The sequence below is a fragment of the Salvia miltiorrhiza genome, chromosome 2 (assembly GCF_028751815.1).
Source record: "Salvia miltiorrhiza cultivar Shanhuang (shh) chromosome 2, IMPLAD_Smil_shh, whole genome shotgun sequence".
NCBI classification, from domain to species: Eukaryota; Viridiplantae; Streptophyta; class Magnoliopsida; order Lamiales; family Lamiaceae; genus Salvia; species Salvia miltiorrhiza.
Window position 1 is genome coordinate 2084027 of NC_080388.1, and position 72089 is coordinate 2156115.

General features: G+C 36.8%; 5 protein-coding genes and 1 non-coding gene across 7 annotated transcripts; 3 read left to right on the forward strand and 3 right to left on the reverse strand.

Moving 5' to 3' along the window:
• Positions 1–23140: 23140 nt before the first annotated feature.
• On the reverse strand, positions 23141–26317 carry LOC131012575 (tetraspanin-19-like). Of its 2 annotated transcripts, XM_057940558.1 has the most exons (6): positions 25930–26317; positions 25667–25766; positions 24767–24847; positions 24573–24677; positions 24106–24297; positions 23141–23538 (listed from the first exon to the last, which is right to left on the reverse strand). In XM_057940558.1, the coding sequence occupies exons 1-6, from the start codon at positions 26079–26081 to the stop codon at positions 23527–23529; spliced, it is 642 nt and encodes a 213-aa protein (XP_057796541.1). In that variant the 5' UTR covers positions 26082–26317; the 3' UTR covers positions 23141–23526. The 2 variants fall into 2 exon arrangements, with proteins under 2 accessions (XP_057796541.1, XP_057796540.1); XM_057940557.1 differs by having other exon boundaries at positions 23141–24297; positions 25930–26306.
• A 96-nt stretch (positions 26318–26413) lies between these two features.
• TRNAV-UAC (transfer RNA valine (anticodon UAC)) lies at positions 26414–26486 on the forward strand. The gene has a single exon. It is a non-coding gene; the product is annotated as a tRNA-Val (tRNA).
• Positions 26487–40134: 13648 nt separating this feature from the next.
• Positions 40135–40651, forward strand: LOC131012577 (60S ribosomal protein L14-2-like). Its single transcript, XM_057940559.1, has one exon. The coding sequence runs from the start codon at positions 40172–40174 to the stop codon at positions 40574–40576; it is 405 nt and encodes a 134-aa protein (XP_057796542.1). The 5' UTR covers positions 40135–40171; the 3' UTR covers positions 40577–40651.
• Positions 40652–46745: 6094 nt separating this feature from the next.
• On the reverse strand, positions 46746–48800 carry LOC131012578 (uncharacterized). Its single transcript, XM_057940560.1, has 2 exons — positions 48511–48800; positions 46746–47339 (listed from the first exon to the last, which is right to left on the reverse strand). The coding sequence occupies exons 1-2, from the start codon at positions 48752–48754 to the stop codon at positions 47110–47112; spliced, it is 474 nt and encodes a 157-aa protein (XP_057796543.1). The 5' UTR covers positions 48755–48800; the 3' UTR covers positions 46746–47109.
• A 3921-nt stretch (positions 48801–52721) lies between these two features.
• Positions 52722–57514, reverse strand: LOC131012579 (protein ACCELERATED CELL DEATH 6-like). The gene is made up of 3 exons (XM_057940561.1): positions 55734–57514; positions 54952–55487; positions 52722–54831 (listed from the first exon to the last, which is right to left on the reverse strand). The coding sequence occupies exons 1-3, from the start codon at positions 56371–56373 to the stop codon at positions 54223–54225; spliced, it is 1785 nt and encodes a 594-aa protein (XP_057796544.1). The 5' UTR covers positions 56374–57514; the 3' UTR covers positions 52722–54222.
• On the forward strand, positions 52765–53190 carry LOC131012580 (histone H4). Its single transcript, XM_057940563.1, has one exon. The coding sequence runs from the start codon at positions 52765–52767 to the stop codon at positions 53074–53076; it is 312 nt and encodes a 103-aa protein (XP_057796546.1). The 3' UTR covers positions 53077–53190.
• Positions 57515–72089: the final 14575 nt, after the last annotated feature.

Here is a 72089-nt window from a genome sequence, read left to right on the forward strand (position 1 = left end):
TGACGATATGGCCCATGGGGTTTATTTTAATCACGGTGGTGCCATGGGCTTTTGGGGTGGGACCCGGCGACAGTTAAGGCGTTAAATCCGCAGGGCAGCATCCACGTGTAGGGAGGGTAGTTTGGTCATTGAGGAGAGATGATCTATCAACATTCTACCGTTACGTTTTTTCTTTTTTCGTTTTATTTTTATTTAATTTGTTCAATGTTTGGAGGCATGTGGGGAAAGGTTTTTGTTTTTGAGGGGACCGAAAAAACCGTGCAGGGTAAAATCTCATTTTGTTTTTATTTATTACTCTCCCCGTCCCAAACGAAATGTCCTATTTCTTTTCGGCACGGAGATTAAGAAATGTGTATAAAGTAGATAAAGTGGATTGGTGGAAATTATTTAAATATTAAGTATAGAGAGAGAGAGTGTATTGCCAAAAAAGGAAATAAGACATTTCGTTTAGGACAGTCCAAAAAGAAAAACAGGACATTTCGTTTGGGACGGAGTGAGTATATGATTTCGTAATTAATTAACTTTGTTAATTAGATAGTTATTAAGGAAATATGAATTTAAGATATTAATTAAGTTAACACAAAAATTTTATGTAATATCGTGGCACTATAGTATGTGTCAAGAAAACTCATGGTTCAATAGTATATTTGTAAATTTAATGGTATTTTGTATTATAAATATATTAATTTTTATATCTATAATATTTGTGATAAAATCCCATAGTCAAGAAGTAAAGGCTATTTGATTTGCCAGTCCACTACAAACATGGCAAATAGTTAGTGTTAGAGTATCGTCAATTTTCATGTAAATTTTATCAAATTCAAGAATTTTTTTTGTCCCTTCATTTAAAATTGGACAGTTTTAACATATTTTTATAAAAGTTGATATTTTTACATATGCATTATCAAATGTAGATAGTTTTACATGTTAAAAAATAGTTCAAAATTTTGATGATTTTTCAGCCCAAATTTATAAATATTATAAATATTACATGTACTTATTTTTGTTGTTCAACATATAATCTGAGTCAATATTCCCAATCGAGGCTGATGAATCTTATCAAAAGTCATTACATTTAATGATGTGGGGGTGAATTTCCTATGTAATTTATTTTTATTAATAAATCATCTTCCAGCAAAATACGTCAACCTTAATTAGCCAGAATATATTTTGGCTCAAACTATAAATTGAACAACGGATAAATTTAGACTTGAAATACAAACTGAACAACAAATTTAAGTATGAACTATATTTATAATCTGTATAATTCGGACATAAAAAATCAAGAAACAATAGGGCCGGATGGCCCTATTGGTGATTGAAACTTAAATTTTCTCCACAAAATTTAAAATATCAATATTTGACCATCTTTTATGTGCTCTACCTAATCTACCCTTTAAACCCAATAGATCCAACAACTTCCTTTGACCCGGATCCAGATGTAGGGATTAACCCATGCCTTGTCTACCCCCAGACCCCCGACCCCCCACCCACCCACCCCCCCACCCACCACCCACCCCAAGCCAAAAAAAAAAAATTTTTTTTACTTCCCCTGCTTGTCTACCCCCCCCAGACCCCCGACCCCACCCACCCCCCCACCACCCACCCCCAAGCCAATTTTTTTTTTTTTTACTTCCCCTGCCTTGTCTACCCCCCCAGACCCCAGACCCCCGACCCCCGACCCCACCCACCCCCCACCCCCAAGCCAAAAAAAAAAAAAAAATTTTACTTCCCCTGCCTTGTCTACACCCCCTGACCCCCGACCCCACCCACCCACCCACCCCCCACCACCCACCCCCAAGCCAAATTTTTTTTTTACTTCCCCTGCCTTGTCTACCCCCCATACCCCCGACCCCACCCACCCCCAAGCCAAAAAAAAAATTTTTTTTTTACTTCTCCTGCCTTGTCTACCCCCCAGACCCCCGACCCCACCCACCCACCCCAAGGCAATAAATTTTTTTTTTTTACTCCCACTGCCCTGTCTACCCCCTGACCCCCGACCCTACCCCCCCCACCCACCCGCAAGCCAAAAGGAACTTTTTAAACACTTCCCCTAGGGTTTAGATATTCCATTTAGGGTTTAGATTATCCATTTAGGGTTTAGATGTTCCATTTAGGGTTTAGATTATCCATTTAGGGTTTAAATGTTCCATTTAGGGTTTAGATGATGCTGTTGTTTCTATATTTGTTCTGCATGTTTGGCACTTATGGCACTAATAGTGCCATAAGTGCTAAAAAGACCATTTTACTTTATTTTATTTTGAATTTTCGTTGGCACTTATGGCACTATTAGTGCCATAAAATAAAATAATAAAGTAAAATTTTTTGGCTTGGGGGTGGGTGGGGTCGGGGGTCTGGGAGGTAGACAGGGCATGGGGAGTAAAAAAAAAATTCGTTGGCACTTATGGCACTTATAGTGCCATAAGTGCCAAGCTTGGCACTTATGGCACTAATAGTGCCATAAGTGCCTAACCCGACCCGCGTGCCTGATCCTACCCGGCACGCGACCCGCGCTCCTGACCCTACCCAGTCCGCCCAATTAAGGGCAAAAACGTCCCAAAGCTATAAAAATGGCCAAAATTTATGTTTTTTCAATGAGTGGCCATAATTTGTGTTTTATGATTCATTTTGGCTATTCCAAAATTTTACTCAAAAATCAATATGGGATGAAAAGTTTAACTATTTTTTAATAATATTTCCAATTTTATCTATTAACACTATAATTAAAGCATATTGGAAATACTTGGAAATTGTTTTGGGTTGTGATGTAGGCTCCTTACCTTTCAATTACCTCGGTATTAAAGTGGGTAGCAAGGGCAAAAAGGTTGCTGATTGGAAATACTTGGTTGAAAAGGTGAGAAAGAAAATCGATTCGTGGAAAAATGGGAAGTTCTCTCTCGCGGGCCGAGTGACCTTGGTGAAGGCTGTGCTTCAATCTATACCGATTTACCAGCTCTCTTTTACCTGTTTACCAAAATCAATTGTGAGTTCTCTAAATGCTTTACTTGGTAATTTTCTGTGGGGAGGGGGTTCTAGTAAAAGTGCGATTGCTTGGGTGAAATGGAAGGTGCTTTGTGCTTCAAAAGATGAAGGAGGCTTGGGGCTTAAAAATATTGAGTGGTTTAATCAGGCACTTGTCGTTAAATGGTTGTGGCGGTACCTTACTGGAAGGGACATGCTTTGGGCTAAAATTGTTAGGTCCATTTATGGTGAGGTTGAGTGGGGAGAGACAGGTCTGGAAAACGCGGGGAAAGGTAGATTTAGAGATGGGTGGTGGCCGAAGATCGTTTCGGCGGCGGGTGGGGCGAGCAATTTTTGGTTTGTTCAAAATTTGAAGCCAAAGGTGGGGGATGGGAAGACCTTTAAATTCTGGAGTCAGTGGTGGGTTGGACAAAAGCCGTTGAAGTTTACTTTTCCTAGACTTTTTCAGTTGAGTGCTAATAAAGAAGCTGCAATCTGTGAAGTTGGGGAATGGACTGATAATGGATGGTGTTGGGATTTAAGGTGGAGAAGAGAGCTATTTGACAGAGAGAGGGAAGGAGTTTCGGAGTTGCTTAGCCTTGTTTCTGGTACTAATCTGTGTGCAGGTAACAAGGACGGATGGACATGGAGTGGCGACATTGAGAGAGGCTTTACAACCAAGTCCGCTTATGAAGCTATTAAAGATCAAGCAAACGAGACTACGGAGACGGTGGAGGAAACTGATATGAGTACGAAGGTGTGGAAGATCCCTATTCCAAACAAAGTCAAGCTTACCGCATGGAGAATTTTGAAGAACAGAATTCCGACGTGTGACAATCTCTCGAGAAGAAATGTGATGTTGTGTGAAGTTGAGGTGGGATGTAACGCCTGTTTTCATCGGCAGGAATCCACGAACCACTTGTTGATCCACTGTCCAAAGACCTCAAAGGTATGGGAAGCAATCTTTCAATGGCTCGGAGTTAGCATGGCGCAGCCATATGACGTGTCCTCGCACTTTCAGTTCTTTACTAGTTTGAGTGGCCGGAAAAGAAATAAGAAGCTCTTGATGGCTCTTTGGTGTTGTACTACTTGGCTTATTTGGAAAATGCGTAATGAGAGTAGATTTGAGAACAAAAGATGGGAGAGTGCAAACTTGTTTGGAGAAATCAAAGCTAGAGTGTGGAGTTGGGGTAGAATTTTTGGATTTGTTAACGATGGAGTTGGGATTCATAGGTGGATGTCGAATGATGAACCACCGATGATTTTGTAATCTTCTTGGTACTACTGGTGCCTTTTCGTTCTATAATATTTACTTTCCTTATCAAAAAAAAACTATAATTAAAGCATATAATAAGCGAATTGTACTAGACAATTTTGGATAGGCTGGACCCAAAAACCGTTGCAAAAATTGTGTTCATGACTGCAATCACAAGCTCACCCCATACTTGTAAAATTGTTATCAACTCAACATGAATTTGTTGGTGTATTGGACCCATATCCAACTAAATTTATTTTTAAAATTAACAAAACGTCAACTTCAAATTAAAAACAAAAAAATTCAGTAGGGTAGCAATGTTGTTGAAGAAATCCGCATTTGAAGCATGAATAATTTCGTCTCATGCAAGAGTGTGGTGATTAGTATTAATTTGCGGTCGTGGATGATTAATTGATTATAATTATGTGGCTTAATAATACGAAATATTTTTATAATAAGATTTGGTGCAGATAAAAAGAATCAGTTTGTCGGTATGATTTCCTTTGCTTAATAATTCAAAAATCTGCTTCGACTTTTACATTAAATTATTTTTAGCCTCGTGCACTTCTCATGATTAATGCTATCGTATGTAAATATGAACATAATTTTCATGCACGATGAATTTGTGCCTTCAAATGGGAATTTAAGATCTACGATGCATGAATTCAACACCTGCATTCGAATATTGAAGGGAGCGATTTTTTTTAGTGCAATAAATTTAACAACAAATGAATTAATTTTTACAAATAAATACATTAATTTTAATGGTTCTCATGTATATAGGGTTAGGTTATAACGAAAATGACTATTTTCTTTTTTTGAAACGAAAATGACTATTTTCTTGAGGAATGAAAATAGCAAATAATTAGTATAAATCTACAAATAAGCTATTTGTAATGCATGGATAATGTATTCAGTTAATATGGTGAAATTTTTGCTCCCTCCAGGATTCGAATCCAAATTTGAACGACTATTCATATCTTTTTTTTTTATCAGTAAAATTAAATTTTTATTGAGATGAAAAGCAAGGCACAAGAGATGCCAATCAAAACAAGAATGAAAGATTGAAACCCTTTGAGCACCACATGGTGAAAGGGATTCTCAACTCCAAAACTTTATAAACCTCATTCCAACTCCAAAGTCTACCCTTGATCTGTAAAACAAGTCTCTCAATATCCCAAATCTTTCCTTGAAAACGACTCTCGTTTCTTTTTTCCCAAAGCGTCCAAACCGTTCCCACCCATAACGCATTTAGCAATCTTCTTCCTTTCTTCTTTTTGGCAGCAGAGATGAAGGAAGTGTAGTGATGAAGAGTACCTCTAGGATTTGCCGTTTTGATGTGTAACCATTGGAAGATTTGGTCCCACACCGCCGCAGTTTTCGGGCAATGAAGAAACAGATGTTCCGTCGACTCCTCTCCAGCGACGCAGGCGTTGCATCCTCTCTCTTCCCAGCTAATTTGAATTTGTCGTCTTCTCAAGTTGTCACAGGTAGCCAAACGATTTCTAAGACATCTCCACGCCGTCACCTTGGCTTTGTGTGATGTTGGAGCCTCCCAAACCATAGCCATCTCAGCCGGTTGAGTTTGTTGCGCCTCTCTGGAAGCCGCCACCAAATCATAAGCCGACTTTGTTGAGAATTTACCGTCCGTAGTTGCCCTCCAAATCCATCCATCAGTTAAACCTGTAGAAGGGACAAAAGCAGCAACAAGTCTCAAAAGTTCCTCCACCTGTCCAGTCTCCCTTTCCCTCAAATCCCTCCTCCAATTCACCGACCACACCCACTCTTCTCCTTTCCAAAACCCACTCTCTCCGACGAGGCCTTTCTTATTCGAACACAAGTTATACAATCTCGGGAAAGAGAACTTAAGAGGTTTGTTAATAGCCCACACGTCCTCCCAGAACATTGTATTCATCCCATCCCCGAGACGGTGTTGAAGGTGATCAATGAACCATCTATCATCTCTTCCTCCCCCTTTCTCCACAATTTTCGCCCACCACCCCAACTGCCCACTTCTTCCCACCACCGAGCAATCCCCCTCTTCGCCCCAGACAAGTTCCCCATAAATAGATTTGATCACTCTCGCCCACAAAGCTCCCCCATCCACCAAAAATCTCCAAAGCCATTTAATTAACAGAACATGATTAAACCATTCCACATCCCGAAATCCAAGACCTCCTGTTTTCTTATTGGAACACAAGGAGCTCCATTTAAACCAGGTGATTCTTCCCGACTGAGAGCCTCCACCCCACAGAAATCTGGAGAACAAGGAATTGAGATTCTTGAGCACAGTCTTGGGAATGAAAGCGTAGGCCAGTTGATATACCGGAATCGATTGAAGCACCGCTTTAACAAGAGTGATCCTCCCCGCCAAAGAGAGAGGTCTTTTTCTCCAGCTTGCAATTTTGTTTGAGACTTTATCCACCAAGAACTTCCACTCGCTAACACCATTGCTTCGGCCTCCAATTTTGGTTCCCAAGTAAAGACACGGGAAGGAACCAATCTTGCAATGGAGAAACGAAGCCCATGTCCTCTCGACTGACACATTCACTCCCACCGTCATCAGGCTGCTCTTGGCGAAGTTGACAGCAAGATCAGAGATAAAATGAAAGAGAAGCAACAGACTTTTCAGTGATTCCACATTTCGGTCATCAGCCTCTAAAATAAAGATGGTGTCATCCGCGTACTGGAGGTGTGTAATCGGCACTTCATCCTTACCAATCTTAACAGGAAACAATAACTGTCGTTCCACTGCCCTCTCAACGAGCGCATTCAACCCTTCCGCGACAATGAGGAACAAGAAGGGAGACATCGGGTCGCCCTGTCTCAAGCCTCTCTCCATTTTGAAATCTCCCGTTGATGACCCGTTAACTAGGACACTTGCTGTGGCTGACTGTAGACACCCTTGAATCCATTTCCTCCAAATCCCATCGAAGTTCATTCTGTCAAGCAAAGTATCCAAAAAGTCCCATTGAACTGAATCGAAAGCTTTGGCAAAGTCAATCTTAAAGAAGATCCGGCTTCGTCGCTTCTTTTTTGACTCAACAACAGCTTCATTCAAAATGACCGCCCCATCGAGAATGAACCGCCCTTTAATGAAAGCACTTTGATTATCAGAGATGATCGACCCCATCACCTTCTTCAGTCTCCCCGCCAAGATCTTGGCAATGATTTTATACAAGCTGGTAATGAGCGAGATTGGGCGAAATTCATTCAACGAATCAGCCCCTTCTTTCTTCGGTATTAAAACGATAAAAGAAGCATTACCTCCTTTAGGAATTTTACCGTTCGCGTGGAAGTCCTTCAAGACCTGGAGGATATCCTCCTTAACTACATGCCAAGCCGATCTCCAGAATGAAAAGTTAAAGCCATCAGGTCCTGGACTCTTATCGCCAGAGCAGCTCCAGACCGCTTCTTTAACTTCTTCAGGTTCAAAACCTCTAATCAGCCAATTTCTCTCCTCATCAGAGATTTTCCTTCTCACAAAGTCAATGGGAATAACAGGCATCTGTCTATCTTTCCGCTTGAAAAAGGTTTCAAAATGATTTCTCACCCTAGCTTTTACCTCTTCCGGTTTGGAAATCCATGAGTTATCAAAGATCAGTCCGCCTATGTCATTCTTCAACCGCCTCCCTTTAATCGCTTTATGGAAGAAGCCAGAGTTCACATCTCCCTCCTTAAGCCATTTCAGTTTAGCCTTCTGTTGTAAAGTCTTCTGCTTATGCTTCAGCTGAAGGGAAAGGAGAGCTTGGAGCTCATTTCTTCTGATAACATCCACTTCGCCTAAACAACTCTGCTCGTCAAGCTCATCTTTCTGTTGTAACTCCTTCTTTAATTCGTGAATTTTAGAATCAATTTCACCAAAGGATGTGCGATTCCAAACTTTTAAAGCCTCGCGAAGTTTCTTCAATTTCTCCTTAACCACGAAAAAGCTCCATCCCTGACAGTCAGTCCCCGTCCACACTTTCTTTACAACATCTTCAAACTCCGGGTGATTTGTCCAAGCATTTAGGAACCTAAAAGGTTTTGGTCCCCAATCCTCCGTTCTAGTAGTGAGAACAATCGAACAGTGATCCGAGATCGAACGCTTAAGACCGCGTGCAGAACTTCCTTCCCAAGTAAGGATCCAAGTTTCGTTAACAAGGAAACGATCGATCTTGCTCTTGCATTTGCCATTGGGCTTGTACCAAGTGTACTTTCGACCTTGTGTATGAATTTCCTTCAGATCGTTCCCCCCAATAAATTCCTCGAAAAACCTCGCCTCCGACGCTCGAAACGTCTCCCCGCTACCCACCCTCTCTTCTCTTCTCCTGACTGCGTTAAAATCTCCCAAAATACACACACTTCGATCCACATTCTGTTCAACAATAGAACCAATTGCATCCCAGAGAATCCTCTTATCCTTTGATTCAGTTGGCGCATAAACATTGATAATGCAACACAAGAGACCGCCCTTCTTGTACCTACCGTTAACAACCACGGCCCCCGGTAAATCCCAAGAACTAGATGCTTCGAATACCTCCCTATTCCATAAACACGCAATTCCCCCAGCTCTCCCCTCAGAGTTCCTGATTGCCTTATCTGTGTTATTAAACCCCCACCAAGAATTACAAAAGACATCACTAAAAGTCTCCATTTTTGTCTCTTGTAAACAACAAATGTCAATCTTATGCCCTCTTACAAGTTCAAAAACATCTCGCTGTTTCGCAATGCTCCCCAAGCCCCTAATGTTGTATGACAGTAAATTCATGGACAATTCATCTGACACCCAGCATTATCGAAGGAAAGGAAGTTACCTTGCATCTCGATTTGGCGGACAATGACCTCTTCTTCAGTCTGACTTGAAAGCCCTAACTTCTTCCCAAAGTCCCAGATTTTCTGACCTGAAATTCCCCCCTCCTCTGTCAAAAGTAACCCTTTTTGAATCTCCCCAGCGTCTTCCTCCCCTACGGCCTCCTCCCCTCTCCCATTTAGTGGTTCTATTTCAGAGATGAAACGCCCCCAATTCTCCTTCTCCCTCGCTCTATTCTTCTTTTTCCCTTTACCTTTTTTTCCATTTATGCATCGGGGATCAACTCTTTTGTTGTTGGAAGGCAACCTCGCTTCCCCTGCTTGGTAGCCCAAAGAATCATCGTTTTCGGTCCTAGCCACTTCCTCAGCATGGTTGTTTTCTTCTACAATAACATTCACGTCGAGACTCTCACTGTTATCTTCCAGATCGTCAATTCCCCCTTGTACAAGAATGGGTTCCTTTTCTCTCACAGCAGGAACCGTGAGCAAGGAAAGAGGTACCTCACAAAAGTTTTCGACAGGACGACAAGGGAACTCCAATAAGTTTCCACTTGGGCTTTTGTCTTGGTCCTTTGAGTTTTCGGCCCAAAGGAGGCAATCCTCCTGCTCGGCCCTGCAAGAAGACTGGCTTAAACCTTCGGCAACAACCACATTCAAAAGCATTTTCGAGCCTCCCAACGTTGTATCCTCATGATTGGTAACCTCGACTGAGGTGTCTGCAACGATTTGTTGCGAAAGAATCGAAGAGTTCATTTCTTGGAAAACCGAAACGTCTTGCGAAGGAATCGAAGAGTTCAATTCTTGGAGAACCGAAACGTCTCCATTTCCCACACCGATGTCGTCCATCATTCCGATTGTAGCAATAGCCGGATCCATGGACTCCGCTCCGTCCGACCATCCTGAATCCGATTTCGTTTCAGATTCCGACTCATCTAAATCCGGTTCTCCGATCAAGGACGAGAGTGGGTTATCCTGAATTTCTTCAATGCGAAGTGTGAAACTAGCTCCATCAATGTAGCACTCAAATACTTGCTCAATGGATTTGAGACCTGTAGAGATTTGGATCAAAGCTTCGTCCAATTTCTCTCTTTCCTTCGTTAGTTCGTGAATTTTCAATACCCGGCCAAAGTTTGCCGTCACCGAATCAAAGAAACGAGAGTTCCATGCATGAAGCGGGATTCCAATCCATCTCGTCCAAATAGCTCGCTGCTGGTGCACATCAACGAAGTTCCATTTCCTCTTCCAAAGAAACCAGAAGTCACTCCATTCATCCAACTCCTTGAGAACTTCTTGTGTTGACAGTTCGCAAATACTTCTGATGAGCACCAAACTTCCCCCCATCGTCGAAACTTTCAATTTCCCGGCACATTCGCTGTTGATTTCTTCTTTTATTTCATCCCAGGAGAAATCATCTTTTATGAAACCTGTGAATGTTCCTTCAAGCCACTTTGAATCCTCCTCCGAAGTTTTGAATTGTAGCTTTTCTCTTGTGCAGGGTTCTCCTTCAGAGACTCCAGTGAGAACTTCTTTAAAAGAAACTCCCGGCTTCTTCTTTGCAGAATCCAAAAAATGGAAGCAATCTGGTTTCTTTCCAATATCTCTTTTGGTGTCGAACCTCTTTTTTTCTTCATCCTTCACCACCCTCTCAAACCTTGGTTTAAAAACCCTAATTTTGTAGCTTCCAATCCAAAGTTGATTCAATTGTTCAAGCAGACCTTCCGTGTCCTCGACACCTTCGAATCGAACAAAGCCGAAAGGCTTCCCTTTTTTATCTCTCTTATTGGGACAGAAAATGTCAGTCGGGACGCGAATGGCACCAAACTTCCTTCTCAAGAAATCAAAGCTGCAATCTTCTGGGATGTTGTTAAAGAAGAAGGTGACTATCTGGGATCTCGAAAGAGGTTTAACCCCAGTTCCACTCCTCCAAGTGTTCCGCTGCCTATGAAAATTATTGCTCTGTTGATACACCACATTGACTTCTGCTCCGGTCCTCTCGTGCCCCCTTCTCCTCACCACCCTCCAAACCTCCTCACGACACATGCTCTCCGGTCAATGAACAAGGAAAAATCAAGGTATTCAACAATCTCAAATATCCATTCCAGTAAGCATTCATATCCAATCAAGATCAGTTTCATAACAGAAAACCATTGCAACCACCAATTACAGTATGTATGAGAACTCTATTCTTTTTTTGCTAAGACAAATCAGTGCAAACCCAAACTCCAAACTCCAAACCATACGCCATTTTCATAGTAGAGAAGAGACTACAACTTAGCTTAAAGAGAAGTGATGGCTGCCCTGCTCTGAATCGGACCTGCTCTGAATCTGAATACGGTACGGCGAGAAACCGGGAGGATTTGACCGAGGGATATTTGGGAAGAAGACAATCAGATCTTGGCCGAGAGAGACTACCGGCGTTGAGATCGGTTGCTAGCTGGGAGGCGTTGAGCGACAGGCTCAGAGCTGGGTCTCGCTTGAACGGTCTGCTGGGTCTCACTCGAACGGTCTGCTGGGGTCTCAGGCCCTCTGCTCTCGCCAAGTCGCCTCACTCGAACTGTCTTCCGGGAGGTTGGGTCGCTGCGTCGGCTGGACTACTGGCAACGGCTGGATCTGGTGGCAGTGGTTGCGACGGGGCGGCGGGTTTGAGTGAGACTGAGGCGTCAGTCAGATCTGGGCGTGGGTGCTGGCTGCTTGCTGCTGGCGCTGAAGCGGTGCTGGCCTGCTGGCTGCTGCCTGCTGGTGCTGGGCGTTGCTTCTTCAGGCCGCCGGAGACACGCCGTCGCCGTGCTGGTGTGGCCGGCGTGCGGGAGGTGCTGGTGTGGCCGGCGGCTGGGACTGGGAGGCAGCTGCCAGGCTGAACGCAGAAGCAGAAGCCACAGAAGAAGGCTGAGCACAGGAGCGCCGGTGGCCGGTGGGATGTCGGCTTCCCTACTGCGCTTAAAGGTCGGCTACGACTATTCATATCTTACAAGCGGCTTATTCGTTGATTTGTATTAGTTTATTCATTATTTTTATTTTACACGATAAATTTGAATATCTGACATTCCAGATTCATTCTGGTTGCTCATTACATTTGATCTCTCTCCATCCATTAATCAAAAATATATAACTGCACATGCGCAGTGCGCGCACACGTATATATGAATTATAAAAAAACATGATTATATATATAATAGTGCATTGTTGTATACACAAAAAATGTACTCCCTCCGTCCCAAACGAAATGTCCTTTTGGGCTGTCCCAAACGAAATGTCATGTTTCCTTTTTTTGGCAATACACACACTCTCTATACTTAATAATTAAATAATTTCCACCAACTGACTTTATCTACTTTATACACATTTCTTAATCTCCGTGTCGAAAATAAATAGGACATTTCGTTTGGGACGGAGGGAGTATGAGATCTACGGTATTACAATAAGATTGAGATTTACTTGATCCTAAGCATATATCTATATAATGAGTGGTTTAAATGTATCCAGATGTTTTTGTACATAAAATATTAAACGAATTTCAGTTTTTAGATCATAAATATCTATAATGAGTTCATCATTTATATAAATTTGTGGTGCAGCGTTCGACAATTGTAACTAGTGATTTTTTTTTTTTTTTAATTTATAATCTTTTATGACGAATTCATAATATTTTATAGAATTTATTATAGTATATTGAAAATAATCGTTACAAAGAGTATCGGCACATGACAATTCCATCTCAAGAAGAAAGATTGTAAAATGTTGTCAAGGTTTCAATTCTGTCTCATTTAATACTCATTCATTTATTTAGGACACCACCACCCCTTCTAGTTCTGCCATTTATTTACATCAGTAAAAGTACATGATCCACGTGCTAAACCACAATATAAAAACAGTAAATTTATACATTCACATCATATTATGGCCCATTATAAAATAGGTTAACCAGAAGAAAGAAAAAATTAATTTATTAAAAATAATTTAAAATAAATAGAATTAAATTAGTTCAACATTGCAGTTATTTTTTTTCTTTTTAATAATTTTTTTAAATAAAATAAAAAATCCAAAAGCTACAATATAGATAAAACAGTAAAATTAGCTAAAAGTTCTTTGTTTCTAAAAACCAAAAATGTTAAATATTTTTTTATTTAATTAACTAATTTATGATATGATTATCATGTGACCAAATAGCACCCGTTGTACAAAAATTAATATTAGAAAATAGAGAAGGCCGTAAAACCCTTTTTTGACTATTTGATCCACATTTTCCCTAATAGTCAATTTATCGATTTTGGTGAATGAAATATCTTAAATACTAGCTAGTTATAATATAGTATATAGTGTGAAGGATGCCACAAACGTTGAAAATGACACTACATAGAGCAGCCCTCTGCCTAAGTCGTGTTCACCCCTCATTTTGTTCATACCATATCATGTCATTGCATGTTTCAATTATTTTTCTAATGATAAAAATAATAGTAGTATATAATTACTATATGATCGCGTCACCTTACATTCATAAAATGGTCCAATTGTTGTATGGAACAAATTTTAATATTTGTCACTGAAAATTAAAAATTTAAAAATTATGTATCATAATTTTGTAATTAGTCCAAATAATTTATTATTAATCCAAATAATTATCCCTAAATGGATGAGTGGACACTTGTTAACTTTTTATTATATTAAAAAATAATGCATTTCATTTCAGCAGCACCAGATATACTAAGGAAATTTTATTGGACCTAGCAATTTAATTTAGAGGCACGTCCGTGTACATTTTAATGCATGGTGCATCCATACTATTTAAATATTAATTGAAGAATTTAATATATTTTAATTAGAGATTAATAATTTTTGTTTGACTTTAATACGTTCTAACCCCTAATTAATTAGTACGTAACTGCATATGTTCGATGATCGCACCATTTTTTTGAGCTTTTGATATTTAAAGAAAACTTTGTGCGAGATTGTAGTAATCTCTTATTATTAATTAGAGATTAATATTTTTTAATTTAAAATTAATAAAATTCAGTTTGCCCTATTAGTAGTTGCATCTGTCCTCGCGATGCCAGGACAAATGTCGACGATCACATTAGTTTTTTTTACGTTTGATATACTCCCTCTGTCTCACAAAAACATGAACAAAGAGAAATGCACGGGTTTTAAGAAATGTTAGTTGAGAGTTAAAGTAAGTGGAAAATGGGTCCCACTTTAAAAGGTGTTGTGAGAGTAATGAATTAATTAAGGAAAAGTAGCGGTGGGCCATGATGTACTAAAATGGAAATATTCATGTTTTTGTGAGACACCCCAAAATGGAAAAACGTTCATGTTTTTGTGAGACGGATGGAGTATTTTTTTTTTTTGCTTAAGATCATGGGCGGATTTAGGATTAAACATTAGGGGCTGAATTTACTGAATTACGGCGTCTGAAAATAGTTGCAGGGAAGCAAAAAAATTTTAGCATTGAGTACACTTTATTTTCATGCATCTTTTTAACAGTCACTTAATATAATCAATAGCTCTTCGCAATTCAATTAATTTAACATCAAGTAGATTGAAAACATATAAAGACATACTTTTATGCATTTTTTTAAAAAATGTTCCATCTTCTAATCAAATAAACTAATTTTCATCATTAATAGTTCGTGCTTTTACTTTTAACTTGAGGGTTAACTCAAATTCAATAATAAAAATTAATTAAAAAAGAAAAATAGGATAAAATAACATAAATTTAACAAATCAATGTACAATGTTAGGCAATTAATAATGAATAGATGGATACTAAGCTATAGTTATTAAGACAATGTATTCTATTTTTTCTTGTATTTCTTATATATATATAATAAAATAAAATAAAATAATATATATATATATATATATAAATAGTAAAAAAAATCTCGAAAATTATGAGGAGGCTTCCCCCCTGATATATGTCTAATTTCATAAAGTGATTCAATATCCAACCAAATGTAAACACGAAAAAGTTTTGTGACAAAGTGGGATTTATTTTTACCCTCAAAAAAATAAAATGGCGAGATGAAGTCTTAAAAGTATAAATGATATTGAAGCTCTATTATTGAATAGAATATGATTAAAGCACTGAGTTCCACTATTCATGTGTTAGCCAACTCTTAAAGCACTGAGTTCCACTATTCTAGCACTATTGCTAGATTGTGCAGTTAACTTTATAAGCTGGATTTTCAAACACTAATACATTAGTCTTAACAATAATACGTCTATTATATATATACATTCCTCTCCATTATCTATAAATCATGATTATTTTTCAATTTTTCTTGACCAATATTATTGCATTGTGTCTCTTGCACGATCACTAAATAATGGATTGGTTTACTAATCACATTAACTGTATAACCAGTGCATTATGTTAAGGTGTATTCAGTTGTAAGTTCGTTTACTAATCATTTTAGAGAGAGAGAGGCAGAGAGAGTTAAGAAGGAAGTAAAAGAGTTGGTTTACAATCAAATATAGACTGGTCATACCTGAACACATGCTCAACATGCTACCGTTTAAGATCCCAAATTTTTGAGGCCCTATTTTTCTTTTTATATAGTATAGTATATATATAATTTTTTTCTTAATAATAAAATAGAATTCCAAAACATCTGCTGATATGCAATGTGAACGAAAAGGCTATTAATTGGGGCCCACTTTTGGAAGCCCGCTACTTTAATTGACTGAAAATAATTATGTTAATATATTATTGTTGTATAGCTAATATAAAAGAAAATAATAAGGGTCCATTTTCTAATTTTTGCTTAGGGCCTTGTGAGATACAGGACCTGCCCTGAATATGGAAAGAAGGAGAAAAAATGGATCATCTATGTTAGAAGAAAAAAAAATGACCTAATACGGATAATTTATGATGAGCTAATTTCGAGCGAATGTAATCCAGTGTACCATAATTTTTTTAGTGTCATCGTGTCCCACTATATTTTTATAATATCTTTGATAAAAATAAAATTTATTATACTAATATAATACTCCCTCCGTCCACGAAAGAACTTCCTATCTTTCCTTTTTTGGGACGTCCACAAAAGAACTCCCTACCTATTTTTGGACTATACCCCACCACTTATAATCCTCTTACTTTTCACTTTTCAGTTTTCACAACTCTCAATATTAATTATAACACATTTTCACCACTCCCAATACACTCAACTACCTTTTATTCACTTTCAATACACTCAACAATATTTTTTCTTAAAACCCGTGCCACTCCCTCCTAGGAAGTTCTTTCATGGACGGAGGGAGTATTATAAATTATATTTAACTATAATTTAAAAAAATTGAAATTAGTCCTCAAGGAGCATCCAAACTATGTGAACTCATATATGTAAATAACAAGGTGGGTCAAATTTAACCTCTCCTCATTCTCCAAGTAAAGATCCAAGTAAAAAAAAAAATTGTATACCCTAACTTTAGATTTATCAACCCTAATAATAAATTATTAAGTAATAAAAATAAAAATAAAATTAATTATGCATCCTAATTGAATGGAATAAACCCTATCTAAAGGAAAAAATGAAAATAAAACACCAATTGTGTGATACATCAAATCTCAAGTAAATTTCAAGTTCTTCTTAAACATTAAATAAAGTCATCGTTTTTTTTTTTTTTTTTTTTTTTCATCAAGAAAATAGATGATGTATGGCCCATATAGGTATGGACATATCGCATCAAGCGAAAAGTGGACCATTATAGGAATAACTAATTTATTAGTTATTGGATTTTGGGTTTTAGTGACTTCATGTGACTTTATGTCACCAACGGCCGAGAGAGAGAATCCTAAACTGTCGGTGGTAAAATTAATCTTCGCTTTATATCTATTCACGTTTACACACTTGTAGTAATGAATGGCTACTGCATTTGATATTTACTATGTTTCATATGTCTCAACAGAATTTAATCTTCTGCAATCATCTATATTGAGTCAATTATGTGTGAGTTCATTTAATGAGAAAAAAATTAATAAGTAAGTAATTTCAAGGGTTAAGTATCAAATATGTCCCTAACATAGAGGCATTTATCACGTCTAACACCCTATGGTCGAGATCGGTTTAATTAAACCTCCGAAGTCCTTAATTTCGTGTAATTAGCCCCTCCGACTTAATGGTCGTTTAACACCGTTAGGGCAGAGGGTTTAATTGCACCAAATTAAGAATTTCAGGGGTTTAGTTGAACCCAAGTCGAGTATATAGTGCTATACGTGATATGAGTATTTTCTCGTCGACCGCGGCGGCGGCGAACTTCTTCCTCGAAAAAGTCATCCCGGCCTTGGGCACCAGTGTCCCTGTCCATGTGTCGCATCGCAGCATCACCATCTGATCGATGATGTATATTTTTCGGCCAATTGAGACCAGTAAAAAATGCAAGAAGAGAGAGAAAACAAGGACGTTGTGGTAGAGGGTGTGGTGGCGGAGGTGGAGGAGCTGGAAGGCAGGGGAGTTGAGAAGGTGGGCCCAGCGGCAACAGATGGAAGGGAGAGAAGAGAGGGTGGAGTAAGGGACACTAAAGAGACATTCTAGGACAACGTCATCGGGGAGGCTCAAAATGGTGGTGTCGGCGCCGCCGATAATGGTGGTGGAAAGGGCGGAGGGGTGGTGGGGCTGATGGGGGTTGGGGAAGCAGGATTTCATCAGCTATGAGAAGTGTCGAGAGGTGCACGAGTCAGAGCTCATTGTTGCTTCATCGATGCTACGGCGCCGCCGACGGTGGCAGTGGAGACGTGTTTCCGGCGAGCTTGGCAAAGAAGAAGGCGTGGGTCTCACTACCAATGAAATTAAAAAAAAAAAATAGTTAACGGTGTTAAACGACTGTTAAGTCGGAGAGGCTAATTGCACGAAATTAAGGACTTCAGGGGTTTAGTTGAACCGACCTTGATCATAGGGTGCTAGACGTGATAAGGGTCTCTATGTTAGGGGCGTATTTGATACTTAACCCTAATTTTGATATAAATTTTAAAGTTAGCGTGTAAAATGAGAATTTATTAAAATCTTAATAATTTATATGCAATTGATTTATTATTGAATGAAATTAGTAACTTTTCAATAAGAACTTCAAATGAGAAAATATTTACGTTATCAAAAATTCTATGAAAATCTTCCATGTATATATCCATGCTTTTAATTTTTTTTAAAGGTAAGCAAATGAGATTATGTTTTTTTGTGAAAACTAATGTAGGGAAAAGACTTACTTTTTTTTTCTTATCATTTCGAAGGACAAAATTTTAAAAATATTCACCTTTTACAAAATATATAAATTTTAAAAATATTCACCTTTTTTCCTTTTATATCGAGCATTAATATATTTTGCACTGATGCTCGACTACTAATACTCGACTATCCCACTTGCAATAGTCGAGTATGTCGAACATTAATACATTTTCTAAAAATGCTCGACCACTAATGCTTGCTTGCTCGTCTCGTAATACTCAAACATGATGAGTATTGGTGTATTTACTACTAATGCTTGACCCACTGAGGTTGAGCATGCCGAGCATTAATATACTTACAATAAATACACTAATGTTCGATATACTCGACTCACAATGGTCGAATATTAATGCATTTACAACACATGCTCAATTTGCATTGGTCGAGTAAAATTCACGAATTAAATAAAGACAACTTTGTTATTTCAATATCAAAATAAATAATTTTTATAATTTTTTTTATGGGCATCTTTTATTTATTTTTCTTTAAAATTGGTAAAATCAACCATTAAACCTTTTTTTGTAACGAGAATGAATAATAAGGTGCAAGACAAAAGGATTACTGTACACCTAGGACCATCATTTGGTGAATGCTGTATTTTTCGATTCGACAAATTAATATATATATATATATATATATATATATATATATATATTATTTTTTTTGAGGGAGACACATAATATTGAAAATTATTAATACGACAACGTGCAATCTATAAAAGAGATTGTGCATCCAATCAAATCTATCTATATATATAAAAGTAGAATAAGCTCTATCCTACGTGGCGTAATAGAATCACTCTATTCTAATTTTCCTCAATTCTCATTCATTCTTATTTTTTCTAAATTTTTAATCAACAAATTTCTATATATCTAATTTCGAACCTATCAACAAATTTCTATATCTAATTTCTTATGCATTAATTATATCCCAATCATATATATTTAATTTCGGCCTCATGCAGCCACGTTTGAGCTCTTATTTTATTTACTTCAACCTATCATCTTTATCTCTTTCTCTTGATTTTAATTAGGGTTAATAGCCGAAAAATACACGAACTTTCGCGAAATTTGCATATTGCACATGACCTTCAAAAATAGCCCCAGAATACACCACCTTTTAATTTAGTTGCAAATTGCACCCGCGTTGACTACCACCTTGATCGGTGGTGACGTGGCTGTCGGATTTTGTTGACGTGGACGGTTTTCCGATGTAGGAATACGACGTCGTTTTGTTGTTACATTACAACACCTAAAACGACGTCGTTTTGCCAAATATTTTAAATAAAAAGAAAAAAGAAAAAAGAAAAAGCTTCACGTTGACGTTGTTCTGCCAAGTCTCCTTCACCGCTCACCTTCTTCTTCACCTCGCAGCCCCCGCCGCAGCCTCCGCCGGGTGGTCCTACTCGAACTTGGGGCTGAAGATTATTGTTGATTGATGAGTGATTTGGGGCTGAAAAAGAAAAAAATTGTTGTTGAAGGTGATTGTTGATTGTTGAGTGATTTGGGGCAAGAAGCCGTTGTTGTAGCCGGAGTGTGGAGAGAAGGGGGGGCTTCGGGTTGGGCTCGGCGCCGGCGGCCTTCCTGCTATGCGGTCGCCGGGAATCGACGAGCAGGAGGCTGCGATTTGGGGATCTAGGGTATTGGCGGCGGAGGTGGTGGTGCCCTCGTTTTGTCATTCCCAAGCACCGCAGCCACTGGTGCCCTATTCTTATCTCTCCAGAGGCGCAGTGCTGTGTAGTCGTGGGTGGAGGGGGAGACGGCGAAACCTAGATCTGGAAGGGTGGAGGTGGAGGCTCCATATCTGTAAGAGGCGTTCCTCCCGTCGCGGTTGATGTCGGAGAGGCGTTGCTCGCCTGAGAAGTAGGGGACGGCTCCAGATCTGGAAGGTGGAGGTGGCGGTTGAGTGGAGGTGGGGGATGAACGGCGCTGCTCCGTCGCGGTTGATATCGGAGAGTTGTTCCCGTCGCGGTTGATGTCGGAGAGGCCTCGCCGGAGAAGCAGGGGGCAGCTCCAGATCTGGAAAGATGGAGGTGGCAGTTGAGTGGAGGAGGGAGGCGGCAGGGAGAATGTTTTTTTTTTTTAGTAAATTCTTCAAAATATCAAAACGACGTCGTTTTGCCCACGTGGCTTGCCAGCGTGTAAAAAAAGCCATGAATAATGCCATGTAATGTTAAATATTGTCCACGTCATCGCCGGTCAAACTTAAGAGCTGCTGGAACTTTCACCGTGTGCAATTTACGACTAAATTAAAAGGTGGTGTATTCTGGGACTATTTTTGAAGGTCATGTGCAATATGCAAATTTCGTGAAAGTTCGTGTGTTTTTCGGCTATTAACCCTTTTAATTATTATCACTCCATTCTAATTTTCTTCAATTCTCATCCATTCTTATTTATTTATATATTTCTAATCATCAATTTTACATTATAGCAAAATAAATCATATCCTACGTAACGTCGTATAATCACTTCATTCTAATTTTCAAGCTCCATACAAGATGATGCTCAAAATTCAGATGTGGTATTTCAAACTCCAAAGAATATGATTTTTAAAATTTTGACGTTCAAATGTCGTATGTGGTGTTTAGAGCTTCATATTATTATCTGGTCTTATTAGGTCCATATGTGATGATACTCAGATGATATATGTTTAATTAAATTATTTCTTATCCATCAAATTTAAAGAATTTGAACAAACTTAATACACCCTCCGTCCCCCAAACATCTTCCTAAGAGAGGATGACACGTGTTTTAATAAAAGTTAGTTATGCATTTGATAAGTAAAGAATGAGTCCCACAAAAAGTGAAATTGTAAGAGTGATAGTTAGTGAAAGTGGAGAACGAGTCCCACAAAAAGTGAAATTGTAAGAATAATAATTAGTGAAATTATTTTAAAAAATAGGTTAGGAAGATGTTTTGGGGACGAACCAAAAAAAAAAAAAAAAAAAAAAAAAAGGAAAATGTTTGAGGGACGGAGAGAGTAAATATTATCGTTATACGATTAACAGTAAATGCGACACATCAATCGTACATCATATCATACTTCAAATTTACATATTTCTTTCTTCTAAAATATTCAATCCCACATCAACTTTTTATAAACTTCATCAAATGAATATTTATATAAAGATGTTTTTCTATTATCACAACCTACATTTAATTGGCGAAAGTGATTAAGATTAATATTATTTCAAATATTGTATTACTAATTTAATTTGATCATATCAAATTAATTAAAGAAATAATTTATATATAAACTATTTCATATGTTATAGTAATAAAATTAATTATAAATGATGACATAAAATAATTCCTGTCGAATTTCGACGGGTTAGACGCTAGTTGTAATATCCTAATATTCTTATCTTCTTCCCTCATATCACGGAATCATGCTAGATATATTTAAATTTCACAAAAAATTCTATGAAATCGGTTTTACAGTGAAACTGGTTTCACAATGACACTACTTCAACATACAAATAACACTTTATAATTTTAAAGTGTCATTTGTATATTGAAGTAGTGTCATTGTGAAGCTGATTTCACCATGAAACCGACTTTACAGGATACCACCTTTTTAAATTTTGATCTATTAATATCATACACATTAATATCAATGATGTCTAACTCAAGTGGCAAAATTGAGACACTCAAATACTTTCCTTTGTAAGAAGTCTTGGGTTCAATCCCATAGAAGGTAAACTTGTGTTTGAATAAATCTCATACCAACTAAACCAGTTAAGAAGTATTGTAATAAAGTTTGTGGAAGTGCAATCAAAACATTTGGTATTATTATGCCCCACGAGATACTGTTTTATGGTAGTTAAATATAAATACTTACGGTTAAAGAAAAGTTTTATTGTTGTCTCCCATCTGCTAAGCACAAAAAACAAACAAATAAATAAAGTCGCAACTTTTCTTTTTCGAACAAATAAAGTCCCGACTTTGTTAGTTTATCATACATAAAGTATTCGCATGATAAAATTAACGTTTTCATTTACTTTACAAAAAGTTACAAATGGCGTGGGACAGTTGAATCCGTTAATCAAGGGAGAAAATAAACACGAAAATGAATTTGGAAACGAAATAGCTTTTTTTTCCCTCTCAAATTAGAGGGATTAGGTAAAAATATTTGAAGTGAATGTTGAAAATGAAATTATTTCACCTTCAATTGTAACCAAATTGACGTTTATTTATAGTTGATATAGGGAACATTTATTTTGTCATTCCATCGTATTTTATTTTTCACAAAAATAACCCGACTTAAAATAATTACAAAAAAAATACTCATCTTTACCCAAAAATCTTATTTGTGTTCCGCGCCTAAAATTTAAAGCGTATGGTTTGAAGCAATCTTATTTGTGTTCCACGGCTAAAATTTAAAGCGTAGGGCATGCCAATAAAGAGTTTAAATTCTTATTTGGGTGGTTTGCAAATATAGATAAACTTTTTTTACTTGTAAAACTAGATTAATTATTTTAAATTTTAATATTTAGCATCTATAAGTCACATTTGGAGTCATATTTGAACCCAAATGTAGCCCAAAATAGCCTGACCCACATACACCAAAATTTAAAATAATTGACTTTTTGTTCAGAAAAAAAAAATCTATTTTTATAAATCGCTTTAAAATAGCAGCCTAAAAAAATTTAAACTCTTGCCAATAAATATCAATTTTTGTCATATCAACCCTACTTCATGTTTCATTCTTTTATCTACATTAAATCGATTTTTTATCCTCTCAATAAAAAATCCAAATAGTTGTCACGATAAAAATCTGGATTAAAATACATGACACAATCAGAATTACTAACGTGCCATTAAAATATGAGTTTTAATCCAAATTTTGAGCCTTCCGACAATCATACACAAGTTCATCCTTTCGTAAATTTTCGCAAAGTAAAATCAAGAGAAGCATGGAGAAGAAACAGCTAGCATTACATATATAATGCATTTCACAAAGTGAACAATTAAGCAACTAGGTTCTAAATGACGAATTACACTGCTTAAAGAGGGCTATACCTAAACAACAGGAGAACGGCAATCAACAATACTAGGGTTTTGCTCATCATCGGGTCGATACGTCTACCGATATCTACAGAGGTAGCACATGATATAACCTGGCATAAATTCGAGTATAAAGTATATGAAGGATTTACAGTATATGCACAAAGTTGGTGGAAATTACGTCGACCAAATGAAGCTCAAGAACACTTTATCGACTGCCAGAAACTAGTAAACCTGATGTTTTGAGTCGCAATAGCCTACTCCCACTGTTCGTCTGCGCGCACTTCATTTCATTTCTTTATCTGAGGGTCTGGATAGGAGAAGAATAAGTCAGCCAAAACTATTCAAGGGGCGTAACGCGTAGGAGAATTTAAACAGAACACATCATTTAGGTGTTGCAGGGAGTGCAGTTGAATATGACGGTGAAGTTTCAATTTCAACTAAAACAAATATGTGCAGAACTGACCCGTGTATCAAATGAGGTCATTACTATTGCCTCTAATTAACTAGCTAAATTAACAACGTTATCTTTTCCACCATAAAAAAACTTTTCTTTTTCAATTTGAGTTGAGTAGTAGATTTATCACTTCTCTTTCACAATCACAAGTTTATCAAAACGGTCCAATGATTGTTATGCCATTTCCAAATTTCTATTATGGAACATGTATATATGTAGCATGTCCATGGTTCTACATCCTCCTACTAAAATTCTTCAATACAAATGCAACAACCTTATTACTTTGAAAAATTAGACATTGGTTTAAACTATATGAAAAAGAGGAAGCCGAGACAATAAGAATGGGAGTTGTACCATTCACAAATTTACATTCCGGTCATGCAAGTGTGATGACACCTTTAAAATTATAAATGCACGTACCTTACTGTTGGTCCTAACACTCCAAGAATCACTTTTCACCCCATATGTCGGTTCACTACCATAGGATTGTGGAGGGACATAATTCTTCAGCAGGGGCACCCTATCTGGTAGATACTCATCATCACTTTCATAGTATTTCTCAGAATGTGGACCTAAAGCTTTGAGTACCGTTGCCAAAAACATGCTTAATCCCTGCATGCAAAAATCATTACTGAATAAGAAAGGCTAACAAAGATCAAGTGGAACAGGATGTTGCCCATATAGTAATAATTGAAAATTATACAAAAGACCTGACTTGGAAGGCATATCACTATAACCTCTGTTTATCTTTAGATTTATATTTTGAAGATTTCATTTTTATCTTCAAAGTAAATACACACACACACACACATTTAGAGAGAGAGAGAGAGAGAGAGAGAGAGAGAGAAGAAGGATGGGAGACTGTGCAGGTGAAGAAAGAAGTAGACCTGTACAACCACCACTGATAAGCCAACCCATTTGCAGATGTCAAAATTGTCCTTGACAAAGTCCTTCAGCCGATCAAGATTTCCAGTTGCATCTGATGGGAAGTCCTGATAAACATTCAAGTCAAAATTAAAATATTTCTAATATTCATGCAGTATCTTTCTGTATTAAAAGAAGCATTATTAGTGCAAACTACCTCTTGCCAGTCGTGATTTAAGAATACATCTGCAGTAACTGCAGCTTCCAGCACAAAAATCATGAAGACAAAAGCCATGTACTATGCTGGTTAAGGTCAACATAGAAATTTGATACATGCACTTTGCTAAGTGATTTGCTAAAGTATGTGAGCAGCAGAGAGGTACACGGAGTACTAAACCTTCGTAACACCAACTATAACCACTTCATAACACATCAATGCAAAGTCGACTATTAACAAAGCATGAGTTCCCAGACCTAAACGAAGATATAATGCTTCATGGGAGAAGGCGGACATATATAACTGAAGTAACTAGTGTGAAAATCAGCATAAACAAGAATCACAAATGAGAGATCTTATTCCGTGTTTATAATTGAAAGTACAAGACCCTTTACTCAATTCTTCAACCGAACCATCAATTTATGAAAAATAGTTCATCAGATTTAGCATCAGGATCACAGATACTGCATTATACAAAGGGTTAATTTTCCCAAGGAGTAGAGAACCAAACAATTTCAATGAACCAAAAGCAACTTTCTCGCATCTGATCAACGTAAGCATAGGAAATCTAATTGTGTGCATGTTCTAACGACCCTCAACATAATTATCCAAATACAACTCATCCTTGAGAAGAAAAGGTAAAATTGCTTTGCATATAAACAAGAACTCAAATGCACCACAGAGATGTCATGTCAACATCATACAACATAATTCCAATCCGAGAAAAACATCCAAAGCCCTCAAACTTTCTGCTTCAAGAAAGATTGGAAGGAACTGATTATATTCCACGCATGATCATAATTAATTGCCGAAAATGTCAATGAAGTAAGATATATCAAACAGCCCGAATTTAACATTTTAGTCGAACAAAGAAACAGACAAAGCCACATGAAAGGATACAATGTACAAGCAACAACCATTGGCAGTCTCCGCAGCAATGTGACCAGAGCACGTGATCACGCACAAACTAGCACCAAGGCCCAGAATAGTGTATATAAACCTGCATTTCAGCTCCCAATTAAGCAAAAACTCAACAAACAGCCAATTACTTCAAACATCCGCAGCAAAAACACATAGATCCAACAATTGAATCTGAATTTCAGCGGCTGCAATTACCATAATCCATCTGCACGGTATCGAGATCCACGAAATTATATACTTACCACGGAACGGGAACGTTAATGGATTCGTCGGTGCGGAGCCAGACTCTAAACATCCAGAGCGAGTAGATGATCATGGCGATTCCAACCATTCCGAGGAGCGAATTGACCAGCTTGAGCAGAGATTGAACGCAGCTGCGCGCCATTCGACCCATTTTTTGTTTTTGTTTTTTAAAATCGTCAAATAAATTGTTGGAATCACCTCAGCTCCCGAAGAATTGATCCGCGAATGGAAAAATTGGGGATCGGGAGCCGCGGCGGAAGTGGGAAACCCTAACTTGGAGAAAATCGAAGTCAGGGTTAGCTAGCGTAGAATAGATGGATAGGAAGGAAGAAACAGAGGTCTAAATATCCAATACCAAATGCTCCAATTTCCAAGAATAGTGTTGCGATTTTGTTGGTATTGGCGAATTTCACGGTCGTCCACTTCTATTTCACGGAAATACTATATGATAAGGATTTGTAAAAGCCAAACATTGTCACAGATGTTGCTGTGGTGTAGTGGTTATCACGTTTGTCTTACACACAAAAGGTCCCCAGTTCGAGCCTGGGCAGCAACAATTATTTTTCTTTTTAAGTGTTGCTAATTTTTCTTTTAACTTTTTTTTGAAGAAAAGTAATAAAAGTAGTACTCCCTCCGTCCCACTGTAAGTGAGACCTTTTTTTTGGGCACGAGAATTAAGAAATGTGTATTTTGTGTGTAGGTGAAAAAGTGAAAAAGGTGTTTAAAGGGAAAAACTTTTACCCAAAAAGGAAAGAGTCTCACTTACAGTGGGACGCCCAAAATAGAAAGAGTCTCAGATACAGTGGGACGGAGGGAGTATTAGTGTATTGTTTATTTGTTGAGTAGAGAAAGTGTCACGACTTGTAAGAAAAAATGATTTTTTTTCTTTTTAAGTGTTGCTAATTTTTCTTTTAACTTTTTTTTTAAAAGAAAAGTAATAAAAGTAGTATTAGTGTATTGTTTATTTGTTGAGTAGAGAAAGGGTCACGACTTGTAAGAAAAAATGATTTATTTGTTAAGGAAATAATTACTGAAAATGGTAGGATACAAATTGGTGGACGGACCAAAATAGAAATTAAGACACGAATTGGTGGATGGAGAGAGTACTACGTAGGGATGGTTTAAAGTAAAGTAATTTTTTTAGTGCTATAAGTTTAACATTTAAGTAACAAATATTTCAAGAAAAAAAAAAGTAATAGATACACCACTTATTTGCTCCAACTTGCACTTAGACGGAGAACTTATGAATGTATGTTATTGTGTAATATAGTCGAGACCTATTATGCTCGATTCTTCAATTTTAATTTTTCTTCCAAGTTTTTTTTTTAAGAAAAGTATTAAAATATGTAAGGTTAAGTAACAAATCTTTTTAAGAAGAAAAAAAAAAGTAACAAATACACCACTTATTTGCTCCATTTTACACTTAGATGGAGAACTTATGAACGTACGTTATCGTGTAATATAGTCGTGGCATACTATGCCCCTTATCCAAATTGAAAAAAATATTGAAACTTTGGAGGCTCGCCTATTTCCAAACTTTCTAATTTTGTCTTCCTCAATTTGAAAGCTTCGGACATCCGATCTAGGCAAACCCACTAGTGTTCGTTGGTTTTTTTTTTCTCTAAATAATAAGTATTATGTCAACTTCTGCTAGATTGATTAGCATTTCATTGTTGATTTTTTCATATTTTCTCTACTATAATGTTCCTAGGATTTTTTTTTTTGTTCCCTTTTAATTTTTACAAAATATACGTCGATTAAGAGATAATCCAGTGTGTAGATGCTCTCTTACCTATCTTATGAATCATGTTTCTGATTTTAACAACTTGTTTTTTTTCCATTGAGATCTACAGCCCTATTGCTCCATCGAACCAGGTTTCTGGCATATCACCATAGGATCTCTGTGCGCATTTCACTGCAAGGAAACATAGGATATTTGTGCAAACGAGGTAGCAAATCTTATTATGTCGTCTAATTTTGCGATCTCATCATTGTGTGATGAATTTTGTTATTCAAGATGCGATGATTTTGCGATCTTGTTATGTCCCATTTTCATCAATTAACTTCACTTTGCACACTGATCTCGTGATGGTAAACATCAATTGATATTGTGTGTGCACTGTGATAACAAGGTGTTGTTGTGTAATTTTCATTGTTATTCAAGATGTGATGCGTGTTGCAGGCAATAATGCGTGTGCATTGTGTGCACTGTGATCATGTATTATGATTTGTGATACTATGAATTGTCTTTGTTGTTTTTGGTGACTATTGTATTTATGCGAATGATTGTGTGTGTGCCTTGTTGTTCTGTTCTTGAAAGGTTATATCATCTTCATATGTAGCCACGGAACACTACTTAATAAAGAATAGGAATATATGCTGCTTCATCAAAGCCGTACATACGCCTACATGTATTTGATATTAGAGGAGTTCCGAACCAACTTACTTTTCAGCTTGTTGTCGTAGTTAACAACATAGCTAAGATTAAAAAACGGAAAAGAAAACGAGGTCTAGATGTTGAGCCATATGGGATGCTATATCGGATCCCTGATTAGGTTAAACACTTGAGTAGGATGATAAAGTTTAGTGACGTAGATTGCGTCGTAAACCTACGCATGGATCGCAATACCTTTGGTTGTCTCTGTCAGTTATTAAGACACTTGGAGGGTCTAAGTGATGGTAGATATGTCAGTGTAGAGGAACAAGTTGCTATGTTTTTGTCAATCCTAACAACAACAAAAAAGACAAAACAAAACAGTGTAGTAAGATTTAATTTCTGAAGGTCGGGGCAGACCATATCACATTACGTTCACATTGTTTCAAGAGCCATTTTAAACTTACATGTGATTCTACTAGTTAAACCCCAGCCTGTAACCGATGAATGCACTGACTCGAGGTGGAGATGGTTCAAGGTATACATCATAATTTTATTTATTTGTGGGATGATACCAACTTAGACACTTGTGGCTGATTGGTATCATCCGATGACCAAATGATGTAGTCATTATCCAATGAATTTGTTGAACCCATTCGGGTTTTGTCCTAAAACTATCTTGTTTGAGCTTCTTGAACCCATTTGAGTTTTGTCCTAAAACTATCTTGTTCCAAACTTCTTGAACCCATTCGGATTATGACTTAAAGCAATTTTGTTTCGAGCCTCTTGAACCCATTCGGGTTATGGCTTAAAGTAATCTGTTCCTTGTAGTGCTAGCCGCTAAACAGGTGTGTGTATCCTTATTCTTGTTGAGCATGCTTGATTTTCATTCGTGGTCTTTGAGAAGTTGTCGCTCTGCAAAATTTATACTTGGCACAGAGTTTAAATTTGTTATTTCCATAAAATAGGATGTACGGGTTCGCCCACTCTAATAATATGTGAGTTATTCATGCGAACATATTATAGAATTAGGAGAGCAAATAAAAATATCGTAACGTTGTCTGGTCATGCAGGACTGTCATAATACGATCATTTAGGATTTTAGCGCAATACTTTCATAAAATAGTAAATCATTTTAGAATCACTTGGAAATTTATGGGGACCTTTTGGACACCTCGAATTGCACATGTAAAAAGTTTTGGAATTTTAATGACATCCGAACTTAATCTATAGCCTCAAACCGTAGGTCTAGAGCATGTGCATTTTTTTATAGCTTTGCGTTGTGAATTTGTAAAATTTACTAAATATAGCAAAATGCCTTTAATCGATTTGAGATTTTACGGAAGCGTTTCAGACACGGTATATATGAACATAGTAAAATTTAGTGGTCACCAAACCCCCGACACCGAGTGAAGAGATCACATTGAATTATTGTATGGAAACTTTTCAGATTTTGCACAATTTTGTAGTTCGATACTGATTAACAAAATTTATTCCAATTGCACATGCAATTTATAAAATATTTTGTAGACAATATCGCAGAAATTATATGCCAAGATGTTAATGGTTCTTGGACATGAGCCACATAGATTTAACGAGAAATAAATATTGAGGCTAAAAAATACTCTACTATTTTCGCTTTCATGTTCGTCTGACTTTCTCCACAAACATGCATGTTTCCTGATGCTTGATTTTGTATTTCTTGTTTATATGTGTTACAGAAATTCTTAAGCAAAGATTACTAAAATATGAATGCCCTTAAAAGGCGGGGATTGAATATCATATTATATAAAAATAAAGTAAGAATTTGACCAAAATATTTCAGTTATTTCGTTGCCACCTGCTAAACCAATTACGTAAAACAAAACTGACATCAACTTTTGATTCTTTAAATATGTTATCTCAAGAAACAATTTAAGATTAACAAGACAGACAAGCATACAGAATTGGGGCAGCAAAACTCTTATTATTGATTCGTATCAGCCAAATGTTTAATGATAAAGCATAGTACGAACCGAGAGTGATATACATTTGTTCAATGTGATATTATGTATATTGCTTGAGGACTCTGAATAGTAACATCCTTACCAATGTTTTCAATCTATATGTAAACATATAAGTAGATTTCAAAGTTACAAAAGCATTTCACAACTGTGACTACTATTGGCAATAAGTTAGAACTATAACATTTTATTTAAAATTATTGCCGATAAGGTTAATTATAATTTTGGAGATAAACATGAGAGACGAGCGAAAGAATTGAGAGCAGAGAGCCAGAAGAAAAAGGTATTTTGTGAAATTGGGAAACATGTGAACAAACTTGTTCTTCATTTCGCGGAAATTACCCATACTAGGCCAACAATATTTTGCTTAAAATATTAGTATGTTTTGTATATACAGAAGAAATCTATCAGAAGAAAATTGCTATATAAGTACGCATATCTATTACTCCATCCGTTCACGATATCGTTCTACTTTTGCCATTTTGATCCGTCCACAATATCATTTTCACTTTCATTTATGACAGTAGGGTCCATATAACACTTTATTTCCCTCCTCACATTTATAGTGGGAACCAAACTCCACTCACACCATTACCCACTATTATCAAATACTATTCACCATTTTCTTAAAATTCGTGTCGTCCACAATGTGAAATCGATATCGTGGACGAATAGAGTATATAAACATGATGAGAATATGATTAGCACGTCTTAGGGTAAAAACCAAGTAATTAATTATTATCCATCACTATGATTTTTCCAAACATGGAATATTCTTAGTTCAATCTACGTCAACAGTATTCCAAAATAATGATTCCCCGGTTCCCTTTTTTTCATACCCGACGGCTTTTCATGAACTTACGGAGAGTTTCAACTTTAAAATAATCAAGCATGCGTACATTGGCACTAACTAAATGGATAGCCTCTCAAAATTAGTGAATAATTAGTCTAGCATTCAAAGAAATAAGCTCGACAGTAGCAAACTGAAATTATCGCAAAGAACAAATAGATACAGATTTTACCATTGTTATAGTAAGATAGGCCATCCGCTAAAACTCCGAACAATAAAATCAAAACGTCTAGCTCGAGTTCAGAATTTCCACAGACCGCGCCAGTTGTTGTGCCTAAAAATAAAGCAAGAATTTACATAGTTCGATCGTAAAGATCTACATCCATGGAGGATCGGCCGAGAGAATTCACTATTTGTGGTTGGGGTTTACAATTATAGAGTTGTCTGTGTGAATAATGAATATATGGCATATTTATAGGCTAAAATATTAAGAATTCTAATAGGAATATGACTCATTTTATACTTATAATAAAGCTATAATTCTTCATATCTGCAGAGCTGCCAACAACGTTGTTTTTGTTAGATTTTTCTTAATCTTCTGGTCTTTAAGGGATGCATATTTTTGTCCTCGTCACCCATTAATTTTAGCGCTATGGTATTTCAGCATGTGAAAGCTCATGCTCAGTCCGATAGAAAAGGCACGACTCTCGAATATCCAGGTTTGATTTTTTGTATCATTCCGCATCAAATTAATGTCAATATTCCTTTTGATCAATATGGGTCTGCTGCTGAAAAATTGGTGATAAGCCCCAAACTTTTCAATGAGTCTTTGCATATCCGGGATGTTTATGCAAATACTATAAAAGATTGCATGATCGGTGCTAAGAGAAAGGTTACTGAGAATGTTGGTATCAAGGAAGCCATGGGAAAAGTTTGGGCCTTAAGGATACTTCGCATACTGGAGAATCGACGTGAGATGAATACGGCCATTATGGCACACTGTCTCAAACGACGGGCAGTCTTGGATTCTCTCATTTAAGACTTACAGCATTCTGCTACAACCGGGTCTGGTGCAGCTGTTGGTATAAATTATGGGCATAACAATGATGCAAGTGTTGATGATGATGATCCTGATGGTGATGAGGATGTGATGTCTGAATCCCCCTCCACTTGAGACTTTGCCATTTATTGAGACAAAAAGAGGAAGTTGGAGTTGGAGTTATCGTCTTTGCTGTTGATTGATCTTTTTGGTGGTTAATGTTTTTATGAGCTTATATGTCTTAGTTCTTTGATGGTGATGTATCTGACTAAACGCATGTACCTATGTTGTTGTTACATTTGTTGTTACTTTCCGCTGCTTACTTTGATATTTGGCTATCATCAATGGAGAGTTTGTCATATTGAAGGGGAGTCGTCTTGCTATTTTTGACTCATTTATTTTGAGTATTATATTGCTGGTTATTCATGTGTTAAGCAATATTGGGTAGGGGTGGAGCAAAATACCGAAAAATCGGTATACCGCACTTACCGTACCGAGAAAATACCGAAAATATCGAAATTTCGGTATACCGAAAATTTCGGTACGGTATTGTGCCGTACCGAAAATTTTCGGTACGGCAACGGTATCAATTTTCCTCATACCGCGGTATACCGATATATGCCGATACCGCGGTATATGCCGAAAAACCGGTATATACCGTTGTTTCGGTATATACCGTGCTACGGTATATACCGTTGTTCCGGTATATACCGAAAAAACTCGTATACCGTCATAATAAATTATATATATATTTAATTAGTGCTAAATTATTAAAAAGTTTTTTTTTCATAATTACTAAAAAATTAATGACAACTTATAAAATATATATTTACTAATAATTAAAAACATGTAAATAAATTGAATAAATATAAAATAAATTGCATCTATGTTATTTAACTAAAGGACTTTGAAAAGTATACAAGTATATTACATAACTATACAATTATGAGCTACATATATATCTATATTTATATGTGTACATACTATAATTCTAATTCTAGAATAACTATATCTCTAGAATAAGTTACATTCATGTTATATAAAAAAATAACTAACAGATAATAATAAGTCATAAGTAAAATTTGAAAAGTAAATATATTGAGTAAATATAAAACTCAAACAATAATTACAAGATTTACCAGGTTATTGATGAAACTAGAATATCAATATATAGTCAATTATAATATATAACTATATAAGTGTGAGCAATATAGTTATATTATATATGTAGACTATAATTTTAGAACAAGTTAATTCTACGGATGTAAAGTAAACAAATCGAATTGAAGCGAATATTATTGGATTCGATTCACATTCGTAAAAATAATTGCATATTCCAATGGTTACTCGAATATCTTTCAAATTTTATTTGCTATTCATATTCGATTCGTACATTGATTCGCGAATATTCGAATCGAATCAAATATCCGTTTCAATTTTTTACAAGTATATTTTAAACAATATAAATCGAAATACTTCCTACTATTTCATTTGACTTCTTACTATTTAATTCAAAATATGAAATACTTTCGTATGAATTGAATTTGAAATCAATGTTTTTAATACTTTGATTAATAATATTTTTAATTTAAGTAAATATTAATTTTTTGTTTATTTTACTTTATATCTATTTTATTCTTTATTTTTAAATACTGAATCGAGCATTATGATTTTCGAATCATATTTGATAACTAATCAAATCAAACAAAATATTCATATTTGTATTCGAGTTAATCACAAAATTTCGTATTCGAATATCAAAAATTTGAATTTAATACCAAACTAAACCAAAAATATTTGATTCATTTAATTAAGGGAAAAAATATAATTATGTTATTTTTCTAATATAAATAAAAGCAATTAATATCAAACAATGAAATACTTACTATATTTTCATTAAATTATTATTCAATACTCATTAAATCCTCGAATATAAATAAAAACAATATAATGCATTATTTAACAATATATCTCATAAAAAGATAATTAATAATATAACTATTTATTAAGTATTAGATACATAATATATATAATTTCATTGTTATCTAAGTTGATAATTTAACTTAATTATAGTGTACTAAAATATTTTAAAAGTTATAGGGTTACGTATATATTATGTTATATATAATAAAAAAAATATATACGTATTATATTATATATATATATATATTAATATTAATATACCAATAATTTCGATATACCGTATGGTATGGTATACCGACTTTCGGTATGGTATACCGCATTATCGGTACGACAACGGTATGAAAATTGTCATACCGAAATTTTCGGTATGCCGATCTTCGGTATATCGAAAAGTACGGTACGGAAACGGTATGAAAATTCTCATACCGCAATTTACGGTATGGCATACGGTATGACGAAAAATTTTCAGCATACCATACCGATCCACCCCTAATATTGGGTTTTGTCTACATAAATGACAAATGGGGAGATTGTTAGATTATTAATACTCTATATTATTTATTTGTCATTCTATAGACTTGTAACAACGACAACTAGTGCATGAGGAGTTCCGCACTTTGTCAGATTTTATCTACTTATGGATAAGTGACGAGCCCAAGTTTTGTGCTCCTTTTTTTTGTTGTGTCTAGGTCTAGATTGAGTCCTTTGTGTGTGTGTTTTGCGTATTTTTGTGTCTGGGATGACACTTGTTTGGACAAGGCCTCGTGGAGTCATAATGGGCAAGATAGAGCAAATCTGATAACATCTGGAAAAGCACCTCAACGATCAAGTCTAGCGAAGCCTGCAGGTTGGATGCAATCAAAAGATCGAGTCACATATGCTAATCTGTTGGGCACGATGTTGACCAAGTAGGTAGTACCGCTAAGAGAATGAGTTCTATCAAGTCCTGGGCATTTGGAGCAGATTTTGGGAGAGAGTGTGGTCACTATTTTTATAGCAACAAAAAGTGCAACTAACACAGTGTAATTGTAGCAAATAAACAGTAACCGAGTATCGTATCCACATGGACTGAAACAACAAAATAACTTTATTTATTTCCTAAACAAACTATCACAATAGACAGGCAAACAGAAAAAATGAGAGTATTAAATTAAAACTAAAATTCCAAACAAAAGCAAAGACAACACAGATAAATAATCAGATGATAAAAACAAGGGCAAATTGCATGAAAATACCCCACTTTATACCAAAATCTAGTTTTTTGACAATCTTTTCAATTGTAGCAAAAATTTGAACTACCTTTCAATTTGTTGCAATTGACTTCCGGAGTAATTTTCCGGCCAACTTAGTGCTGATGTGGATTCCCGTAAAGTTGATGTGGCACGCCTCGCCGGCTAATCAAACGACAAATTGCATGAAAATACCCCACTTTATACCAAAATCTGGTTTTTTGACTATCTTTTCAATTGTAGCAAAAATTTGAACTACCTTTCAATTTGTTGCAATTGACTTCCGGAGTAATTTTTCGGCCAACTTAATGCTGATGTGGATTCCCGTAAAGTTGATGTGGCATGCCTCACCGGCTAATCAAACGACAACGTCTCTAATTACCTTAAAAGATGTCGTTTTCCACGATTTTAAGCAAATTACAATTTCTAGTTTTATATATTTGTCAATTAGGGCTTCAAATCTCCTCATTTCTTCTCCCATATTTTCTCATCTCAGTTGAAATTCTTGTTCCATAAATTTTCTAAAGAAAAAAGAAAACATATGAATTAAATAAAAGTATATTTTAAAGAGTACAAGATACTTGATGTGGGTGTTTTTGTACATGATGAGAAGTAGCGTCTCTCCAGATTAGTCACACTATTTGAAGCCTGCAAGATGCACGGCTCTGGTTCTTCGCATCTGCAGAATTTTGGAGGTAAGGGGAAATTGTATGAGCTCAGTCGCCCGTTTGAGAAGAAGAATCCATCAGTTCAAATATTTTTGCTGCAAATGAGAATTTATGGAACAAGAATTTCAACTGAGATGAGAAAATTTGGGAGAAGAAATGAGGACATTTGAAGCCCTAATCGACAAATATATAAAACTAGAAATTGTAATTTGCTTAAAATCGTGGAAAACGACATCGTTTAAGGTAATTAGAGACGTTGTCGTTTGATTAGCCGGCGAGGCGTGCCACATCAACTTTACGGGAATCCACATCAGCATTAAGTTGGCCGAAAAATTACTCTAGAAGTCAATTGCAACAAATTGAAAGGTAGTTCAAATTTTTGCTACAATTAAAAAGATTGTCAAAAAACCAAATTTTGGTATAAAGTGGGGTATTTTCATGCAATTTGTCGTCCGGCGAGGCATGCCACATCAACTTTACGGGAATCCACATCAGCATTTAGTTGGCCGGAAAATTACTCCGGAAGTCAATTGCAACAAATTGAAAGGTAGTTCAAATTTTTGCTACAATTGAAAAGATTATCAAAAAACCAAATTTTGGTATAAAGTAAGGTATTTTCATGCAATTTGCCCTAAAAACAACTAATCATAGGGTAGTAATTTCATTAACTAAATCCACATAATAAATATATTAATCCTATTAACCAATTTAATTCAGTTATGATGAGAGATCACTTAATTAATCAATTACTCTCGCTAGAGCAGCAACGATCGTAGATTAGTAAATTCTCTATCTCTGCTAGGTTTCAAGAAAATCTACTAACTCTCAAAAGCTCCTAGGAATAGCTCCCTATGATCCACCTATCTCCGCTAGGTCTCAAGGTTAAGATCATATCATACATTCCTGAATCCGCTAAACAGTTATCTCCGCTAGGTCTCAACCGGATAGCTACACATGCAAACTATTGATCAGATAATTCACACAAATTCAAGCACCAGGAATTATGAATCATAAACTAGAAGGTAAATAGGTACTAACAAATAAATCACATGAATTTAATTAACTATTTACAAACCCTAGAATTAGATAAAGAACTTAGCTAGACATAGTAAAAGAAAACATAAACATAATTAAAAAAAAACGCAATTGTAAGAACTGAATTGTATAAAACTCTGAATAAAACTGTTGAACAATCTTGAATCTTCAACCCTTGCAGAAATCTGATCCAAGCTCTAAAAACTGGAAAGCAATAAAAATCTAAAACTATGAAATTGAAAAACTAAAGCTGGGAACCCTAGATAGGTCAAAGAAGACCTATATAAAGTATCAGGATAAAAAAAACAGAGTTTGAAACCAAGAAGAACTTTAAAAATCGGAAAACCAGCAAAACCTCTCAACTCGGCGGTCAAACTCGGCAGTCGCAGAGTTGACTGTCGTTTTTGTGCTGAAAAACCACCGAATTCGGCGCCCGCCAATTCTGAAACTCGTAGTGCAAAATTGAAACAGAGAATTCGATGACCAACTAGGCGGTCACCGTTTAGGTCGCCGAATTTGTTCTTCAAAACCACCAAATTCGGCTACCAACTCCAGTGGGTCGCCGAATTTGGACTGTTGCACGCGACGTTTTTGTTTCGGCCATATCTTCCTCATCCGAATTCGGATTTACAATTCGTTTGCACTCACGAACTCCACTCGAGACGAACTACAACTTTTATTTCATACCATATTTCCAAATTCGATCTCAAGATTCCTGTAAATTCCTTCAAAGTTTGAGCAAAAATAATGTTTCACAAGATAAAGCAATAGAAGCACAAAACAACTATCAAACACTCAATTTTCTATAAAATTAACATCATATGAACATTAAAAACCATGGAAACATGAGTGTTGTCAGAGTGTTGCACTAAGGATATCTGTCGCTGACCAAGAGGATCCAGTGCACGAAGATAAGGCGCAGGAATATTCATTTTCTCATGCGCGGAGTGGATAGGGATGAGCTTCACGATATGCACGGATCAAGGGTGGAGATATCTGAGGAAGAATCCTCAACCTTGAAGACTCTGTCTAGGTCAGCCTGGACACTCCAACTAGAGTTGGACTCTTTCGAAACCCTAGCTGCGTGTTGGTCTTCGGCCCACGCCTAGATTCTTATAAATACATGTTCCCATTTCATTTTAGGTGTGGTTAGACGGAGGTGTGCAAACTAGAGGAGTAAGGCGAGTACCAAAAATAATCTTTATTTTTCTGCATTTTAGTAGTTAAAGTACCGTTTGGGCAAGACATTTAGTTTATGCTTTATGTTGGCAGCGTAGCATCCTGCCTTATTGTCCACTAATAGTAAGTTTACTTTATTTTATTTTCATGTCTTATTTATCTTTTTTTTCGCAATTTACTTTATGTCTAGCTAAGCTTATAGATCTTAGCAAAGCATAGATGATGTGGATATGAACTTATAAACTCGTGAGGTCTAATTGTGTGCTTAAGTAATTGCATGTTGTGTTCCTGAAGTGCTGGGCATTATAACCAAGTGTCTAAATCGACTTGATTAGTTAACAGGCCATTAATTAATTCAGTAGACTTAGATCACCAATAAATCAAGATTATAGGGTGTGTATGATCGATGTGCGTCTTAAGAGTATTTGCGAGCACGAGAGGTTGAAGTAGACCACGGTCTACCTAAGTTCAATATCGGGTCTATCTAGAGCTAAATGTTTCTCGGTTTAATTGCATGCTCTGATGTGTCCTATTGCATGGTTAGGTTGAGATGGTTTAATGGTATAGGGCGTCCCTTACCTTGAACACACTTAATGATAGATTTTCTTAGACAATGAAAGCGCACATGACAAGTGAGAATGGAGGCACAATATTTTAATGAACATCTTGAACAAGTAGCGAGCGTAAGAGATTATCCATAGATTTGACGTCTTGACCAGATTGCCTTTTATTACTGATTTTTTTGTTTAGTGTTTTCAGTTTATTTTCGTTATTTCAAGTTAAGTTGAGTTTAGTCCCGAGAGATGTCTCGTGACCAGGATGATAGTCCACCCCACCATTTTCTTATTGTTGTATGTGACAAAAGACAAGTTGCACCAACTCCCTAAGGGATCGACCCTTGTTTCCACTAGGCACTACGTCTGTCTTTGGCAATGTTATAAATTTATCTGTATGTTGGTTGAAATGACAACTTCGCTTAAAATCCGAAGTACAACCGTCATCAATAAGCATAGAGGAATTGTTATAAAAGTATAATTCTCGTGGGGATATACTTCTAAAGCTTTTGATGACCCACAAATTCAACCTTAAACTTGCAAAAGATTCATTTTATTAAAGGATAAACATCAAGTTTGATTATCAAGATTATCATGGACGAGTTTTTCTTGAAGTATGAGTCTAAGATGTTTCATCCATAAAATGCGAAGACATGTTTGAATAGGGGTTCAACAATTTTTTTTTTCTATTACTACTGCATTGGTTTCATGAGTTTTAAGATCATACACTGCTTGTGCGTGTGATCTGCATCTTTGCTTTTCCGTGTTGGCTTGCGTTAGTTGGTTATGTTATTTTCTTATTGTTTTGAAGTATCGAGTTGTAAATGATTAAGTGGTGTTCATCGATGTTCACACCTAAAAGGTTAGTTGTCGTCTAACTTTCAATATTTCACCATTGTTGAGGTAATTTTGGGAAGTTATAGAGGCTTAAAAAGATCGAATCTTTTTGTGAGTCCTACTGTAACTTAACTTCACATAGTGGAATGTTTTCCCTGGGCTAGGCCCCTCAGACGTAGATGTTCTATCACCGTACTGGGTTATCATTATTGGTGTTTTGTTTGTTACAGTACTTGTTACATTCTATGTTACAATATCTCGCTAAGTACTGATGTTGTCTGTTGCAAGAATATATATGTGTATTTGGACGGGTAGCGATTTTACATAGGCATAAAGAGATCTCTTTAGTTATTCTTTCTTGACTTTCTCGTTGATATTCTGAATGTCAATGGTCTGGTTAGGAGGTATATCAGTTGTATGCATTTTCGCCGCTGTTGGTTGCCATAGCCATTGTGTGTGAGTGACATATCGAAAGAAAAAAAGGTAAAAAAATAACTCTTTTCTTAAAATCAAGTAAATAACACTTTTCATTCAATATATTAATGTGTTTGGCTACCTCCGCCTCTGCTCTAACATCACATCACACACATTCACTTCTCTGCAGCCGAAAATGTCGTTCAAGAGGTACGTCGAGATTGGGAGGGTGGCCCTCGTCAACTACGGAAAAGACTATGGCAAACTTGTCGTCATCGTTGATGTTATCGACCAGAGCAGGGCTCTTGTTGACTCACCTGACATGGTAAGAAGCCAGATGAATTTCAAGAAGCTTTCTCTTACAGACATCAAAATTGACATCAAGAGAGTGCCGAAGAAGAAGACTCGTGTTGCTGCTATGGAGGCTGCTGATGTTAAGGGAAAATGGGAAAGCAACTCTTGGGGCAGAAAGTTGATTGTTCAGAAGAGAAGGGCTGCCCTCAATGATTTTGACCGGTTTAAGCTTATGTTGGCGAAGATCAAGAAAGCGGGAGTTGTCCGACAAGAGCTTGCGAAGCTTAAGAAAGAGACTACTGCATGAGTAGTATAGATTTTGGTTTTTGGTGTAGGATTTTGAAACTTGTATTTGTTTCTTTTGCAACCCTTATATTTCATATTTTCTTGGTTTGAGTAATCATTATTTTCACATTAAAAAAAAAACACTTTTCATTCGTAAATGAGAGTTTACTTAAATATAAATAAGACTTTTCTTTAGAGCGAATAACTCTTTTTGACAAGATAACATAAGATTTTGTCATAGCAAATAAATTATTGGTTGCCATCTTCATAAACAAATACAAATAAATTGCTTAATCAAAGAACAAGAATCAATAATAAATCAATTTCAAATTCTGAATCATTTTTATTCTCTTATTCTCTAATTAGATCAGAGCAATTACTTATTTTTCTGCATGTAATGTCGTAGTTTATTTTTGTCCTTTCTTCAATTATAGACTAGAGAGAAAACGGAACCTATATATATATATATATATATATATATATATATATATATATATGTATACACACACACACACAATGTCTCACATCTATATCTATACTACATACAAGTATTATTTAAAATGATCAAAATCTATTTTAGTTTATCACCGCTGATTATTTATGTAGATAATTACAAATTATTTGTTTTGGATTAGTCATTGCAATTTCGTTTGTCCATTCCTGTTAATACGATATTCTGCTTATTATTTGTATTACAATTACACTTTGAGTGGATTTTGAAAATAGCCACTTTTATATAGTAAAAATAAATTTTACCCACTAATATAAAAACTTAAAAAAATACCCACATTTTCCATTTTACCCTTACATATAAAATTTTACAAATACCCACTGTTCACTGGTTGTGAATTCAACTTGAATTCAAGTGTTGGTTGTGAATTCGCGTGAATTCACAACCCACACTATTTAAAGTTGTGAATTCACAATCGATAAAACTTGAATTCACAACCAACATTTTTTCAAGTTGTAAATTCACAACCAATAAACTTGAATTCACAATCAACGCTATTTCAATTGTGAATTCACAACCAACGCCGATAATTCAGTTGTGAATTCATAAACTTGGTTGTGAATTCAAGAACATTTATACAAAATTGCGCGATTTTCATCAATTTCTTCGTTACTTATATTTTTTTCGATTAAACTCAAATTGAATTCAACTTTTCCTCAAATTTCTCTTCTAAATGGCATACTTTCTTAAAGTAATTGAATAAGAACAATCCTCAAAATCTAGAATCCCTAAATCATTCTCAATCCCCAAAATCTAGCCGAAGTGAGGCGGCGATGCAGATCCGGGGCGGCGCAGCGCTGAGGCGGCGGCGTGGTGAAGGACGGGGCTTGATGAAGAGGTGCTTCATCGAGACTCTGGTCGGAATCCCGCCGCCAGAGAAATAGCGGAGGCCGGGTGCCGCGAGGAGATCGAGAGGCGCGTTTCCCGGTAGCTGGATGAGGCGCCGTCCTTCAATGATAACTTCAGGAGGTTGAAGAGAGGGAGAAGGTCGTGGACGTCGATCGCGGAGAGAGATAGAGGTGCGCTGAAGAGAGGAAGATGAGAGAGAAGAGAGAGAGAGAGAGAGAGAGAGAGAGGAGAGAGCGTGCAGAGAGAGAGAAGAGAGAGAGAAAAAAATGAGAGAATGAGAGAAGGCTAGGGTTTGCCCATTTATATAGAAGGGTAATTTAGTCCTTTAACACAAAAGTGGGTATTTTTTTATGTTTTTATTTGAGTGGGTAAAATTTATTTTTATTATATAAAAGTGGGTACTCTTATATATCAACACTTACACTTTTATAGTTTCAATTTTTATTACTAATAATTTAGTGATTTGCGAGGCGGGCCTAATAAGAGATCAGCCAGATGATAAGAAGATAATTTTGGCATGTCCATTGTGGACCTTGTGGTGGAGACAACACTCGGTGGTGAAGGGAAATGAAATAAATGTTGTTTAGGAAAAGAGAGAGAAGAAGAAGGGTAGTCAATAAGAATCATACTCCCTTCTATTAAAATTATAGATCGTTTAAGTGTTTTTCATTAGTTTTAAATTGTAGGTCGTTTTGGCATAATATACCCAAATTAACCTCATTTATTTAAGGTGCATTTATTGAATATTAGAGGATACAAGCTGATTCGTTTTGAATTATATTCCCTGTTTTCTTTGTTCATTGGTAGTATTTGACACTAATTAATTATCATTAATTAGGGTTAAATTAGGTAATTTTTTACTTATTAATATGTGTGTCAAAACTTAGGAAGACTTATATTTTGAATAGGAGGGAGTATTCATTTTTTCTTTTTTCTAATTGATGGAGTTGGCTTGAACGGGTCGGGTTGATCCTGTTGCCGCACCCAAGTGCATTTATTTTATAATTGGAGACATGTAAAATCAATAATGAAAGCTTTAATTTATAAGTGGAAACATGTCAAATCAATGATGAATACCTTACCAACATATTTTTAATCTAATGACCCTTAGTATCTATTAAAATTCTGACCAAATTATTTAGATTTTTTTTTAAAAAAATAGGTTTTTATTAATCTATAGAAAATATATGAAACTTCTATTTATTAGATCATATTCCACAATTTGAACTTTCTTCGAAATACATTTAATCATCCCATTTTTTGAATATTTTTTATTTTCGCTACTCACTATTTCCAACTCAAATAAAATTTATTTTTCATCCAAAAATAATAGAGTTAATGTCTGAAAATATCCATTTTACTATAGTAAAAATAAAAAATATCCAATAAAAAAAAACTTAAAAATTAGCTACTTTTTGTATAAAAATACATATATACCTCTGGCATCAAAATTGAATTCATCAGCTTGAAGTTCTTCTTCATCAATTCCCGTTAGATCTTTTGAAATTTGATATTTCTCTTCTCTATCTTTCTACTCTATTCTTTCTTTTATCTCTTCTCTCTCATCCTCGATCCTGGTGCGTAACTCTCATCATCTATTTCTTCTTCCCCTCTTTCTCTCTCTCTCTCTCTCTAGTAACTCCAATTTTTCTCTCTCTTCTCTCCCTCTCTCTTAATCAATCACAATCACTCTCTTCTCTTTCTTTCTCTTATCTCCCTCTCTTTTCATCAATCACCATAACTTTATTCTCTCTCTTCCTCTCTTCTCCCGCTCTCTCTTTGTCACTCTAATCTCTTTTCTCAACCATCTCTATTCATCAATCCCCATCACTCTCTTCTCTCCCTCTCTATTCATCATTCTATCATTATGTTATCTCTCTTCTCTCAAGTTCTCAATCATTATTCAGTATGAAATATTATTCTACACATATCTTGCGATTTAGAGCATTCGCATTGGGACCTCCTTGATAGCCTCCTTGATAGCCTACTTGATAGTGTTTGTGTTATTGAGTAGGTAGTGCTGCATTGGGGTTCCTTGATAGTCTACTTGATAATATTAGTTTTGATTTTATGTTTTTCATTTAAATTTTATTGCATAATTTAAATTGCATATTTAAATACTGGATTAAACATAAAATTTAAAAAACCTATTTAAAACATAAAAAAAAATACATAAAAATTTAAAAAACCTAAAACATCATTAAAATCACATAATTAAAAGCCTAGGATAGACCACGACGCCTGAGCACGTCGGTGACCATGGAAGCGTGCAATGCACGTTGTGCATCCGTCATGTTCGTCGTATCCGTGTTCAGGAGCTGCATATCGAGCTCCCTCTCCCGGATATCGTTCCTCCGCTGGTACTGGGCGGTGAATGCCCTCATCTGCGCGTCGTTCCTATCCAACCTCTCCACAATTTCTGGTGGAGGATCCGAGCTCGTATGCGACGCTGCTGCCTTCCCTTTCCCTTTCTCCGCCGCCTTGGCTGCCGCCTTCGCCGCCTTGTTGCCAATGGGCCGAGCAGAAGAGATCTCCTCGCCCGACGCCGAGGTGGTGAAGCCGCCCTCTTCCGTAGTCTTTGTCCTCTTGGAGGCATGCACGTCTCCAAGGAGGTACATCGACTTGAACTTGGGATTGTTCCGGAGAACTCTCCACGCGTTCCAGAAATTGAAGGAGGCCCTCTGTGGGCTTCGAGCCTTGAAGATGGTTTGGGCCTTTTCACGAATCATATCATCCGAATGACCGGACGGCCAATTGTTGCGCGTCTCCACCCAAACAGCTTCCCAGAGACGCACATCCGCGCTCACCCGGGACCAGTGGCCTTGAAGTTGCTTGATGCCGAGGTCGACGCCGAGGATGGGGTTCACACGTTCGCGGATCCGGCCCCAATATGACTTTTCCTTCTGATCTGTCCCACGGATCGAGTCGTTGGTCTCCTCCGCCCAAATTTGGACGATGAGATCCGTATGCTGTGGAAGGTAAGTATGACGGTAAACTTTTTATTTGTCGTGCTTCATTTTGGTGGCCTTTTCCTTCCTCCGGCCGCCTTTTTTTGGTGGGGAGACACTCTGCTGAGCACTCACCGGTTCCTCCTCGGGCGGGCTCTCCTCCAAGTTGATTCCTCCCATATCGGGATGATAATCGGAGGAGAGATCAGGGCACCAATTTGGATCGTAGAAAGGGTCGTGTGGATCCATGACGGAGAAAATTGTAGGAGAAGAAGAGGTGTGAAGAGAAGAAGGAAGAAGGAAGAAGGAGAAGAGGTGTGAAGAGAAGAAGGAAGAAGGTGGGGTATTTTAAAGAAGAGAAGAAGGAGAAAAAAAAATTAATGCAAACGGTCGGTCAAAGGTGCGGAGACCGAGAAGCTGCAGTCAAAAGAATGTATATAAATTCGAATTTTCGAATTTTTCATAATTTTTTTTTTAAATTGGGCGCGTGCATTGCACGCGCCATCTCCTCCACCCATTCGAGGATACTCGATAACTCGAGGAGTCCTCGAGGAGCTCCACGCCGCATCGCCCTCCTCGACGCACTCCCTCTCCTCGAGGACCTCCTCGAATACCCGCGATGCGGGTGCTCTTAGTTCACGGAAAATTCAAAAACATCGAATTCTATTTCAACTATTAAGATTTGACATATAAAATAATACGTGATATCGGTTTCCATTGCATGGGAACACATATTTTAGATTTTTGAAAATTGGCTCAGAAAAATTATACTTCCTCCGTCTCCCAAATAACTTCCTGGTAGGGGACGGCACAAGTTTTAAGAAAAAGTTGTTAAGTGTATTGATAGTGGAGAAAAAGTGTTATAATTTGTATTGAAAGTGGTGAAAATGTGTTATAATTAGTATTGAGAATGGTGAAAGGTTGAAAAGTTAGAATAAATAAAATATTATCAGTGGTGGGTAATGTCCCAAAATAGATATGATGTTATTTGAAGGACGTCCCAAAAAGAAAATATAGGAAGTTATTTGGGGGACAGAGGGGGTATGAAAATTTTGATTTGATTTTAATAGAAAAATAATACGATTGATGGAGAAATTGATATGAATTCAATCATATGTGAGGTTGTGTGCCGTCAATTGTTGTGAAAGTGAGTTTGTGTTGTTAATTTTTTCAATTCACAACCAATTCTATGAATTTACAACTGAATCGCTAGTGTTGGTGTGAAATTTAGTTTTAAAGCTCGAATTCACAACCAACACTATTTCTAGTTGTGAATTCAAGTTTTAAAACTCAAAATTCATAACCAACACTAGTTATTCAGTTGTGAATTCGAATTTTAAAGTTAGAATTCACAACTAAAAATAGTTTTGGTTGTGAATTCGAGTTCACTAGATAATTTTTAATATTTTATGTGAAGAGTAAAATGGTAAGTGGGACCAATTTTTATTTGTACTATTGCAAAGTGACAATTTTCAAAGTTCACTCAAAATAATACTCAATCCGTTCCAATTCAATAGTCATGTTTCCGTATTTAGGTGTCTTATTTTAATAGGTCAATTTTAAAATGAAAAATGACTAATATTTGCATCTCGTGCACTGCATGAAAAATATTTTTATATTTCTATATTAATATAAAATTGATACTAACTCATTTATCATATGTATAAATATAATAAAAAATAATAATTTTTAGTTGAATATATTTAAGTTGAATAATGAAAAAATAAAAAATTAAAGAAAATTCATAACAATAAAAATGAATATTATATAAGGCAAAAATAATAAGTTAAAAAAATATAAAAAATAAAAAACTAGATTTATTCAAAAAAAAGATGAGAGAGGAGAGAGAATTTTAAAAATTTTAATCATTAAATAAATATAACTTTTACATTTTAAATTGAATATTTATATAAAATATATCAAATTAAAGTTCTTATCGTGATCTTTAATTTGGTATAAAATACATCATATGATTCATATTACAAGCATATCAGTTCAATTAAAATTAACATGTACATTCAATATGAGTAGAACATCAAATTCTTTCACATATTCTTACACAGTACATTCTATTCTCTGCTGCTATCTCAGTGGCTCAAATTCCCTTCAAAAAACGCGCTAATTCTGAAAAAAATCTCCGGATTTGCCAGACGAACTTGCAAGTTCCAGTGAATTCTGCGGCCCCGAATCCATCTGAATTTCTTCATCAAAATGAAGATTGATCGCTCTTGAACAAAACCACTCCAGCTAATCCGTCTCAAGATCCAAATACATTCTGTAGGCATCCCTACCCGAAGAGTAGTAGCTTTCTACTAGACTATCCACCTCAAAACCGAGCTTCTTGTACAGATTCATGGCAGCAGTCCTCAAGGGATCTACATGAAGTGATACGCGGTGAATTTTCCTAGTTTTACATTTCTCTATAGCTGCTTTCAGCAATGCTTCCCCATGACCCTGCCCCCTGCAGTTCTCTTTTACTGTAATATATCCCATGTTCAGCAACAAAAAGCAAATGCGTCCCAAAAATATGATCTACTTCTCATAGTGCCACAAATGTAGGTTACAGTGATCAACATTCATGTGATATTTAGATTAGCAGAACTAGAGTCAGAGGATAAAATACAGTAAGAGGGCGTTTCAAGAAGCTTATAATCTCATCCTAATGTGACATCATAAGCTGCTTATTTCTTAAAACTCTTAAAGCAGGTTATCGAGATCAACATTCATGTGATATTTAGATTAGCAGAACTAGAATCAGAGGATCAAATACAGTAAGCGAGCGTTTTGAGAAGCTTATACTCTCGTCGTAATGTTACACATCATAAGCTCCTTATTTCTTAAAACTCCAAAAGCAGGTTTCAGTGATCAACATTCATGTGATATTTAGATTAGCAAACTATAATCAGAGGATAAAATACAGTAAGAGGGCGTTTCGAGAAGCTTATATTCTCGTCCTAATGTTACATATCATAAGCTGCTTATTCCTCAAAACGCCTAAAATTATATGTGGTTATCTTATTACAATACAGCTAACTTAGTTTGAAAACTCATGCTAGTTACATATTGGCATATTCAATATCATATAAGCAAGTTTTATAATTCTTATCTAATCTTAAAACTTCATGAGATGCTCCAATTATAAGGCATGATTTAACACAATTTCTTCTGGAAGAGAGTCGAACAAAACCTTTAAAAGCCATCTATAGCAAAAGCCACCTACTGATTTTCCAGCTTTGAGATAGTGAATATCGAAATGATGAAATGCTTATATAAGAATCTATTGATCAAATGAACTTTCTAATCAAGAACCTTCTAATGAAGTTCTTCCAGCTTAGCAGCCATTGCATTGCATTTCTCAGAGGTAAAAAACTCAATAGGATTCCTCATTTTCTACCAACTCATTTAAAATGTAAGCACTGAATTTCCAATACAGCTCAATATAAACCTAATCTAAAACAACAAAATCACTAATACATCAACTCAGTAAATAATGAATCCAAGATACACAGTACTCCCTAAATCATGTCTCATTCTCGGTCGCATAAGCCTAATTCAAACTCATGAATTTCACACACATACACACACAACTGTAAGCAAACAATTTTCAGATTGAAATCAATCGTGCGCTGAGATTAAGAGAACTCGAACCTGCAAGTTTTGTGATGGAAGCGTAGAGCGAAGATGGCCAGGAATACATGACGTATCCGGCAACTTCGCCGCCGATCAGGGAGTAGATCAATCCGCCGTTCCTCTTTTTCGCCTCTTCTTCGAACGATTTCGAAAGCGATTCGTGCTTCGGGAACACCTTTTTCTCTATCCTCACAATTTCTTCCACAATTTTCGTCCAATTGCTGGAATTTCTGTGAAGTTCCACCATTTCGCAGCCTGCCATTGTATAATTGAGAGTTTCTCTCTCTCTCTCTCTTAGTTCTAACAATAAACAAAGTTTTAAAAAGGGAGGCCCATCAGAAAATATATACAGGCTGAAATAGTAGAAGCCTACTAAAACCCATTCAATTTTTAAGCTTTCTTGGCCCATCAATTACATTTATAAAGACAGGCCCATCATCTCGCGTTAATTAGAGGATGCTTGGCTAAACTTATTTTAAAGAGCTTATAAGCTCTTGAAGCTTATAAGATGTTTCAAGAGTTTATAAGATATAGTTTTTTAAAATCTTATAAGTTGTCGAAGTGTTTGGATGATTAAGCTTATAAGCTAGAAATAGAATTTTAGTTGGAGAGAGAAATTTTTTGTTAAAGAGAGAAAATCGAGAAAAGATGAAATTAGAATGATATATAATGAAAATAAAAAATCATACTCCCTCCGTCCACGAAATAAACTCCCAGTTGAGGCTCGGCACGGAGACTAAGAAAACTGAAAAAGGTGGTGTAAAAGACTAAAAGGGTAGTGTTTATGTATTGTGATTACTTTTACTAATCTTTAACTAGCAATTTAATAATAATAATAATAATAACAACAACAACAACAACAACAACAACAACAATAATAACAATAATAACAATAATAATAACAATAATAACAATAACAATAATAACAACAATAACAATAAAAATATCAATAATAAGGATAATATAATAATAATAATAATAATAACAATAATAATAATAATAACAATAACAATAATAATAATAATAATAATAATAATAATAATAATAATAATAATAATAATAATAATAATTAGTTTAGGGGGGGACTAATTACATAAGTTATGGTGGAATAAAGTGGGCCCAATAGATAAAAGTGTGGTAAATTTAAAAGTAAGGGAGGGTATAATTGTCCAAAAAGTAGAGTAGGAGTTTATTTCGTGGACAAATATTTAAGGGCAAGTAGGAGTTTATTTCGTGGACGGAGGGAGTAGTTGAGTTATTTTTGTAAAATGAGTGTTGCTTATAAGAAAATGAGAAAATAAGTTGGGGTTTAATAACTTATTTTTTGGGGAGCTTATAAGCTCTTAGAGAATAATTTTACAAATTATAAGCTCTTTAGGAGCTTATTTTGCCAAACACTTTGAATGAGCTTATAAGCTGTTTTAAAGAGCTTATAAGCTCAGCCAAACCCTCTTAAACTGGACTAGTTCGATATAGAGATAGAAAAATAATTTAATGAAAATTGTTAAATTTGGTGAGAAATGAGGATGAATTTAGTGCGCAAGATATTCAATTTTCATGGCTAATGTTTATTCGAATTAATCGAGTGGATTGAAAATAATGAATAAATTAATATAAATCTACAAATAAATCAATGCAAAGTATGAATAGTCATTCTCAGATGAGTTCGAATTTTAGAGGGGGCAAAATTTCACCATATTAACTCAATGCGGCTATTCGTACATTACAAATAGCTTATTCATAGATTTATATTAACTTATTCGTTATTCTTATTTCCCATGAAAGATAACATGCATCTCCAGTTAAGAGCCCCCTTGGGGGCTCTATAGAGGTGCGGCCCACCTTAGAGCCACCCCCTCTATAGTGGGGGCTCGATAATTTTCATTTTCATTTAATCTAAAATAATGCATTTCAAGATTTTTTAAAAATATCGAATTTTAAATTAAAAAATTTCATTAAAAATATCGAATTTAGAATGCATTATCTCTCTCTCTCTCTCTCTTACCCTCGTCCGTCGCCGCCGCCGACTACTCAACTTTTTGTACCTTTCCTTTTGTCGCACTTTGTTGTCTTTTGGCCTATAAGCCTAATCATAACACTCGGACTAGAGGACGTCATTGTGTACCCTTTGGGAGGAATTTTTCGTGCGCTTCCTTGAATGGACGTCGTCACCAATGGAGGCGAATTGTTGAGATTTGCGGAGAATACGCCATGTCACGAAGTATTTAAAAAGAGTTTTGGTGTTGGTTTGATATGTTTCTTTGGGTTGTCGGGTGATTTGGTTATTACTCATGTTGTTCCCCCATTAGCTCGGCATTTGCCGTAAATGGCCTCCAAACCTTCAGGTCCTTTTGGAAATGTTGGAAGTGTGAGTTTATTATTTGTTGTCGCGCGTCGAGGTGCCGGAAGGACAACCTTTGTTAAAGCGACTCGTGATTTCTCTCCGATAATACCCACGGGTTCGGGTACCTGCCCCTAATGGGTCGAGTATGAGGATGAAATTTCGGGGGCGGGTATGAAACTCATACCTAGGTCGGGTTACGGGGTATAGGTACCCGCCCCGATTATATTCTATAGAGTTTTTGTTAGAAGATATATTTGAGTTTTAAATATGAAATAGTATATGGTTTGTTTGTGATGTTGAATAATACTATTATTTATTTTGACTTTTTATATGTCTGATGAAATGGATAAAATGCTTGTTGTATAGAAAATCTTGCAAATAAATAAATAAATAAATAAATTGGTGGGTACCTGAAGGATACCCTTCCTCCACTGGGTAATCCCCGTATCGATTTAAATAGGTATGGATGCAGGTATAGGGGTAATGTTTTGAGGCGGGTACGGAGGTGGAAAAGCAATCCCCGCCCCGAACCCGCCCCGTTGACATCCCTAGTTGTGGATTGACTCGGCCACAATTAGCAATTAGCTCGGTCTCTAACAAGGTGTAGCCGATACGTGACTTCGTCATCTTGGAAAAAGAAGGAATCTCGACGACTTCTTCATCTTGAACGAATTGAGTTTCGTTCAAGTTGATAGCCTCGATATCTTGTGTGTTGAATATGTTAGAGCCTTGAAAAAATGACAAAAAATCGACATGAAAAGAAGTTGGGATTGGTGGCGAATTTGCTTGGTTGACGTACTAATTGTTGAAGCCACAATCCAATTTTTTGAAAAGAAAGAAAGAAAAAAGTTAAATTTTAATTAATTGGAATAAGTAGAAAAAAAATGAAGAATAATAGATTGAAATGTGGTGTGAAAAGATGAAAGAAATAAGTAACGTTTATAGAATAAAATAAGAATTAATTTTTGTTTAAAAAAATGGAGAAGACCTTTATTAAAGAGTAAGTAAGCCCTAATTATTTCGAATAAAGGAAATAGGTCATTATTTGTGGGACAATCCAAAGAGAAAAACAAGCCATTATTTATGGGACGGAGTATAATGAAAGCTACAGTAGTGGTGGATAGTACAAATTATGGTATGTTAAATGCAATATGCCATATGAAAGCTGGTCCAATGGGTTAGTAGGTTGACGTGCTCAAATGTTAGTATAATTTATATTCTCACCCTGAATTAATTGCTATAATTACTGATTTGTCATAAATCTGATAATAAAAAAAATCATTGATCGACTTCGTTTTTATATCATAAATAAATTTGTGATGCCGCTTTGAAACTAGATTAATTTATGATGGTACAATAGAGTCATGATGAATAATATAACACTCGTTATAATTCATGTCAAATTTAATTTTTTAAAGTCTTCTTATAAATTTGTTATACAATTGATTATGTTAGATTATTTTGTCCAAAGCCTTCTTAAAACTTTGCTATAAATTAATATTAAAATTAATTTGTGATAAAAAGATCCAATGATATGACATAGTAGATTAAAAGAGTTGTGAAATTTAAAATGCTATGCATAAAATTACAATACATTACATATAATTATTAATTACACTATCGAATTCAAAACTGCACAAGTTGTCGCGATCAGTCCATTTCCAAGCAAGCACATTAAATTGGAGACCGCGATCCCCATCATCTTAAGACCTAATCTACACCGCCTATACTCCTTTAATCAACAGTTGAGATCACTTAGAACCGATGACGCGGATCGAAATCTCAGCCGCAATTAAGCAATCAAAATCCAACGGCTGAAGATTACTCACGGCATCTATTTAAAAGCTCACCGTTTTCAACTCAGCCATCACCACCTCAGCGATCTATCGAAGAGGATACCAAATTCAAATCCTAATTAGCAGCTGAAAATGTCGGGGCGGGGCAAGGGCGGCAAGGGTTTGGGGAAGGGCGGAGCGAAGCGCCACCGCAAGGTCCTCCGCGACAACATCCAGGGTATCACGAAGCCGGCCATCCGCCGTCTGGCTCGCCGTGGCGGCGTCAAGCGGATCAGCGGGCTGATCTACGAGGAGACGCGCGGGGTGCTGAAGATCTTCCTCGAGAACGTCATCCGTGACGCCGTCACCTACACTGAGCACGCTCGCCGCAAGACGGTCACGGCGATGGACGTGGTCTATGCCCTCAAGAGGCAGGGGCGCACCCTCTACGGTTTCGGCGGTTGATGACGTGTCTAGGGTTAGGGGTTTCTGTAAATTTTTGTTATAGTTTCCTTATGAATGATGAAATTCGATGTATGGAGAATGATTTCCCCTCAATGAAATGGTATTATCTAAAAATTTAGCAGCTCGTTTTTGCTGATTTTATTTACTCGCATCTTTTTTTTATGTTAAAATCTGCAAATTTGCTACTGGATGTCATATATTTTCATTGATTTAGTTGAATTTTTCTGGTTCAAGGTATAATTCATTTTCCCAATCGATAATGTTTGTTGTGATAATGTATTAAGTTTGGAAGCGTGGCTTAAGCGTACATTCTTGTGATTTTATCTTGCATTTGGCTAGAAAAATTCTGCGGCGTTATCAGATTCAGCACTGAATGAGTTCATATGTTTGCCATTTGTGAAATCTTTAAGGTTTGCAGCTATTATTGGAATCCAATCTGCCTGTGTTTGTGGTTATTTGTTTATCAGAATTTCTGTATGTGCAAAGTGTGCTATCTCTCTCTCTCTTAATTACTTTATAAGTATTTTGTATCATGATTTTTTTTAGGGTTTGAGGTTTTATTATGAATTTGATGCTTGTTGTAGCTACGTTATATGATTCCACATATGGATAACAAGAGCGCAACAGGTTAGTATCTTCTTGCTTGAGTTATCTCTTTATGTAGTAACGAAAAACCTATGTTCATATATGTCTATTGGCAAGTAGCAAAGTAGAATAAATGCAAAGTCCTGAACAGATTAGTTTCTGCAGGATCAGAACAAGGGTCAATTTACAAACACATTTGTAATGCTTGATATGATACTTCACAACTGTTTGTTTTGGCAGTTCAATAGAGTTGAACAATACCCAATTCCAAAGCAGCGCCTTGTAGGCTATATTTACAAGATGTTTATCTTCTACAGGCAATATGAGCACACTATTTCCAGGCATGAACATATTTACATACACCATATATTTGACATGTGCCTGTACTATTATGCAGGATCTGGTAAAGTGTAGAACTCTAAGCATGTTGTAGTTCTGAAATGCTTCCATCTCCTATCTTACATCATAATGACCGAGCACGCAAAACCAAGTACTAAACAGTTATTGATTGTCGGTACCTGGAGGTTATCTTCGGATAACCTCGCGCCCTCTATTGAATTCCTAGTCTCTGAGTGCATATAGCACAAGACAGAATGGATAGTATGAGAGGCGGCGGAAAATGTGACGGTTTGATGAGCCCAAGAAACATAGAGGAATAAATAGCACTATCAGTGCAATGACAGAGCTCGAGCTTATGAGGAGGATGGTAATTGCAAGCCAACAGAGTTTACTGACAACTAGGTAGACACCGGCCAAGAATGCTATAGACATCATAGCTAGAGCTATCCCCAGCAGAAGCATAGCCGATTTCAAAGCTAAACGCATGGAACTAGGGTCTCCCAATTGTGCCCATAGTAGAGTGACAGCAACAAGGACAGAGGTATGCATTGCTATGGTGTTGCAAATCACAAACTCCTGAAACTTTACCTTTTTAAGCATGGTTGCAGTACCTTGGTCGGAGTTGGTATTGTTATAACCACCAGGCACGGTGAAACCTGCTTGAAATGTAACAGTTGCGATTAGTGTGGCAACCAGCAGAATCGTATTTATCTTGTCTCTCCAACTTTCTGTCTCCGGTTGGTCTCCCAGCTTAAAACTCATGCTTCTGGAAGTAGTTGGTTTATGTGCTCGTGGGGCATCAACTGCTCTCAAGGCCATGCAGGTAAGCCTCTGCATTGTAAATTGTTCATTAAATTTTGCGGAGACATTGTTGGTCATATAGAGAAATTTCATTTTATCTTGTCATACATATATTAAAAATCCATGCAACTTGTTATTTATAGCACTTACCTTGTGAAATGATACCAATCCCACTTCGATTTGTTCCTCAGCAATGTCAAGTGCCATCTGGCGGTTGTTGTTTAACAGCCTAGGAATCACTCTTTTATCCCTCACAAGAATGCCAACCAGCTTTGGATGCGCATAAATGGTTGCAAGGTGTAATGGTGTGTTCCTGTCAGCATCTTTTTCATTAATAAGCATCTCCAGTTCTGGCCTTTTAAGCATATACTCCACTGCTTTGTATTTTCCACTTCTAGCTGCCACGTGCAGTATATTCTGACCATGTGTAGTTAGCAGCTCCCTCGTATCTGGCCGGCACTGAAGCATCGTTTGGATCACATCTACAAGTCCTTTGCTGGCTGCTGAGTGGATGGGGTAAAAGCCTTGTTTATCTTTCTGGTAAGCAAATTCAAACTGCCTATCTAGCAAGAATTTGACCCCTTCTGTAAATCCCATGCATACAGCTGCATGAAGAGGACTTTTGCCTTTGCCATTTCTCAGCTGAAACATTGATGGATCCTTTTCCCACAACAACTTAATGACATCTAAGATTTTGTTATGAAAACAAAAAGGAAAGGTTAAGAAAAACATTAAATCATAGGAAGAAAGAAGAAGTTGTTAAATTGTATATATAACCGAAGTGGATGAGAAACGTTATCAATCTAAATATATTTGCTGTGTCCCGACTCATCTCATCAGTTTTCAGGTGGTCCACTCTGCTCATCATTTTCAAGTTTCAACAGAATATCATAATGTGTAGAAAAGAAAGAAAAGCTATGGATGTTACATACCGATGTTGTGTCCAAGTATCGCAGCAAAAACAGGCGACTTGCTTTTATGTTTCGCACCTGAGCTGTAGTTCCCAACAGGATTGTCCATAAGGAGCCTAACAATGGTGAGAAATCCTGCTCCTGCAGCCAGATAAAGCAAAGACTTACCTTCCTTGTTAAGAGAATAGGGCATCTCTGGCTTCCTGTTGATCAGAATTCTAGCCACTTCTTCGTGCCCATATTTCAGTGCCTCATGCAGGGCAGTGTTCCCTTCCTCGTTCTTCTCACGCAGACCACCTTCTCCGAAATCTGAATTAACTAGCAATGTCACCAGTCGTGAACTACCGGCTCTTGCTGCTATATGAAGTGCAGTGTCACCTCGGGCATTCTTTTCAGCAACTAAGTCAGGTAAGTCCTTGCAGATTAGTTTGACAATTTCGTAACTCGCATAGGTTGTTGCTACGTGCAGCACTGTCTTGTTCTGTGGACCTAATTGCATGCAAGAAACTGTTGGCCCGTGCTGTCGATCACAATCCATTGCTCTCACGAATTCAAGAATGTCATCTTTCATTATTGCTCTATATAACTTTGGGTCCATGGTTTGTGCAGTCTCATAACTCTCCTCTTCGTCGAGCAAACCAGGATATTTGGGCACCGACATAGGTATTTGGCTTGTCTATTTTCTTTACTCAGCTCTTTCCATAAACCTTCGCTTGTTTATATATACTTGCATGCTTACCATCTCTGTGTAAATTGTCCTGCAATTTCTTTGAAACTCGACTGTTTGATTTGATTCCTCCTTTGAATCTTGATCAGTCAATTTCAAGGACTAGTGAGCTGTCTGATGGCAATGTTTGATCTTGACCATCCAGATACTAATATTTAATAGTGAAACAAACTTTGAATTTTCTGTGATAAACATTATTTAATCAGTAGCAAAGGCTCATATAATTTACCTGATCATACTCTCTCAGATTAGATACCTCTGAATATTCCTTAAAAATCAACTATCATGTTAAGTTACAAGATTTGATATGAAAAGGATGCATATAAGACATATATTCTGATTGACAGGTGTAATACATAAACATAAACATAAACATTGATGGCCATATTTTTTTACATATTATTTGGAAAAACATTGAAGAAAGTAGAACAAGAGCATGCTCATTGCAATAGAGTTGGAGTAATGTGTTTGTCTCTGTCTTAGTGATGTGTTTTTGTCTGTCTTATATCAATTAGTCAATCACGCGTAGTTAGGAAAGTGTATAGTAATCTCATATCATTTCATTCAAAAGACTAAGACTTCTGATTGTGTTCTGCTCCTCAATGATATCATGCTCCTCGAGGCATAATAAATCATAAAAACACATGAAAATCATAACTAGTGGAGTATAATAGCACATAAATGCAAAATCATAATTTCATAACGAGTTAAAGTCTTGAAAATCCCAAACTCAAGTCTAAAATAATTAAATAGGTGAGAGAGAGAGAGAGAGAGGAGTGGGTCTTCAGAAGAAACATAAAGTAGGATGTCTTTCAATTTTTTCACTCTTCTTTTAATTTAGTCTTTCCAGTTAGGATTTGTTTATACACGGCCAAAGTGAAGCTTAAACATTAAAAGCTCATTCATATTCGAGCCTCATGAAGCCCAAAAATAGGAAAAGAAAAGGATCGTTGTATTTTGTATTTGATGGTGTCATAAAGTATATTTGAATTTGATAATTTCTTTGTTTTTTGGACGCCGCTGCGTGCTTGTGTATAGGGATATCAATATTCTTTTTTTTGATAAATTATACTCCCTCCGTCCTTATTAAAAGTAACCATTTGTAAATGACACATGTTTTAATAAAATGGTTGAATGTATTATGAGTGGAATAAGGCTTCCACTTTATTGTGAGTGGAAAACTTATCAAAAATAAATTTGATACATTTTATGAGGACAGACGAAAATGACAAATTGGATACATTTTAGGAAGTATATAAGTAAATAAAGAAAAATTTTAAAGACCGCACAATGGAGGACTCGAACCTGCGGAGGACTTAGGGATGACTATGGATTGGAACTAGATCGGATCCTACTTGGTCTAGATCCAAATTCATATTTCTTATTTAGATGCGGATTAGGTCCAAATGGACCAAATCTATTGGATCCAAACAAATAAGATTCAGTTCTAGACCCGACCTAGATCCATATCTATTATAAGATTCACAGGGTTTCGGGTCCAGAACCTCTAGGTTAACACCCGCACACAGATCTTATCTTGCAAGTCCGATACCGTTTTATTATCCCATCAATTGATTAATCTCCTAACAAATTATATCTAATTATACTTTATAAGTTTAATTGAATTGTGGAATATTTTTTTCTTTAATGCAAGTATGAATTAAAAATTGTCACTTTCAAGTTTCAATGATATAATTCAATCGAATGACCAAGAAAAAATTATATAAAGTTTTCATAAGATTTATGGCTCAATTGGTCCAACAGATTAGCCTGAGACATGAGAGTTTAAGTTTAGGAATGAAAAATTTAAGTTTGAAAAAAATATCAATTCAAATAGCCCGACAATTCGAGTGGATTAACACACTTGAGTGGGTTGTCCGAATTTATTTTATATTCCTATAGCATTTACAAGATTTTATTACCAGTTTTTCCTTATTAAGAAAGTTGATCGGCGGTATGCTGGAACTGATTTTGAGGTTGAAATTGGGAACTTTTATTTTTTTTAGTCATTCAAAAAATAGACACAGCTTCAAGTAGCCCTCCACCAGATGAGCCCAGATCCACCTTCACCGACGTATTTCCAGCGTCAATGCGTTCATCAAAATCCAACATAAGAATTTCCTTGAATGTCGAGGAATTTTTTTTCCACCATTTTTGAAAATTCAAGCACCAATCGACTCACCATGATGAATACAACCAGAAGATGATTTCACCGACACGTTTTAATCTGCAAAACGAAAATCCGGCTTTGAATTAAGGTTTTGCATCGTTTTTCATTTAACATTATGAAAAGTCAGACGAAAGGACAATGGATCCCCTGCTAAACCATGGTTACAATTATATTATTGCTTTATTAAATTACACATCATATATTATTTACACGTGACATGATCCTAAGGGGCTCATGCAGTGCATTTGATGCACGAAGGAATTTTCCATATTTGTATTATGAGCTTACACTTTTATATGATATAGACATTCAACTTTAACTTTTTTATTCTCTATAAGTAAAAGGTTTATTTGAACATCATGTCGATGGCATTATTAATGTACCTTTATAGCCTTATATATTTAAGTTTTTGGGCTAAAGTTATTTTATAAAATTATAAAGCATCCCAAATAAGTTAAGGTGGCAGGTGACCAAACTGAAATAAGTTTGGTCAACATTTGGTAATTGCTCTCGTAACTCATAAGTTCTACAAATATGTCTATCGTGAGACCTATAAGTCACATTTCAAGATTCTAGGTATTATTACACTCTTTCAAAAAAGAAAAAGAAAAAAAGAATCTAGGTATTAGTTACATGCCTCGATTATTTAGGTATGGGAATTTTGTTTCACAATTTATAATGACATTCCTCGTATAAAATATGTCCAAAAAACACTCCAAATTAGAAGATTAATTACTAGTATGCCCGCTCGTGCGATGCACGACCAATGTTGAAATTGAACGATATTTTAAATAAATAAATACATATATTAAATATAATTTAAATATAAATAAATGCACACATAAATCTCAATAAAAAATCGAAGTTATGAACAACATAATCTCAATAAACACATGAATATGAAAATATTTGAATTTCCATTTTTTGAACTACCAATTAATTATTTATAATTGATAAGAATGAACAAATATAAGTTTAATCTTTTTAGTTGCCTTAAATTTTTTTAATAGAAAATATTAAAAATAATTTCTAACAATAAAATAAAATAAAATAAAAATAGAAAAAGGAATGAAATAGAAAAAAAAAAAAATGAAGAACCGTAGCATTTAAAGAAAGAAGATATGAGAGAAAAGAGGATAGATGAGAGAAGAGAGTGAAAAAAAGAATAATTTTATGACTTTAAAAGATAATAACTTATTTATTTTAAATTTATTTTTATAATTTTTACATCAAATTAAAGATCTTGTCATCATCTTTAATTTAATATTGAATATTTTTTTATGAAAAAAAGTTTATGATTTTTAAAAGAGAATCAAAAAAAAAAAGTAAGGAGATAAAAATTTTGATGGGAAAAAGTTTACGTTGAAGTCATCTTTTATATATTACTATACATAAGAACTCCAAGCATTAGTTTTCACAAATACTTGCGTGCCTTAATTGTTCTTTCATTGGTGTTTATAAAAGTAAGAATTGAGAATAAATAAAGATCTTTAAGATAATATAATTTTTTCCCCCTCATCTATAACTTTATTGCGAGATTTGTTTTAGGGTTAGACTTTTCTTTTTTGATAAATATATTTGGTTAGACTTTTGTTATGAAAAAGTCCGTTGAATTTTTATAAGACTTTAATTGACGTTAATTAGTTTCGTAAAAACATGTGTGTGGTCGTGCCTCGATTATTTGTTCATTGGTGTATACAAAAGTTAAAAACTAAGAACTAGTAATTAAAGGTTTAATGTTGTAAATATACCTTCTAGATATATTTTATGTGTATTTATCAAGAAATCTATCTTAAAACCCTATCTTCTTACTTGTATAAATAGAGGTATTTGGCCCTCATATTGAATATACTCAATTCATATTCTCTTCTCTTCTCTATTCTCTCTAGTTTATAACACGTTATCAGAAATAATCTTGTCTTTCCAACAAGGTACGATTAATTTTTTTCCATCTAAAGCTCAATTCGTTCATTATCTATCAAAGTTTAGAAGAGAAAATTTTGAAATTGTTTAATGTGATCATATCAGTCAATTAGTTTTGGAAAACGGAAACTCAATAACTTAGTTAGGCTATATATATTGTAGCATTTTTTTTTCTCGATTTATGCAATCTAAATTTCCTTCTCTTAGATGCTAATGAGATTTGAATTTTAAGTTTTTGATATTGTGTAGATCTGCGATCTAATTCCTTCTGCTCAAATTTTACATGGCGAAGGTGACATCCATGCTTGTGATGAGTAAACTAGCTTGAAATCACTATTTTTTTTGGTAAATCACTAATTTATGCGTACAATAGCTTGAATAAATTCGTAAATCACTAAACAAGTATGATGAGTTTTCTTGCTTTACGAATAAATTCATCGGTCTCTAATTTTATCGTCTATTTTCATGCCAAATTTCGTGATTTTTGTGCTCTTATTTCAAGATTTGACATTTTATATTATGAAATATACTATATATATACAATCTATTTTTTCGAAATGATCTCGAAAATTAATTGATGCTATTTAAATAGCACAAGTAGTATTCCTTAAGAATATTACATTCAAGATCTTAAGTTGATGCTATTAAAGTAGCACAACTAATGTTCATGAAGAATATTACATGCTCTAAGAGCAAGTAAATTAGACATTTAGATAACATATCCTTGATTATTTTGTGCAGAATTGCACGGATGACAAACATAGCCAAACTTGAGTTAATCGCCCTTGACATCTCGGGCAAGAATTACATGTCATGGACTCTTGATGCTGATGTTCACCTGATCTCAAGGGATCTAGGAGATACTATAAAAGAAGGAAACAAAGCGTCTGAACAAGATCATGTTAAGGCACTAATATTCATTCGTCATAACCTTTATGATGACCTTAAGACAGTATCTGACAGTCAAAGATCCACAGGAATTGTGGACGAACCTCAAAGAAAGGTTTTATCATCAAAAGACTGTCGTCCTTCCTAAAGTTCGTTATGAGTGGATGCATCTAAGACTGCAAGACTTTAAGTCTGTGAGTACTTATAAGTCTGTGAGTGCTTAAAGTCTTACAATCTTAAATACATCCACTCGTAACGAGCATTAGGAAGGACGACCGTCTTTTGATGATCAAACCTTTCTTTGAGGTTCGTCCACAATTCTTGTGGATCTTTGACTGTCAGATACTCTATCTTAAGGTCATCATAAAGGTGACGACGAAGAAATATTAGTACCTTAACGTATCTTGTTCGGACGCTTTGTTTTCTTCTTTTATAGTATCTCCTAGATCCCTTGACATCAGGTGAACATCAACATCAAGAGTCCATGACATGTAATTCTTGCCTGAGATGTCAAGGGCGATTAACTCAAGTTTGGCTATGTTTGTCATTTGTGCAATTCTGCACAAAATAATCAATGATATGTTATCCAAATATTTAATTTACTTGCTCTTAGAGCATGTAATATTCTTCATGAATATTACTTGTGCTACTTTAATAGCATCAACTTAAGATCTTGAATGTAATATTCTTCAGAAATACTACTTGTGCTATTTAAATAACATCAATTAATTTTCAAGATCATTTCGAAAAATAGATTGTATATATATAGTATATTTCAGAATATAACATGTCAAATCTTGAAATAAGAGCACAAAAATCACGAAATTTGGCATGGAAATAGACGATAAAATTAGAGGCCGATGAATTTATTCGTAAAGCAAGAAAACTCATCATACGTGTTTAGTGATTTACGAAATTATTCAAGCTATTTTACGCTTAAATTGGTGATTTACCAAAAAGAATAGTGATTTCAAGCTAGTTTACTCATCACAGGAAGAGTTCGACGGTTTTCTAGGACAGTAACTTAGATTGATTTGGAAATTAGGACAATAACTTTCGGACTTGTAAAAATAGGACACTAATTTTTTTTAAAGTAAAAATAGGACACTAATTAATAAGTGTTGCATCCGCAGGACATTTTTCGGCCAATTATTGGCCAAGAAATGTCCTATTTTTACGACACTTATTAATTGGTGTCCTATTTAACTCTAAAAAAAAAAATTAGAGTCCTATTTTTACAAGTCCAAAAATTTTTGTCCTAATTTTCAAATCAACATAAGTTATTGTCCTAAAAAATCCTCTGACTCCATCACAGGAATGGATGTCACCTTCGCCATGTAAAATTCGAGCAGAAGGAATTAGTCGCAGATCTACACAATATCAAAAACTTAAAATCCAAATCTCATTAGCATCTATAAGAGAAGGAAATTTAGATCGCATAAATCAAGAAAAAAATAGCTACAATATATATAGCTTAAGGGCATCCACTATGGTGCTACCTCATATTGGTCCCACATGTGTGCCACATCAACAACTACCTCCTTTTTCAACTATCCCATATTTTCTCCATTATAACACTATATCTTATTTATAATTAAAAATAAATAAATAATTAAATTAAACAATAAATATATGGGATTATAGCTAAAAAATACACGAACTTTGATAAAAGTTGCAATTTTCACCTGAACTTTCAAATTAGCCAAAATATACCTGAACTTATATTTTTTGTTGTAAATTTCACCTGAACTTGCAATGATTGAATTTCGTCGAGGTGAAATTTACAACAAAAAATATAAGTTCAGGTATATTTTGGCCAATTTGAAAGTTCAGGTGAAAATTACAACTTTTATCAAAGTTCGTGTATTTTTTGGCTATAATCCCTAAATATATTTACAAAGATACAAAAAATGCACAACGTGTCAAACAATTAAAGAAGGGGGACCACCATTTCACTTACTCTTGTTTGCTTCCTTCAATTTGCTTCCCAACATACACGCTCCCACTATGGAGGAATCAATTTTACTACCTTCTAACTAAGTTATTGAGTTTCCGTTTTCCAAAACTAATTGACTGCTATGATCACATTAAACAATATGATACTCTAATATTTCAAAGTTTTTCTCTTCTAAACTTTGATAATTAACGAATTGAGATTTAGATGGAAAAAAATTAATTGTCCCTCATTGAAAAGATAAGATTCTTTCCTAAGGCATACCTCCAATCCAAGCCAAATTAGTTTTTTTTTTCTTCTATATTTTTAGTGCAAATTTGCAGGCATTATTATATGGTTTGACTTTTGTTATGACAAGACTTTAATTGATGAGGAAAATAATCATTGTTTTGGAAATACTCCATATATTTATTATTTTCGTTCGTTACGAAGATCGTATATTTATTATTTTCGTTCGTTTATAAAGATTGTATATTTTCATTTTTCAGAAACTATTCTTTATATTTTAAATTTTTATTCAGACTTAATATTTACAAATATCTAACAATCTAACACATTAATTTTGATGGATTCCTTTGTTCACTCAATTTTAATGGACAATTTTGTACAATTTATATATATCTTTAAATTATTTATTAAAATTTGTGCCATTTTGTGACCGGTTGTGATAAAAAAGAGTATTATAAATAAGATCATATATTAATATTAGGGATAATTGCACGTAAACACACCCACTTTGGCAAAAATTCATTTTTAAAATGAATTCAGAAAAATCAAATAAAATCGTTCAAATTTGACTTCATTAAATCCTATAATTTTTAAAACTGCCCCTATTTCAAAATAAATTGCACAAAAGTCACTTTCAAATTTATGTGTACAAAGTCAACTTTCGAATTTCTGTATAAAAGTTTAATAAATTATCTTGGTGAACATGTTTCTTATATATATACATCCCATGCTCTCCCACACTCTCGTCAAAAATGGTATAAGAACTGATTTTTATTGAGGATTTATGAAATATTTAATATTATGTAATTAACCCTATATGGGAGAAGACTCCAAAGAAATTATAGATCCGGACAATTGTCTAAGATGGATACTTGTTTGGATTTGCCTTATTGTTGCTTGGAACTCGCCAATGTCTAAAATATGGGCTTGATTCAATACTCATGATAATTTTATGAAATTTTCTCCGTCTTTTTATTCTACGAATGTGTTCTTCAAGACATCGTTCGCACCATTTGAGATTGTCTCGTAGACTATCTCTCTTACCCTCTACCTTTTAAAGAATAATTTTGTATGCATTGCATCTTGGACAATTGTTCGGATCCATAATTTCATTGGAGTTTATTCCCACATAGGGTTAATTAATTAATATATTAAATATTTATAAATCCTCAATAAAAACTCGTTCTGATACCATTTTTGACGAGAGCGTGAGATTTATACTTATAAGAAAACATGTTCACTGATGAGGAGTGATATGTGCAGAGTAGAGAAAGGATACAAATCAGAGGGATCATCTTCATCAGAGGAATCACACTGGTCAGAAGAATCATTCTTACCGGAGGGATTTCATATATCAGAGACAACTCATCCGCCAGAGGAATGGCTCTTGCCAGAGGAATCGTATTCGTCAGAGAAGTCACCCTTGCCAGAGGAGCCATCTTCGCCAGAGGAGTCATCCTCGCCAGAGAAGTCACCTTCGCCAGAGAGGTCACCTTCGCCAGAGAAGTCACCTTCGCCAGAGGAGCCACTTGCGCCAGAGAAGTCATCATCACCAGAGGAATCACCCCCTGCCAGAGAAATGCTAGAAGGCGCGGGAAGATCTCCCGCGTAAAGGCGAAGTTACTATTCTACCCTCCGACCACGCAAGGAGCATGCATGGGCAATGATTTTACCATTTTACCCTTCCTTGTACTCTATAAATAGACCTCAGCTCATGTATTACAATTACGCTATCATTTGTTTTTTAATACAACAGTTAGTTTGCTCTCGTGCTCAATTCTCCGATCGCTTTACTTCATTCGTTCCGATCATCTCTACTAGGTATAGTCCACACTTTACATTTTATAGTTTAGGTGTTGGTTCTTAATTCACCAACTGGCGCCGTCTGTGGGAAGGCTACTGAGTTAGGACGTGAGATTATGGTTGCCGGCGTACGCAGATCTGCAATTTCAATCGGATTTGCGGGCGTCGGCACCGATGGAGCCAATAATTCGGGCACCCAACTGTTTTTGATCGATTAATTGTGTTTTCCGGGTTAATATGTTGCTAATCCTCTATGATCTGCGTTGATTTATGTTTTGGGTGCATGGGGAAAGGTGGTGACGGGCATAAATCATGAATCAAGGGAAATTTACATCTGTTTACTGTTTGTTCGGGTTGGTTGTCCGTGGATAAGGGGTTTCCTTATAAAATTGATGTTTTCATCACCGATCTAATGTTTTGCATGAGGAAATTGTAGTTTGGTGCTCTGTTTTGATTATGTCAGTCGTTTTCTTACGGATCCCCGATATCTTGGGTTTATGCTGTTTGCGTATGAGTGTTTTACATGTCAACGTGATAATTGCGGAGTATCTTCGTATTTTCTACGACAATCTTAGAATCATACTAGTGATTTGTCGGATACTATCCTGTTTTTGGTAGGCGTGGGGTTTTTATTGTTAATTCATGGTTTTGCACCGATAGCACGTCGATTAGCATTTTGTTTCTGTTATGATTGGGCTTATGTTGTGGATCTGTGGGTGTTCTTCGCTTGAAGATGATAATTACCGTTACTTCCCATGTCTTGGCAATTAATCCTCGTTCTGTATTGTTGAATCGGAGGGTGATAGTCTGTTGCAGGTGTTTTTCGTTTAAGGGAGGGTATTTATCAGTGTTTGCCACATTTCTGTGGCTAATTTTGATCGGTGAATTGGGGAGTTATGCTCTGTTCCTGTTATATTGGGGTTTTTTGTTGCGGATCTATGGGTTTTGCATCGATAATGTGTTGATTATTACATTGTCATTGGTTACCCTGGTTTGTTGTCGTTGATGCGGGGGTTTTACCTCGATAGTATGATGATTAACACCTTGTCTCTGTTGTGGTGGGGTTCATGCTGTTGATCTGCGGATGATCTTCACTTGAGGGAAATAATTATTGATGTTCTTCATGTTTTCTTAAACTAATCTTCGTTTTGTGCTCTAATTGATGCATCATGTTGCTAATCTGGCTGATTGCCGTGATAATTCTAATTGCTTGTAGGTTTTGCTGTTGTTATAATGCATGACCGCGTTAATTGTAGGTTATGATGTTCCTTTCCTTACGTGTCTCTTATTTATCTATCATTTCTAACGTGTTACGCTAATAAGTTTGTTGGTGGTTACCCTGTTTTTGCCTATCTTTGGTTTTCCTATTTTGGTTCTCTGGGTACTCTGTTTTCTCTGCCGGACATTGGTGTGGGTTCACGGGGAAAACCGCTGTTATGCGGGCTCTGTTTTCTCAATCTATGCCCTGGGTTTATTTCCCGGTGTATAGAGTTACTGCGTGGGGAATTTTTTAACGGTCTCTGTACCGGTAGCCGGGATTTCTTATTGGATTTCTTATATCGGGACTCCAATCGGTAACGGAGGGTTTATTCTTTCGTCGTTGGGACTGTTTCTCACTTTGTTTATGTGTAGGTACCATGGGATCCTCTGATGCACACCGCAACCTAGAAAAGGAGTTCGACTCCGCTGCGCTCACCACTGAGGTGCCTACCTCATTGTTCAACAACTTGCAGGGCAACACAACCTTCGCTACGCCACCAGGATTCCCCGCTGTCTCGGCTACTCCGCTGGTGGGATTGAATGGTAACTTCCAGAGGTCTGCTCTGATGACACCAGGATCAGAGGTGCCGAGCTTGGCCCCCACATCTGGTGGGGGATCGATTAACTTTGGGCTGGCAGAGCAGATGATGGCCTTGCTCAGTTACGCTAACATGCGCCAGGCAATGGGAACTCCGATGCTGTCTATCATTCCTACTGTAGCTCCCCCGGTTGGAGCAGCAAACCCGCAGGGCATTGAGGCCCCACCTCCCGCTGCCCAGGAGGCAAACACTCTGGCAATCAACAAACAGGCTGCGATGCCTCTGGAAATGCAAGGGGACCCTGCTGACAGGGAAGTGGAAAGAAGACCAGAAGGAAGCCGTATCAGACTCAACAGTGTTGTTAGAAAGGAGAGGGTTGACGAGTCTGATAGTCAATCCGTCTCCCTTGTGTTCGAGGAAGAGAGACCAAAGGAAAAGGCACGGTTGAAAAACCAAGTGTCCCAGCTGAAACACCAACTCCAGGATCTGGAGGAATCACTGAGGGAGAAATCCCGGAGGGAGGACAGGGAACAAAGGTCAGGAAAATCACACCGGGTAGAGAAGTCCCATCGATCAGAAAAATCGCGCTACACAGAGAGATCAGAGGAACGGGAACCGGAGTATTCCTCTGGCAGACCTGAGTATAGAATTCACAAACGCCATGCTCGTGACGCACCCAGGGACAGAAGGGAGCAGGGGAGGCATAAGGGGGACAAGAGGGCTAAGACTTCACGATTTCACCCCGCCAGCAACCGTAGTCCTTTCTCTGATGATATTCTGGCAGATACCCTACCCAGAAGTTACAAGCCCATCTCGCTGGATTATGATGGCACTACCGATCCGGAGGTGCACCTCAATCGGTTTGAAGGGTTGGTCACGTTGCATATGTACACGGAGGGCATCAAGTGCCGTATCTTTTCAACTACTTTGACCGGACTGGCTCAGTTATGGTTTGGGATGCTTCCCCCGAACTCCATTCACTCTTTTGAAGATCTGCAGACTCGCTTCCTACGACAGTTTGCGAGTTCGCGGAGGGTAGGGAAGTCAGCCCTTTCGCTGATGGATATCAAACAGGATCAGGGTGAGACGTTGCGGGAGTACACAGCAAGGTTTAATCTTGCCGCTCTGGAGGTGCCAGAGGCAGAATCACAAATCAAAAACTGCGCCTATGTCAGAGGACTCAGGCCGGGGATCTTCTTTGACGAATTACAAATCCAACCAGCAAGGGATTTTGATGACATTATGGCAAGGTTGCCGGGCTACCTGCAGTTGGAGGACGCCAAGATGGCGAGAAAGGTGGAAAATGATAAGCATAGGGTCAAGAAAGCCGAGGAAGCACCTGAGAGACAGAGGCAGCAAGATAGGGCCCCATTCAGAGGGTTGCCCCCGAGGGTGCTACCACCACATGGAGGAATGCCGTCCCATCAGCAACGCACAGTGAATGAGGTTACGCGATTTACTGAGTACACGCCCTTGAATAAACCACAAGAGGAAATTTTCCATTTGATAAAGGATCAGCCGTTCTTTCGGGCACCGGGAACCTATCGGACTGGGCCGCCACAGGAGGGGCCTAATAACAAGTTGTGTGAGTATCACAATTCTTTCGGACATTACACGAAATACTGTGGACATCTTAAGCACCAATTGGAGTTGCTGGTGCGTCAGGGATACCTCGACCAGTTCATCGACAGAGGAAATGAGGGTCAGAGGCGGAATGATCAGAGAGATCAGAGGGATCAACGAGATAAGAGGGATCAGAGAAATAACCGTGATCAGCGACAAGAGCAGGGGAACAACAGGGATCGTAGGCCCGATGACAATCGGGACAATCGTAGAGAAGGGGCAGAAAGGCAAGTACCGCCTCCCCCTTACAGAAGGGAGGTGCATATGATTTGTGGGGAGAACGGGATGCCCACATCAAATCGGGCTAAAAAACAAGTCGTCAGAGCAGTAAAAACGGGGTACTATCCTAAAAGGGTCATGGAAATTACGAATGCAGCAGAAGAGACTGCAATCACTTTTGGAGCAGAGGATATACGCACACTGATGTACCCGCATGATGATGCGCTGGTCATCACGGCAGACATTGCCGGCTGCATTATTCACCGTATTTTCGTAGATTCGGGCAGTGCTGTAAACATCTTGTATAAGGAATGCCTTCAAAATATGGGAATTAACGCTCATATTGAGCCGACAAATGCCCCTCTGTTTGGGTTCGGGGGAGAGATGGTCATGCCTCTAGGGTATGTAGAGCTGCCGTTGATTCTTGGCAGTGCAGTTGCAGGCAACAAAACAAGGATGGTACGGTTCTTAGTGGTGGATATGCCTAAACCCTCGTACAATGTCATACTCGGCCGGCCTGCCTTGACGGCGTTCAAGGCGGTTATCTCTTTGTTTCATCTGAAAATGAAGTTTCCCATCGAGGGTGGAAGAGTGGGAGAAGTTTGCGGCGATCAAACGACATCAAAAGCATGCCACGTGCAAATGCTCACACAGTCGGCGGGGCAGAAAAGGGAAAGACGGACAGAGGGTTCGGACGCCCGGAAGAGGGGGAAAGTGGGCGAGGTGCATGCCCCAGCGGAAGAGCGCCAAGAGTTGGCGGATTTATTAAAAGACAGAGACTCCACAGAGAAAACCGCGCTGGTGTCCACTAGCGATGTTTGCAACATGATCGAACTATTTCCAGGGAAAGAGGGTTTCCAGACAAAGGTTGGATCTGCCATAAGTGATCAAGTCAGAGAAGAGCTCATTGGCTGTCTTCGGCGAAATGCGGATGTGTTCGCATTCAGCACCGCAGACTTAAAGGGAATTGATAGAGAATTGGCAGAGCATTGCCTCAACGTGGACCATAAGGTTAAGCCGGTGAAGCAGCGGACAAGGAATTTTGGGGCTGAAAATGATGCTGCAATCAGAGAGCAGGTCTATGAGTTACTGAAAGCCGGGCATATTGTGGAGGTGCAATATCCAGAGTGGATCTCAAACGCGGTGATGGTACCCAAGAAAACAAACACTTGGAGAATGTGTGTGGATTTCAGAGATTTAAACGCCGCTTGCCCAAAGGACCACTATCCTCTGCCGAGGATTGATCAATTGGTGGATTCTACTTCAGGGTGTGCCTTATTATCCATGATGGACGCATACCAGGGATATCATCAGGTAAAGATGAACAGGGGAGACATCGCCAAAACAACCTTTGCCGTCTGTTGCGGAGTATATGGATGGAGAAGTATGCCTTTCGGCTTAAAAACTGCGGGAGCCACGTATCAGCGAATGATGGAAAAAATTTTTAGAGACCAACTTGCTAAGAATATTTCGGTATACGTGGATGATATGCATGTGCGGAGTGTCAAGGCAGAGGATCATGTTTCTGATCTGGAAGAAATCTTCACGGTGGTCAGAGATCATCGGCTTATGCTGAACCCAGCGAAATGCACCTTTGGGGTCACAACAGGGAAGTTTTTGGGATATAAGGTCACACCTGCAGGAATTGAAGTTAATGCAGAAAAGGTCAAAGCCATTATGGACATGACGCCGCCCAGAGGAATCAAAGAAGTGCAGACTCTGAATGGGCGCATCACTGCTCTGAGCAGATTTATATCACGCTCGGCAGAACGCAGCATGCCGTTTCTCAAAGTATTGCGGAAGGGAACTAAGTTTTTATGGACAGAGGAATGTCGAGCAGCATTTGAGGATCTTAAGGTATATCTGGCAAAGCTCCCGACTCTGACCAAGCCGGTCCCGGGGGAAACGTTGTATCTGTATATAGCGGTAGGGGAGGATGCGATCAGCTCTGTGCTTATCAGGGAAGAGGGGAGTCATCAGAAGCCCATCTACTTCGTCAGCCGAATTATTCAAGGTTCTGAATCAAATTATACAGAGATTGAGAAGGCTGCTCTGGCAGTCATGATCACGGCAAGAAAGTTGAGGCCTTATTTCCTTTCACACCGAGTGGTCGTGCGCACATCTTTACCTTTCAAACAAGTTTTGGGACGCCCGGATTTGTCGGGGAGAATGGTTAAATGGGCTGTGGAATTAGGGGAGTATGATGTAGAGTATGAACCGAGAACGGCGATCAAAGCGCAAGCATTGGCAGACTTCATACAAGAAACAACTCGTCGTCCTGTACCAGAGTTTTGGGTGGCCTTTGTGGACGGATCCGTGACGAAAGAGGGATGTGGGATAGGGGTTTATATCACTTCACCGGGTTATGGGACATACCAGTTCGCCATCAAATTCACTTGTCGATTGTCCAACAATGAAGCGGAATATGAGGCCGTGGTCAGAGGGGCTCACATCTTGTCAGAGCTTAAAGCCGAGTGTGTAATCATAAAAACAGATTCTCAGTTAGTAGCTCAACAGTTCTCGGGAAGTTATAGTATCAAAGATCAGAGGATGAAGGCGTACTATACCAAAATCAGCGAAATGAAAGAAAAGTTCATGGAATTTAAGCTCGAACAGATTTCTCGGGAGGAGAACACGAAGGCCGACCTACTGGCACGCATGGCTAGTGCAGTAGAACAAACTTGGAGTGATGAGATCATTTTACTCTGTGATACCAGAGAGATGGAGACTTCGCAGGTGTTCTCGGTAGAGATCAGGGATGATTGGCGGGCTCCGATCATACATTTCCTAAAGATAGGGGAACGGCTAAGCAGAGAAACCAATCAGAGGGCGCGTTATGAGAATTACTGCCTAATCAACGATCAACTCTTCAAACGATCTTTCACTCAACCTCTGTTAAAATGCATATCGCCAGAAGAAGCTAACTTTGCTCTGAAATAAATTCATGCAGGTTGTTGTGGTGGGCATACGGGATTTCGGGACCTTGTACGCAAGATCATCCGGGCAGGGTTCTATTGGCCTCATATCAACAAGGAAGCCAGAG

Bases quoted from the DNA above. Each gene is read 5' to 3' on its own strand.
- LOC131012578 (XM_057940560.1), bottom strand. From the start codon at position 48,754: ATGGCAGGCTGCGAAATGGTGGAACTTCACAGAAATTCCAGCAATTGG. The intron at 47,340-48,510 runs GTTCGAGTTCTC...GATATATTACAG, and splicing joins TTCCATCACAAAACTTGCAG to TAAAAGAGAACTGCAGGGGG.
- LOC131012579 (XM_057940561.1), bottom strand. From the start codon at position 56,373: ATGTCGGTGCCCAAATATCCTGGTTTGCTCGACGAAGAGGAGAGTTAT. The intron at 55,488-55,733 runs GTATGTAACATC...ACAAAATCTTAG, and splicing joins GATACTTGGACACAACATCG to ATGTCATTAAGTTGTTGTGG. The intron at 54,832-54,951 runs GTAAGTGCTATA...TTTACAATGCAG, and splicing joins GATTGGTATCATTTCACAAG to AGGCTTACCTGCATGGCCTT.
- LOC131012580 (XM_057940563.1), top strand. From the start codon at position 52,765: ATGTCGGGGCGGGGCAAGGGCGGCAAGGGTTTGGGGAAGGGCGGAGCG.
- LOC131012575 (XM_057940557.1), bottom strand. From the start codon at position 26,081: ATGGGTCGAATGGCGCGCAGCTGCGTTCAATCTCTGCTCAAGCTGGTC. The intron at 24,678-24,766 runs GTAGTTTGCACT...AATGTTTATCAG, and splicing joins TAAATCACGACTGGCAAGAG to GACTTCCCATCAGATGCAAC. The intron at 24,298-24,572 runs GTCTACTTCTTT...TTTTGCATGCAG, and splicing joins TATCAGTGGTGGTTGTACAG to GGATTAAGCATGTTTTTGGC.
- LOC131012577 (XM_057940559.1), top strand. From the start codon at position 40,172: ATGTCGTTCAAGAGGTACGTCGAGATTGGGAGGGTGGCCCTCGTCAAC.